This window comes from Prenolepis imparis, unplaced genomic scaffold, assembly GCF_030444845.1.
Source record: "Prenolepis imparis isolate NDT839.2.m4 unplaced genomic scaffold, iyPreImpa1.0 SCAF_7, whole genome shotgun sequence".
Classification (NCBI taxonomy): Eukaryota; Metazoa; Arthropoda; class Insecta; order Hymenoptera; family Formicidae; genus Prenolepis; species Prenolepis imparis.
The window spans coordinates 18729825-18801913 of NW_028141165.1; the positions used below are offsets into that span (position 1 = coordinate 18729825).

General features: G+C 35.8%; 2 protein-coding genes and 4 pseudogenes across 2 annotated transcripts; 5 read left to right on the forward strand and 1 right to left on the reverse strand.

The window, feature by feature from the left end:
* Nucleotides 1-1842: 1842 nt before the first annotated feature.
* LOC145938723 (uncharacterized) lies at nt 1843-2457 on the reverse strand. The gene has a single exon (XM_083042482.1). It carries the CDS (start codon nt 2455-2457, stop codon nt 1843-1845), a length of 615 nt encoding a protein of 204 aa, XP_082898608.1.
* An 18668-nt stretch (nt 2458-21125) lies between these two features.
* Nucleotides 21126-21959, forward strand: LOC145938724 (uncharacterized). Its single transcript, XM_083042483.1, has one exon. It carries the CDS (start codon nt 21126-21128, stop codon nt 21957-21959), a length of 834 nt encoding a protein of 277 aa, XP_082898609.1.
* Nucleotides 21960-26388: 4429 nt separating this feature from the next.
* On the forward strand, nt 26389-28466 carry LOC145938725 (uncharacterized; annotated as a pseudogene).
* Nucleotides 28467-28977: 511 nt separating this feature from the next.
* Nucleotides 28978-31508, forward strand: LOC145938726 (uncharacterized; annotated as a pseudogene).
* Nucleotides 31509-36184: 4676 nt separating this feature from the next.
* Nucleotides 36185-46399, forward strand: LOC145938727 (uncharacterized; annotated as a pseudogene).
* Nucleotides 46400-48252: 1853 nt separating this feature from the next.
* Nucleotides 48253-50156, forward strand: LOC145938728 (uncharacterized; annotated as a pseudogene).
* The last annotated feature ends 21933 nt before the right edge of the window (nt 50157-72089 follow it).

Below are 72089 nucleotides of genomic sequence, written 5' to 3' on the forward strand. Positions count from 1 at the left end.
AATATTAATAAAATCAATTGTAAAATAAATATTAAAAATGTATAAACAATTTGTATTTAGAAATTTTAATTTAATTTAATTTAATTTAATTTAGAATACTCACACTGTAGAATCAAAAAGTTGTATGAGTAGTAAGTGGGCATGTATGGCCCGTCATAACAAACCCCCACCACTCGGCCACTGGCGCCGTCCCCTCACCACTCGGTCCCTGACGCTGTCAGATATGGCCCGTCAAACTAACCCTCCCCCACCACTCAGCCGCGGACTCTAGAGAGGGGAATGGTGGGGGGAATGCCGATTGGTCAAGCCGGTGAGATAAAAAAGGGTAATAAAATGTATTTGCATAGGTCTCGGTGCGTTGAAGGAAATCTTCGATAATAATTACGGTAAGAAATAATTGAAAAGGAAGAGATTACGCAATATTATATTTAAGTAGACGACTAATGACATGACAGAGGGGTGACAGAATTATCCGACAAAATAACGATAAAATGCTGAAGTCGCCGTGGTATACCGAAATCATTGTAGGGAGTATGACATCCCCGTCTACCTCTTGCAGTAGAGCGAATGGGCATCGGCGTCCATGTATAGCGCTGAAAAATATTAACAAAAACCACAAGCATTTATTTCGGCCGAGCGCTTACTCAGCGTTGCATTGCCAGATATCGTTGGTAACAAAGGAAACAAAAAGATATACAAAAAATACAATCGGCCAGCGTCCGTAATTATGCCTAACCGATTACTCAACGTCGACGGGTACTATCGGCACCTCAGGTAACAAAAAGAGTTCTAATAAAAAACACGTGCATTAACATTCTAGTAAACAATATAGTTAGGAAGTGCAGCATGGACATTTGTTGGATAATAAAACAGATATGATCAGGCATGGGAGTCTGAGACGCAATATTGAGACAGCTGCTGTTATCGAGGACGTAAATTACGCTTTAAAGATTTTTAAATGATTGAGTTTCTGTTTTGCTATGAGGTTAGAGAATGTGAGAAAAATAACAAAAAATACAAGTAAAAAAGTTTCACACATTTATTATTACTAATTTCTTCATATAAATTGATATTACAAATACATAATGTTTAAAACGATACATAAAAGTATTTTATTGAAATTACTGAATTACATATGATATCAGCTAGCAACTACGTTAAAACGTTTCTTACTTCAACGAAGAAAAATTTTGCGAAATAAATGTACGACTAATTGGTCGTTGTGTTCACAATTTTCGGTAAAAAGAGTAAGAAACTGATTAAGATCGTAACCGACAGACATATAATATAGAAATACACAACTATATTGTCCACAAGTTTGTGAAAAAAATCCTTGTAGTTGTCGAGTGTTCCATCGGTGGATGATGGAGTTTCGCCGAAGGAGAAATCCGGGCTCCAGAGGTGGTATTCCATAGCTGTCGAAGTAGGTGCCTGTTCCGTGTTTATCGAGGAAAAAGGCGACCCAATGTTCTCCAGGTCGATTATGTTCGTCTGTATTAGCGACGATAGCCGTCGACCTCGTCCATACCCTCGGAACTCTGTCTGCGGGACAGACACCCACATGCCTGACATCGATATGGCGCAATGCTCGTAGAATTTCGCAAGAGTTCATTTTTTTGGTACAAAGACGAACGCGTGGATCCTGGTATTATTTGAATAACTTCGGTTTTTATTTCTCCCGCAGTAACGTTTTCGCTCGTCGATTTGAGCTTCGCAAGTCTTTCTTCTTTATCTTCTTCTTTTTCAATCGCCTGCTCGGCTCTCGACAATTTTTTTATCTCTAATACATTATCCGTTTGAGCTTTAATATTATGAATTAGAACGGGATTGCCATTTACGTTGCTAGTAGAATAATCCTTGTCGCAGCTGGTTTTCACGCTTTACGTAGCTGACGTCGTCGCTGTCACTCAATTGATAATTTTCGGGGGAACTACAAGTATCGGGTTGACTTACGCTGAGAGTATCGCTGCTGCCGCTATTATTTTGTTCGAGTAGCCAACGTTTTAATTTGTAAGCGTTATGTAACGCACAATGAAAGATTTTTCGAATTCCGTGATGAGCACAATATTGTCCGCACTCTTCCTCTAACATTAGATTTTTGAATGCTGGAGAGATACCTTCCAAATTATATATCTCTCTGGAAAGTAGATTTCGTAAGTAGTGAGCTTTTTCACTGCCTCTAACGTAAATGTGACGCGTGTGTCTTATAATTTCACGTAAATGCAATGTAAAATATTTTGGATTAGTCTCGCCGTCGAACCATTCGAACCCATGATAATTTCGTGTGAGCCAGCAGTTTTGTCGTCTTACTTTTTCGGGTAATTCAGTGAACGGATGCGGAGGCATCATAATCCAGTGGTCGACGATCGACGCGTTAATCGCAACAACCGCGACTTCCTTGGGAAGAAACTTCTCGCTCGCATCGCGGAAGCCTTGTATGTCGATGACTATATCCATATTGCGAAGAAAAAACTTATACGTTTTTGTTGGCGAGGTTTAAGCTTTTCACGAACCGTCCCGAAGGAAACTGATATTTCTTTTCGTTACAAGTTTTTTTTTCGTGAAACGCATCGGTGAATGAAAGTGGAGGAGGGTGGGGATAAGAAAAATACGTAAAAATTTTTAATCGAATATGTTGCAACGAGAGGCATACCGTGATAAAAAATTTAACCGGAAAAATCGACAATGACTTGACGAGACGAGTCGATTTCTATTACATTATCAAATTCTGCGTAAACAATACAGTTAATTGTCTCGGTGAGCGCCTTTTCGAAACGTACCTCTAATCGTAAACTACTGTGTCTCACGAGATTCCAATGAGCGGCGCAATTAGCGGACAAATCTGGTGTGAGATCAAAAGCAAAAAGAGTGTATCCCTTGGAATAATCATCTCTACTTATAGAATTTCCCTCGTTTAAGAAATGGATGCCCGTTCCCGAAAAGAGGGTTTGATAAGCATCGACGTAAAGCGGTTCTTCCGGTGAGAAAATCGGCTGTAACGGTCTACTAGGAATTTGTGTACCGTCGACGTACAGAGAGAAGAAATTTATGCTGTAATTTTTAAAATTAAACGGATTTAATTTTCTATCTCCATTAAATGCTTTGTTATTAACGAAACCGACTATTATTCGTTTCGGCAGTTGTCCGAGTATTACGTTATCTAATGATTCCCCCACAACACCACTGTGAATCGTAAATGTTTTAATCTCGACTCTCGTAAGCGGATATTTAGCCGTAACTTTACTCAGCATTCTAGCATGTGCGAGTAACACTCCGGCACTTAGCTTCGCTCTTCTCACTAGCAAACTGGCATCGAGAATATGTATTTTCGACATGTTGTTGCTTTCCATGAGACAAAATGAATCTTTCGAGCGGATGAGTCTTAATCTTACTTCCACGCCATTAATTAAGAATTTGTCTTGATTGAAAACGTCGCAATGCAGATGTCCTATAAGATCTATCGCTCGCCTGTTGCGAATGTAATGAGCGCGTCTCACGAGAGCGGTATTGCCTTTCGATTCCAGCGATTCGTCCATGCGACCCGCTGTGTCCGCGTCCCATAGACACGAGGTTAGATGGGAAGTTTTTGCGGAAGAGGAATAATTTAACAATGCCTCGATGTACGCGCGGTACGCGTAAGCGTTGTTTGGAGGCGACACGAGCTTTTGATTGAAATACACGTCGATCTGATTGAAGATGGAATGAAGTGTCACGTCCGGCCGCTAAACATTTTTCATTTTCTTATGTTTCTCATACAAATAATTCTAAGTCCCCTAGCGCTGTTTGAAAAGCGCGCCAGCGACGGCCATGATGCCTAACTCCGCCTAGTGCCTAAACGTGGCGCTGCGTAGCGCCTAGGAACTTTCCCACCACGGCGAGCGTTCCCACTACGGCAAGCGTCCCCCACCATGGGCCGCCGCAACGCCGAGCCGCCGAAACGAAGGACCTCAGATCAGTCCCAAACTTAGTCAGTTCTAATCGCGACTCCAACCAGAGCAGTTCTACTCCGAACGCTCTCTATCTCTAAATCCTAGTTCAAATTCTAACTCTAAATCTAATAATAAGCTCTAACTCTAAGATTTGATTTCTTGTATTAAGTGCGTCTAGTGTTAACTTTAAATAAATTGTGTGTTTTATATTAACAATTCTAATATTTATTTGAAAATACAACCTCATCTTTAACCTCACGCGTTTCTAGTTCTACATCTTATATTTATTCTCAAAATCTCTAAATTCAGTTGTTTCTCCAGCGTGCACGTGTCGTATTACTTATTGAATTCTAGGCTGCGATTTAGAGAGGACGAACCGCTCATCGTTGCTAAACAATTCATTTCTTCTATTAAATTCTGGAACCTGTAGTGACTGTTTCGAGAGGACAACCCGCTCACAGTTATATACCGAAACAATAACCGACAGTGAGGACCGCCGCACGTCGACTTATTGTGAAAGTAACGCAGTCTCCAGAATGTTCTATATGATTTATAATGCCTAAGACACGCCGTGCAGGAAGGAAGAATCAGCTTCGTCGAATAGTCGCGCGTTATTATCACCCGGCAAAACCAAACGAATATTCAGCTATTATTGGCACAGATTATTACAACGATCCTGAATACGAGGCATTATTCACCAAACACGTGCTACTAAGAGAGTGGCCCGCGAAATTATCGCAAATCGACATCGAAAAACCTGAGTCCCCGCCAGTCGACATCCCAGAAAACGACCCCCGCAAATCCGGGTACCTCCAACGCAGAGCTGAAGCCTTGCACGAGCAATACGAGAAGCCACTCCAAAATATCGTGGAACTGCCACCCACCAACTACAAGCTCGACTAAAAAGTAAGTAAAAGAAATATCTCTCGTCAACTTATGATCCTTCGGTTTCACTTAAAAGTAACAATAACGTTCTACTTTAACTGTAAATGAATGACTTCTTCAACGGGCAAACCAAACTAAAATAGTACGTAGCTACAGAGTCATAAAAGTGAAACTCGGGTCATGATAGAAAAAAAGGGTCAGTCATAAAAGTGAAACTCGGGTCTGATAGAGAAAAAGGTTCAGTCATAAAAAAAAACAAAGGAGCGATTTCTTTTTCCAAATTCAGATAGCCTCCGTCGCGGGCAATCCCCGGAAGTAAATCTCCGAAAAGCGACGTTGTCTTGCGCAATAGTCCGAGTACGTTGTTCGTGAAAATATATTCCGCGAATTATACCCCGCGACTCCGCGCGGACGTAACAGAAGTAAATGATTTACGGGTCCTACGACGGTCTCTGCGGCTGCGCCGGTTGTTCCTGGAGCCGTTGAATCGTCGCCCGATTTCACGCGCACGCGAAAACACAGCAGGGTATGCGTGAGATCTAGATATTCTTCTCCGTGACCAGGGACGACGAATTCTATCGGTGAATTGTCCGAGAGAGAGCTCACGGGTTTGTAATGAATCCATTGTGAGCTCTCGATACTAGTCTGTGTAGGCGGTAAAGAAAAGAGATCAAGTTCGCTCTTTAAACACTCGTTCGAGTGCGTGTGAAGAAAAGACATACTTCACTGACAATTGTTTCGTCGTGGTTAAATGTGCGTGAATTAAAATTGCGTTGTTTAAGAAAATATATCTGATACGGTACGTTTTTTGCCAATTTTACGTCGTTTCGCAGTTGTGTTGAGTCTTTTTACCCTCGTACGGGTTTTCTTCCTCTTATTCTTCGAAGATTTCGTCTTCTTTTTTGCCTTGATTTTCGATAAACTTTTCTTATTCGAGCGACGACGTTTAACGATGCGCGTGTCAAGCCCGGCAAAGGGGAAATGAGCTACGTCTATTTTCGCATCCGATTTATATCCCGAACCTTTCATGAGGCTAGTTATTTTTTCTTTAGCCTGTCTTTTGAGATTGTTACGCGATTCTTTAAAACGATGTTTGGCCGCTACCTTGAACGGTGTATTGTTTTCTACATCATCGATTACATTAACGCCCGCGCGTAAAGCTTCTTTACCCACAGCCCTCGCAGCAACACCTAGATAAGGCAGCACGCGTCTGAATAAGCCTCCGAGAAAACTCCCGATACCGTGCCCTCGTTGATAGGGCGATCCGGCGAAAACTCGTGGAATTCTACCACCGCGAGCTCCTCCGTTCTGTAATTCGTCGTAATACGTCGAATAATAATCCATCAACAGAGAAAGAACGAACAAATTTTCTTTTCTTTTCTTTACCCTTTGCCGTTTTATCCGTCATATACGCCGAGTATTCTTATGATATCTAATCGATACGTCTAAAGTGCAATGTCACCATCAGAGTCCCGAATTCGAATATACTTCGACCCAGCTGATCTCTTATATCTATTTCGATCGTACGGAAACACGTTTGACGCAGCGTGATGTATTGAGCGGGTGAGAAATGTCTTATTTGAGTTGATGCGAACGCGTAATCATTTCGCGAGTCGAGCGCGACTATTCGAAGAAGGGGAGATTGTACATCGCCGGTAATATAAGGTTCGCAAATGTCGCAATAGGCAAAGAGCTTGTCGGGAATACCTCGTGAAACTACCTGGTTCGTCACCTATTAACATACGCGAGTCCCTGAGCTCGTAAAATAGCAGTGAATGCATCTCTTCATCATAAATCCATGTTGATAAAACGTCGGGTATAACGGAACTACTTTCGATTTTAACGAGCTGTTCGTTGTTATTGTGCATTTTGATACCGATTTCATTATAAAACCACGTGGGCAACGGAGTTGGTACAGCGGGCTCACTATCGAGTTGAACAAGGTCTCTACGCTTGATGTGAATATCAAAGCCGAGTATGCGGCGAAGTTTGTCGGAAAAATTTACATAATGCGTCATACTACAATTTTTTTCTTCGCAGTCAAGTTTCATGAAAACTTTACCTCCCATGAAGTTGACGAAATGCCAAACGATATGCGAATCGACAGATTTAGCGGCATAATTCACATTCTCGATAATATCGCGCATACTTAAGTAAATACCCACGGGTACCTGAGATTTCATAGCCTTACCCGTCTTATCGCATTCGTTAATATCGATGAATCTGATTAATCCTTCATTATCCTGTATATGTAAAAAACTACACGGAAACTGAATCTCAGTGAGCGCCACTTCCCAACGTCCGTGTAATTCTATACGCTGGGGTAATTCGGTGGTGAAACACGAGGTTGTATTTTCCGGAAAGTAACGCATGCTACTATTGCTCGGAAGAATCATGTAAAATTCTTCTCCCCTCATTTTGACTCAAAGATCTTAAACTCGATGCGGGAATCCAAGAGTCGAATTTAGAGGGATAACCTTGCCAACTAACTAATATTTGTTTATTGTTACCGCGTCCTCTGCTCTTTATTACTCGATCGATGATAAATTCTTCCTCTTGTAAATCTTTATTGACCGGAGTTAATTCTTGTTCGTAAAAAATTCCGTCTATATCCTCGCCTGTTAAATCGCTTAGTTCGTATACGAGGGGTTTCCTCCATTCGAGAACGCGGTGAATTCGAAATATTTCTTCGCTCCACTTTGCCTCGTATCCTTTCTCAAACACTACTTTTGCCCTACTGACACGCACGAGTTCGCCCACGTTATATTTAGCCTTCTGCTTAGCGTCGCAATTCTTTTTCATCTTCTCTTTGTTGTCCTTCCATCGACGATTTATATTTTCACACGCGATACGAGCATTTTCCCGCGTAACGACTGCGGGTTGCATTTTAATAGATGTATGACGAGTATGGTTGTAAGCGCGAACGATATCCTGTAAAACATCGATGTAGCGTCACGTATTTTTATGTGTAAAATATCGCCACATCCGTTCCTTGAGCGTTCTATTAAATCGCTCCACTATAGCTGCTTTAACATCGGGATTACGGGCTACGCGAAAACGAATGTCTTTTTCTTTTAAAAATTTCTGTACAGGCTGGGCTATAAATTCTTTACCTTTATCCGTCTGCAGGTAAACAGGTTGACGTTTTTTGTTTCTCAAAAGTACACGTTGAAAGGCTTTTGTCACATAGGTAGCTGTTTTGTCGCGTAATGGTTCTACCCAAACGAATTTACTAAGGACATCGATAATTATCAATAAATAAGAATATCCGTCATTATAGCTCTTGAGATTACGAAGATCGATCAAATCTGCCTCCCATAAATCGTCGATATTTGTTACATTATAATGTAAACGTGGAAATTTTCGACGTACTGGTCGATGCAGCGTATACGCATCTTGCGATTTAAGCCATTCAATGACATCGGTACGGGTAAAATTTGGTTTAGCAGCTCGAGATAAATTCTCCGTCGCGGAATAGCCGGCATAGTGCGAGGGAACGTAATACAATTTTTCGAGTTCCATTATTTGAGTGAGCTCCAATGGAATATACCTTTCTTTTTCTTAGGCGAAGTATCCGGCACTAATGTTTTATTATCGTCGCTGTCGTCAGTGGCGGATAAAAACATCGTGTCTCCTTCGGTTTCGTTTAACTCCCGACCGTATGACTTTGAACGCGACAGTGAAGTTTTCGGGGTGGAGCTTCCACGTGGCAGGGTTTTTTTAATACGCAGAGATCTACGAGTAATCGTAGTCAATAAATCGCGATTCCCTATAAGACTGGAGGGAGTACCTATGTCTTGCAGTAATTGAGCAAACTGAATTCTCCCGATAGCTTTCACCGTTTTTCTCTCACGTACCGCGTCGTTTATAAGATCGCTAATATTCGACCCCGCTACAACATCACCGTCTATAGTCACGAGTCCGCGTCTATCCCAGCTAATCTTCGATGACTGAATATTTAGCAAAAATTTCAATAACGCGTTTGCTTTAAAACGATAAGTTTGTGGCACACTGCTGAGTATTTCTTTGATCTTTTCCGCAGATTGAGCGCGTTTCTTCCCGAAACTACTCTCGCTAACGGTACCATCACTGCTGATTGAAGTATTTCTATGAGATTGTATTTCCATAAGGTCGTCATCAACGGGCAAATCGATATCTTTATTTTGATCGCCTTCGCCTCCGTCGCTGTCAACATTACTTGTGTCGTCGACGTTACCACGTGTATCCTCGCGCGAGTCATTGCGTAAGCGTTTTTTCGCTTCTCGAACAAAGTGAAGATAACGCTGAAGTACTTCTTTATACAATTTCCATCTTTCGCCTTCATCTAGAGGAGTCGCGAGGTTAAGAATATGCCACATTTCCGCGTCGAGTCGCGATAAGGGGGTTCCTGGAGTCCGTACGGTGTTATTATTATTATCGTTTTCCCCGTCAGATATCGTATTTTTTTTCTTCGGCGAGTTATCCAGGGTTATTGTAGTTTTTGTTATTTCCGGTTGTAGCTGTTGATGCTGCATTTGTCGCATTCTTTCGAGATTTTCCGTAGAAATCAGCACCATTTTTTTTGCTCTTTCCATTATTCCGTACAGCGAACAAACGGGTCTGTTTTATTCTTTTTGAACCCCGGATGTAATATTTGCAAGCTTTTTTTCACTCACCGATAAACCGGGATAATAAAGCGCCGAGCAAAGGAGCGATAAGATAGGGTAAAAACCCACCGCGCTGTACTAGTAGATTTCTCTTAGTTTTCCAGTTGTCGCGTTTTAGAGCGATGCGCCGAAGAATAGATTTATGCTTGGCTAATCGCGTCTTTTCGTGATTCTTGAGCTCTACGTTACCCTCAAGCGTATTATAAATACACTCTTGAATGCACTTAATGAGATTATTGTCGGCAGAACGTAAGAACGATGATCTTTGATTTTTTTTCAGATAACATAGAGTTTTTAAAAGACAGGCGTTTCTCTCGCCGATGAAACGTCTGGCAATCTTTATCGCGTTGTCGGATGAATTTTTTGACGTCGTCGACGTCTTTTTTTGTTGTCTTTTCCCGCGTGTTACCATTACGCTAAAATTGTGCAACTGAAAAGTTATTTGAGTAATTAATTAATTAATTGATAAAATTATTAAATATATTAACAGATTAATTTGTTATTTATTAATTTATTTTAAATTTGTCATTTGTTAAGTTAGTCTAATCAATATCTCGCATATCCCATAGTTTAAGGATATTCAATCAGTAGGTCAAGTACACAAAATTATTAATTGATAAAGATAAATATTATTATTAATGAGAATAATTAATTCATATTATTAATAACAGAATATTATAGAGTAACGATAAACACGCATCGGCGCGATACACGAGTTATAAGTTGTACCCGTGCCGAGCTTGGCCGTTACGCTCCTGACCGCGCGAATTTCATGCGCTCCCATACGTCAACTTCAATGCCTCACCATTCAAATTCTATTCATTGGATCACATTTTTGTAAAGAACTTTTCGACTTAGAATTTCATGAAGAATCTGTCATTAAAAACTTCTTCGCCAGTTCTGGGACACCCTGTATATCTCGAGTCGGAAATAAGCTTATTAGCGTCCCGCAGAGGCCCCACCGCGGCGGCCGCATGCTCGCGCTAGCGATCTCATGCGCATCGTGCCAGCTGACGAGCCGATGCGTCTCGCGGTGCCAGCTGATGAGCCGATGCGTGTCGCGGTACGCTGCTAATTAGCGTATTCGTAGAATGCTCGCGACAGCGTGTATCTCCAGCGCTAACAACGATGATAGGCTACGTACGTGACTGACAAGTAACACTACCCAACTGATACTCACCGATTTGAATGAAACTTAACATACTTATTAAACACCGAAAAATATTAAATACGTGTTTTTTTGTTTCGGCTAAACACGCTTTTTAGGGGTAGAAAGCACCCCTCAACCCCTGAAGATGGAAACAGTTATGGCTAATTATTTCTGAAACGATACATTTTCTGAAAAAAGTGCTTAGGACCAAAGTTGTAGAGTTTAAAGTGATGCACTTGATGGCGACCTTGAAGTCGACCTTGAGGTCGATTTTCAAGATCAATTAAATTTGGAAATAATTAGCCGTTGCCGGACTTTGACCACATCCTGTATCTATAATCAGTAATTTTATGCGTTGACTCTAAATCTGTCTTCAGAATTGATTTGTTGCGTTATTTTCCTAAAAAAAGAAAAACCTGACGTAATGGGAAAATAGGCGCAAATTTATAGAAAAAATAAGGAGAAAAAAGTTTTGTAAGTAACTTTAGAATAGAAGTAAAGATAAGAAAACATAAAATGTCACTCTAATTATAAGTTAAACATTACCTTTATGCTATATTAGAAATTTTCAAATTTTTTAAAATTTTTATTGCTACTCTGGAGTTATCCACAATATCTTTTACTCTTTATTTTGTATTAGGATTTCATTCGGACATATGATCAATTATTATTTTCCCGACTGTCGTTGAGCAAGCATTTTCCAAAATTACTTCTTGATCACTTATTTGCTATGAGCTATCTTGCTCGTGAATTTCGTTCGAATATACCTTCAATTATCATTTTCACATCTGTACTTGGGCGAGTGTTCATTGTTTATAGTTTTACGTCAATTGTTCTTACGACTGCTGTTTCTCGTGAATGTTTTCAAAATTCTTTCGGAAAGTATTTACTGCAAGTACTTTTCCATCATTTGTTCCCACGACTATTTTTTGTGTTAATTTCATTTAGGCTTACAATCATAAACTCTGCTTTCTATGAATTTACTTTGAATCTCTGTTATAATATTATTAAAGCATTGTTAATCTGTAAAATTTCATAATGTCATTAAACCCAAAAAATATTTTAAAGTTATTATGCCTCACTTTCGAGGACCCAGTGTACAATATAGAATCGAGAATAACAGATGAAGAAAGATCATTCGCTTCTCAACTTGCAGATTTGATAAAAGACGCTATCAATTTTGATATATTTAAAGAGACTTATGATACTTTGAACTGTACTGATGCTAGTGTGATTCCTGATGCTGTTTTAGTTGAAGACAATCCAGAAGATGTTTCGGAAGTTATGCAAGACGATACAAAATTCAGAGAAATTGTAGACATTGAATATAAGAAGAGAGTAGTTGAATTTTGGCGATCTGGACAAAAGAAAAGAAGGAATATAGAATCAGTTAAAAACCGATTTAAGAAAGTTATAAATGTAACACAATTGTACCGATGGGAAGCACAAGTTGCTGAGGGTGGGTCAAGGACTGATAAATTGTTATATATCTCTCAATACGTTCTAGAACAATTTAACAGTGCATCTGATCGAAATCTACTCATTCACGATTAAGATCTAAAGAGATGGACCTTGAAAGCAAGAGAGGTAGTTCATTTGCCTTCTCAATTATTTACGGCTTCATCAAAATGGATACACAACTTTAAAATACAACATGATATTGTTTCAAGAAAAATAAATAAATTCGTGACACAAGCGCATATTTTAAATAAAGCAGAACTATTGGAACAATCTTCCAATTATGTGAGTCAAGTTAAACTAGAGATAGGCTTGCTAGGAACAGCAAACGTTTACAATTCAGATCAATCAGGGTTCAATTTGGAAACACATGCTGGTCGTACATTAGCCTCAAAGGGTTCTTTGAAAGTGGAGTGTCTTGCTCAATCTTTGAATTCCTTGACTCACAGTTACACAATACAACCTTTAATATCTGCCGATGGTACTTGAAATCCCCCTTATTAATAGTTCTGCAAGAAACAAGTGGCCGTTTCGGACCGATAATACAGAAGTCAATGTACAAAGCAGATAATATCCTCGTTTTTGCCACAAAATCTGGAAAATTGACATCCGACATTGTTATTAAATGGTTTGAAGATGTCTTCTTGCCTAATGCTGGCAAGAAGTCTATTTTGTGTTTGGACTCTTGGTCAGGACAAACAGAAAAGAAATTTGAAAATATAGACAAGGGTAATAAAGAAGTAAAAATCCTTACAATTCCTGCGGGAACAACTGGCTTCACTCAACCATTGGATGTCTACGTATTCAGACCGTGGAAAAACTTCCTGAAACAATTTTCGGACTTAATTCTCTTATACAACTATGATATTAACCTACATTTGAGGAATAACATTCTCAAAATTCAATCATTAATCCACAATCAATTCTCATCACCCCGATTCCATAACATGATTAAATATGCCTGGTGGAAAAGTGGATATATTGAAGAAAAACCAGAAATGCCTGTTGATTTCTGTTTAAAGAATTGCGGTACAGTCTGCAAAATCTGCAATAACATTGCAGTAATAAAATGTGCGTGGTGTACTAACTCTCTGTGTATGGAGCATTTTTTTGCGATAGAAGATAAAGCTATTCCTCATTATTACCATGAATATAAAGAATAATGCCAATTATCATGGAATTTATACTCGTAGACTATGAAAAGAAATTATGAAATCTTGCCTTCACTGGCTGGATCTCGACCATATCTTGTCTTTACTGGCTGGATTTCGCTCACATCTTGCCTTCACTGGCTGGATCTCGACCATATCTTGCCTTTACTGGCTGGATTTCGCTCACATCTTGCCTTCACTGGCTGGATCTCGACCATATCTTGCCTTTACTGGCTGGATTTCGCTCACATCTTGCCTTCACTGGCTGGATCTCGATCACATCTTGCCTTATTTGAATGAATAATTAACTTTTAATTCCTTTATTGATCGAATTATTGACTGATCTTACCTTAATTGGTTGGATCAATGAACAATTTTAAATTGCAGAGGCTTGTTTTATTTACAAATCACCAACGTTTTGAATGTAAAATTTTACGCTCTATCGATTCTCGGGATGAAAAGTAAACTACTCCCTTTGAAAAACATGAAATGATTTTCAAATGACCTTGAAAATCGACCTCAAGGTCGACTTCAAGGTCGCCATCAAGTGCATCACTTTGAACTCTACAATTTTGGTCCTAAGCACTTTTTTCAGAAAATGTATCGTTTCAGAAATAATTAGCCATAACTGTTTCCACCTCCAGGGGTTGAGGGGTGCTTTCTACCCCTAAAAAGCGTGTTTAGCCGAAACAAAAAAACCCGTATTTAATATTTTTCGGTGTTTAATAAGTATGTTAAGTTTCATTCAAATCGGTGAGTATCAGTTGGGTAGTGTTATTTGTGAGAGAATCTCGCGAGAAGAAAATTCGTACTTTGATTTTTACTAAAAACGTAATTTTTTTTAAAAGAAAAATATTTTTTTTTAGTCAAGTAGGTTTTCGAGAAGAGGTAAATAATTTTTTGATGAAAAGAACTTTTGTGAAACTTTTATTATTAGACTTTATTTCACGGAAAAAAATTTACTTAGTTTAAAAAATAAATTATAAAGTCATAAATGTTTTAATTTTACATTTTATTTACTTTTCTCCTTATTGGTTACATTTATTTTGCTCGATTTTATCTAACAATAGTAAAATTTATATTAAGAAAATTTTTCGGGGAAAGAAGGTTTTTCAGGAAAAAGGATAAAATAATCTCTAATGAAACAAATTTTAAGAAAAAATTTTATTTAATCTTCTTACATTGTAAAAAATACTTTGTACGTTTAAAATCCTAATAATAAAATTAAAAGTTTTACTTCACATTTTTATTTTACAATTTTTCACTTATTAAATATAATTAAAATTTTTCTGTTATTACAAATATTTTTTCTAATTAAGATATATCCATAATTTATATTCTATCCTATTCTGCACTATAATATATCCTTTACTTTTCAAAAATTTATATTATTTTTACAAGACAATTTTACAATAACTTATCAATTTTATTATATTTACATTTTGCTGTATAAATCGAAAAACGCGCGAAGGTGGAAGAGAGAAGCGATCGTGTGGAATTATTATATTGCGTTTTTAAACAGTTAAATATCCATAGGGGAGGGAACAACGATTGTTAATAAATCTACGTTTTAATAGCACAGGCGCACATATTTTTGTTTCGTCACGAGTTATTATTTCGTGAAACGCTGTACGCCGAATGGCTCTGAATCGCAGATTTATTGACGTTTCCGGAGTTATTTCTTTTTCCTCGTTTTCTCCTAACTCTCTTTCCTGCTGCACACTTTCTCTTTGTATTAATAATTCCCTAATACTATTAAAATTAATTAAACGAGAATTTTCAAAGTTTAGGGTTATACCCTTTACTTTGCAAACTTCGTGCATCTGACCATCTGATGTGCGAACCACATACGCGTAAAATTTTGGACAGCCGGACACAAACGACTCTATATAACTAGCGAGCCCATAGCTTTCAAGTTCGTTAGTCATATCGCCTAAAAAATTACCCGTGGGTGGTTCGTACTCGTGTGGATCAGCGCTGCTTACATATATACAAGAATCAGTATCATAATACAAAACGCGCCTATCTAATTTTACTAAGTATTCATACAATTTTAATCTCACTTGAGCCGTTGTGTAAGCTGCTATTACAACATTTGTAAGATGCAATGGTGGGATCGCCTCCTCGCGTAATCGAGTCGATACATATATCACTTCATCGTTTACCGGTAATATATCAGTTATTTCGTACTGAGGGCTCACGAGTAAATTAATCAAACGTTGTTGCGTGTTAACAATTTCCGTCTTTGGTAAATTCGAACGTTGCCCGAATTTTCCCCAGAAAGAGTTTAAGCATAGTTTCGCGACCGAGCGTAGACCGGAGTTTTGTGCGATGTTGTGCTTTTCAAGAACGATACCTTCTCTCTCCTCGTACTCACGAAGATAACGCTCTTTAGCATCTTCATCCACGCATTCGCTCGGCCATCCACTAGCCTCCTGTTTTAACTGTAAAAATGTATTTATATAACCGGTAAATAAACCCCCTTGACGTATAGAAGGATCGTACCGAGTGACATTGTACTGCCATATCTCGCTAACCCTTGTTACAAAATATCCTTTTTCAATATGCTTTTTGTAGTTCGCACGATATCCATGTACCCTCGAATTCGCGCTCGGAAGGAATATGAGTGCACTCGGTGTGCGAAAATGTCTCGCTACAAGTGCGGCATAACGCGAATAACAATTTACCCTGTACCCGATACGGTAATACAGGATGAAAGAGATCTTGCGGAGGGAGTATTTTACAACGTATGATTCCTTCAAGTGACTCGAAATTATACCCCGGTGCCGTTTCAATTATTGTTACGCATTCCTCGCCAACGTATACTGTTGGATGTCCAATCGGGAAGACGCCTGTTTTTAATACATACGGATACAATGAACACACATCCACGTACTGTATTTTCTCGCTCTCTGTAATCTCATATCGGGTTACAATATTTCCCGTGCGTCCACCGTAGAAGGCCTGACGAGGATCGAGCGGTTCGTTTTCTACCGCTGGATGTTGTTGTAAATATCCCCGCATTTCGTCATTTTCCCGCACTTCGCGATCAAAATCACACTCCCATTTCTCCGTCACCCTGTATTTCCGTCTTCGAAGACGAAATGTCGTTGCGATGGTGTGTTCGTATCGTAAATCGATTGTATCAACGCGATCCAACGAAAGCGATTTATCGCGATTAATTTGAAAACAGCGCGGACACCCATGCCAGTAACATCCGTGAAACTGGAACACGTGATGTATGGTAGTAGCGTTTTCCACTGACTCATAATAACCGTCAACGCGAGTGCCATCGGGCAGACGATATTCCCGGCTTCGTCCTGCATGAATAATGTGATGACCGAGTTCACGCTCAATCCACAGCAGCTATTGTAGCGCCTTACGCGATTGCATATTCACACTCCTATAACCCCCTGTAGGAATGATACCTATCTCTCTATCGCGCAGAAAATTTTTTCTAAAAACTCATGCAAGTAGAGGCAATAGTGGTGCATTCTTCGAAGGGACACACCTTTCCGCGTAGAAGAAAAATCTTCCTAAAAGCCATACAAGTTAGCCTAAGAATATCTACATCTTTGCGACAATATTGTAATATTTCTCTTTGAAAATCGAACACATAGTTCTCACGGGTCATCTCGGCATGCCACGCGAGAAATTTTTCACGTTCTTTTGTTCTCATGGAATCGGTAGAATAATAGTATATTTCGGGTAGTGATCCGACATACGATTGATTATCGATGATTATCGGTATTAAATAAATGTGGAAAAACTCCTTTACCCGAAGTGTCCGTCAGACCGAAGGCCTTAGGTAAATCGGATAGACGCATCGGCATGTAATTAATACTATCAATAAATTTCGTATGTCCTACCGTTAGTACAACTATTTTTGTACCATTTAAAATTACCTGAGGTACTAATGATGTTCGATTTTCAACGATATATTGCAAAATAAATTGTGCATCAAACGATTTGGCATTATGCGCGATACAAATTAGTCGCTTAAAATATTTCAACGGGCGCGTCGCGAAATCTACGAATTCCTGCACCGGGTTACGACGAAATATATATTCGCGAACTCCACACCATCGACATCTCACCGACGTTTCGTTTATATCGGCACACGACACACAAATTTGTTGTGCAACACAAAGTGTAGGCACATGAATTTTTACACTGTCAGTACCTTGGAGCGTTTGATCCTGTCGCGTCTCAAAATCGTAAAATATAAATGCTACGCGATTTCTTTTATCACGTGTACGTTCACTTGGTCCCTCGTTTCCGCAATGTTGCAGCTCTCCATTATCATCGATAAGATCGGTATTAGAAGTGTCGGAATCGTTATCAGGAGGGATAGGAAGCATGTAACAAAGGTGATTTAAAGGTTGGAGAGAACACACACGTTACAGTAACTCGCGCCGCATTCGTGACGTTTATTTTTATGGATTAAGCAACCGCAGCCGTTGCAAAATTGTACAATTTCGCAAATACTCCGTCGCGATTTTCCATCGTACGATTTTTGAGTGCGGTGACGCTCCAAGCATGCACGGTTAAAAAATTCACGTCTACAAATTTCGCATCTAATAGGCTCCTCGTTAGTCAACTCACACGACGGAACGGCATTACAACGAGGGCATTTATTAGAGCATCCATGTCCACCCCTATCGATGCGATAGCTTATGTTACAGGGAACGCAGTAATCTCTACCCCCTGAGGCGGCTCTTAAATTTAACATTACATTATAATGTTTAATATTATTATGGTATATTATATTTAAGCGAGAGTTCGTTTCGCGATGAAGATTGGCTAGAAATTCGACTCCGTCGTATAACGGTTTACCACCCCGACCAAAAGTATCGCCATTATATATTACAATGGCGATATTATCCGTGGCGAGATATGGCTGAAAGCGTTCGATTTCGGGAATTCCACAGCCTTCCTCCGGAATCGCGACACCGGCATCGCTCATTAGTTGCAACGCTAATTCTCGTTGTAACACGGAGTTTTGTCTTCTCACTGCATTCCATTTTTCGTGCAAATGTCCCATGCGTAAATTTCCACGCTCGTTGAAAATTTGCGCAGCTACAAGTGCACGAGGAAGACATAAATTATCTGTGTTAGAAATTGTTAAAATAGAACGCTTAGCAATAACTTCACGGGTAGATGCGTTAACATTTCGTCCGCGTCCCGCAGGGGGTGTGACTCTAAAAACGCGAATGTTAAAATCTTGCGTCATATCGAGCCCACCGGAACTCTGCGATAACGAGCTTACAAGTCCCCAAATATTTTCATGTGTCAAATCGCACGAAGGTCGGAATGATATAGCGGCTGGACCACGGATTAAATTCTCGGAGTCAAAAGAAAGCCCTATGTAATCGCCCACTTCACACGAATGTATTGCGTATGTATGGAGTTCGCGAAATGCGCTTTCTAGCCACTCGTAAACGTTCTCGCACTCGGGTACCGGTCGTATATGAAAAGTCGCCTCTCTTCCCTCTATTCCGAAATTTCTAAAACGTCGCGCGTTTTCCGCTAATAATACAATATATCTAAAATTATAATTTACCCGACGATCTATTTCTTCTTCTGCTTCCTGTGTTGCTTCGTCGTCTTCTTCTTCTTCCTCCTCTCTCAAATTTTCACGATTGGCGACAAGGAGATTGAGAGATTCCTCGTTGGCTTCTTGCCGTTGTTCCACGCTCCGTCCCCTACCTATTTGCACTGAGAAAAAGATAAAAAATGATTTATTTAAAATAAAAATTCAATAAAGTAATGTTTTACTCTCTCGTATTGGAGTTTTATAAAGAGATGTTAAAATTCTAGCAATGACTCACACTTATCCTTTATTTTTCCTCTCTTTTTTCAATGAGTCTTTATGGTTACACCGGAGAGTACGAAACACGCGGATCGATAATTGGAGAGTAAGAAAATTCTAATAAAATTTTATTTAATTAAAATAAAATTTAATCAAGAAAGAGATAATTAGTTAAATTATGTAAAGTCATTACCTTCCGCTCCTATTTCTTCCTCTCCCTCCTGAACTTCCTCTTCTTCTTCTTCTTCTTCGCCCCCTTCTTCTCCTTCTTCTTCCTCCTCATCATCTTCTTCTTCTTCTTCCTTGCCCCCTTCATCTCCTTCTTCTTCTTCCTCCTCATCTTCTTCTTCTTCTTCATCTTCTTCCTCTTCTCTTTCATTCTCAGAAGAAGAAATTGCATCTTGCTCATTTTCTTGTTGTTGTGAAAAAATAGTAACTTCGTCGAAGGGACTTACTTCACGAGGAGTTTGCTCAGGAGGTGGTTCTTCCGTGACATTTTCCTCATTATTCGGTTCATCCTCGGTTAAATCAATAACCGAATGTTCGATCTCCGGATTCGAAATGATACGCGCTCGTCCTGAAACATCCAATATTTAAAAATTTCTTAATAAGAATATGATACTTTACTTTCTACCGAGGTTTAAGTTTATATTAAATACTTACGAGAGGGTCCTGCCTCGGGCGAAGTATCCGCTCGACGTCTTCTATCACGAACTAGTGATAACTGTAAATCTACTCGACGATTCTCTATTATTCGCGGAGGCGTACGAAATTGACCAACTTCAGCGATTAACCCGAGATGAGTGTTACGTTGCTCAATGTCTAGAAAATTATTAATTTTTATAATTAAATTTGCTCTATAATTACTTGTATAATAGAAAAAAATAAAAAACTTACCATTTTCAACGCTCCTCGGAAGAAAACGTTGATGATGCAAGAGAAGAAATTCTATGTGTCCTCCCACATCTTCTTCGCTATCACCAAAATATCGTCGCGCTTCTATCACTTCCCCGGCAATGTACAAAAGTTCACGAATATTGACAAAATGTCCTAGACGGAATAAAACCGCGAGCACTACGCTAGGACACTCACCCGCGAATTTTCCAAAAATATGGTAATTCATTTCATCGATGTTCGATAACTCCGACAAAAATTTTCCCATATTTTTTCCGCATAAACTCTGCGAAAGCAAAATACAGCTCTCGATGACATTTCTAAGATTTGCCATAATTATTGCAATAATTAAATTTTTTTACACTCACGCACACGTTGGAAAACACAAGTAATTCGTTAGCGTAAACTCGAAATTGATTTTTACTAACGCTTAAACTCGTATTTATACCCGTTTTATGAAAACGCCTCTTTCTAGGAAGGAGATTTGGAAAAAATTTCTCAATCTCCTATTGGACAAGAATATTTTACAAAATTTAATATTCCCTGAAAGACTTTCGGGAGAAAATCATAAATATCAAGAACAGATAATTTTATGTATCCCCCTTTTTTATGTATCGCCCTTTATTTATACTGGATAAACTTTATGATAAGGTTTCAGAATGACTGAGGCTGAGATAAGCAATTTCTAGCTTTTTTTGTCATTACTTATTATCATTCTTAAATACCTAAATACACAGATTTTCACATTTTTCATGTTTCAGAAATTCTTCTTTTTTATACTGGATAAACTTTACGATAAGATTTCAGGAAGTCTGAGGCTGAGATAAACATTTTTTTTTGTTATAAAATTTATCTTGGAATTTATAGCTTGTAAACAATCGCGTTGCATTTTTGTCAAATACAGCTGTACATTCTTAATAGTTTATACTCTACTAATATTTTGTTTTTTTATTTCTTCTAAATTGTTTGTAAAATTCCATATCAGGGTTGATTTTTATTATTGTGCACGCGCATTTTCCCTCCACTTTTCTATTTTATCTCTTTTCCTGTGGTTATTCGGAAAGAATAATCTCATTCGTTCGCCGACATCCAAACGCTCAGTTTCGTTAATAAGAAAGTTTACGGTCCTCGATACTTATTCAACGAATACTTCTCTCTCGGCGTATATTCGATAATTCTTTTCGAGAAGAAACAATCATCATGAGTAATCACGAGGAAATTTCGAATTTTGTGAAACCATCGGCTTCCAACTGTGTTTCCAAACCAGGATGCATCAACGAGGAAAAAATAAATCAGCATATGCTGTTGTCCACAACGTATGGATTGAATTCATCCTATACAAAGAAACTTCATGTGGGACTGATGACTGCGAACGGAGACGAGCTGGATTTCCAACCGATTGTTAAATTAACATCTCATGGAGCGTCAGGGATTTGCTTCGATATGGAATCGTGGCAGAAATTTCAAGAAAATATAGAACGGGTGTCTGCATACTTAAACGGTGATAAAATTAATTTGAGTTCAATTATTATCAACAAGATAATTATAAATTTTACCACCGCGTATGGAGCAAGAGCTGTTCTACTAGCGTATCGTGAAAATGAACAAAGAAATACTTTTTCCGATAACGTCGAAGATGCGGAAGCAAACGCACCAGTAGCGAAGAAACGAAAAACTTACAATGTCGCAATAGTGATGCAGAAAGCAACTTTTTTAGGATTAGAAAATATAGTTGATTGCGTGAACGCAAATTTGAATCAATTAAATTTAATTTCTTGCAGTGTTAACGAATGTGCGCGGTATCTAATTAATGAAATAGAAATTAATCTACCGCTCAATAAATATATTAATAACAGCGTTATAAAACTTACAATCAGAGGTAATAGCAAGGAAATAGAGCGTAATGTACGCACACAAATAAAAGATTTAACATTTCTCGATGTATATTTTGAGATAACATTTTTGGAATTAGTCTCGCTTTACTTCAATCAAATAACAAGTATAATAGTAATGAAACGAAAATTGTATCCATGAATATTCTTGTAACTTTTTGTGTAATAACAACATTATTTTATGTAAACCACATATATTTTTACTCAAAAAAGTCTATTTCTTTCGCTTCCACCAACAAAAAATTTTCCCATCTTGCATGCATGCACGTTACTGTTCACCTCTCCCAACGACGAGTCGCTTCGTCATACGAACAACAATACACATATCACCATTCCCGTGTAATCTCTTCCTTTTCAAACACATTTTACCGCGATTATCTTCGAAGATTTCCTTCAACGCTCCAGAATCTATGCATGTTTTATTATCTATTTTTTTCTCACGACACTGTCATATCGTTAGCCATCCACTTATAATATTGTGTAATCTCTTCCTTTTCAATTTTTTCTTGCCGTAATTATTATCGAAGAATTCCTTCGACGCGCCTTAGAATTCTTTTTGTTACCTGAGGTGCCGATAGTACCCGTCAACGTTGAGTAATCGGTTAGGCATAATTACGGATGCTGGCCGATTGTATTTTTTGTATATCTTTTTATTTCCTTTGTTACCAACGATATCTGGCAATGCAAGTGTTGAGTAAGCGCTCGGCCGAAATAAATGCTTGTGGTTTTTGTTAATATTTTTCAGCGCTATACATGGACGCCGATGGCCATTCGCTCTACTGCAAGAGGTAGACGGGGATGTCATACTCCCTACAATGATTTCGGTATACCACGGCGACTTCAGCATTTTATCGTTATTTTGTCGGATAATTCTGTCACCCCTCTGTCATGTCATTAGTCGTCTACTTAAATATAATATTGCGTAATCTCTTCCTTTTCAATTATTTCTTACCGTAATTATTATCGAAGATTTCCTTCGACGCACCGAGACCTATGCAAATACATTTTATTACCCTTTTTTATCTCACCGGCGTGACCAATCGGCATTCCCCCCACCATTCCCCTCTCTAGAGTCCGCGGCTGAGTGGTGGGGGAGGGTTAGTTTGACGGGCCATATCTGACAGCGTCAGGGACCGAGTGGTGGGGGGACGGCGCCAGTGGCCGAGTGGTGGGGGTTTGTTATGACGGGCCATACATGCCCACTTACTACTTGTATGTTATCTATTAATTCATTGGAAGTTAAAACTTCCATTCCATTTAATTGTTCAAATTCAGATAATATATCTGCAGCATCCATTTTTTCAAACAATTCTTTATCGTCCGACATGTTGTACTGTTTGATGCGTGACCTCTTCTTTTAAAATATATTTATTTTACTCCTATATAATTTCAAAAAAATTATTAACACATTGAAACGAATTATATGAAAATTATACAATTTAAAATTAAATATTGTACAATTTAATTATTTTTTAATAATTTTTTTAATTAAATTATTTTAAAATTAAGTTTTTTGATTTAAAAAAAATTTAAATTTATTATATCGTAATTGTTCGTTGTATGTAAATAATTAAAACCAATGAATAATTATAAAATTTAAATTTGAAAACATTGAAAAAAATAAAAATAAAATATTAAAATCAATATTCAAAAAAAACATATTAAATCAATATTAGATAATATAAATGTTGAGATTAAAAATTGGACTTATATTCAATTATAAAATGCAAAATTATAAAAGAATCGAGTATATGTATCTATTATTTTTAAACTGTACAATATTTTAATATGATTTTATCATTTAACTTAAATTATCTTTAAAAGTTATTAAATGAGTAATGAAATAAATTAATAAAAATATACGAAAATAAATATATAAAACATATATATTTAATATATATATATTATAAGTAAAAAAAATAAATATAGAAATTATATTAATTAAAAATATAAAAATTTATATTTAAAAAAAGGAAAAACAAAATAAAAAAATTCAAGAAAAAATGCGAGATTGAAATAACGAAAACTAAAGAACAAAAATGATATATATATATATATATATATATATATACTTTCTGCTAGTGACACATAAAAGAAGACGTCTTTCTAAAGCGCAATTTAAATCAGAGGTAAGTCTTTTTTCAAATAAACGTATTATCTTTTATGAACACCTCAATACGACAAAAATTTATTATACACGATCCGACGAAAGTCCCGCCACTTGGGTATTCATCGGCAGCCAATCGCTACGTTCGACAAACGCGTCGTACAAGTGTACACCCTACCATGTGCTCTCTTTTCGTGTCCTTTGTCCTTTGGCTTTATCGAAGTAATAACACACGTGTGCTGTGTACATTTGCTATAAAGGTAATTCTCATTATCTTTCTATATACACATTGTATAAAATAACTTGATAAGCATAAAAACTTTTTTAACTATATAATATTTTATACATACATTTGTGTGGTTTCTTACATAATTTCATTCTCTTGAAAAGTAAGAAAGGTTATGCGGTAACAAAGTATTTAAAATAAAATTATAAAAATAAGTAGCTTATAAAATAATAAATTTAGGTCTCTTTTTATAATTTCTAAAAATTATAAAGCTAACCTGTAAACCTAACCTGTAAACATGGCATATTCTTTTTATATGCTAATTCTGCTTTCATTGTATTTTTAACAATTTTACCACGTTCTTTTCACTTTCCACGTTCTTGCATAATTTACATATATACAAGTTAATGGAAGCTCTCTATAATTTCTTTCAACGAACCAATATCATGATAAACATAATTTTAATAACAATTGTTTATCATCATATTGGTCCGGTGAAAGAAATTACAGCTTTCATTAACTTGTACATATAAGTTGCAGAATTTAGAATTTGATCATTATTTTGATGTTTCTTTACTCATATTTTTATTAGTATTACTTTTATCAAAGCAATTCATATATGTATATATATATATATATATATTCTACGCAGCATGCACATTCTAAAGAAACATTATAAAGATAAGTAACAATGTAGGCTCCCTGCATTGATAAATTACAAATTCAAAAGGAGGCTATATGGAGCCACGCGTAGGGTGTAAGTACGCAAATATTAAAAACAAACTTGTTGGAATAACAAATTTATTGAATCTAAACGTTTCGGTCCTTTCTTTGGACCTTCTTCAGTAAATTTAATACAATAAATAATAATGGGGAATCTACATACTACCGCACGTAGCGCAAAAGCCGTGAGCCCCCCCTATCGATATCCCATTAGATAGACAAAGTGACATAATATGTCAGGTACTCAAAAGTGGACTCTAATGACGGGTATAGTGAGGAATTTCCGAAAGGGGGCTCACTCTTACTCACACACTCATCCATCACACGTTCACACGACCGTACGCGGACGCGCCCGACGCACGAGTGACGTCGGGCGCGTCCGCGTACGGTCGTGTGAACGTGTGATGGATGAGTGTGTGAGTAAGAGTGAGCCCCCTTTCGGAAATTCCTCACTATACCCGTCATTAGAGTCCACTTTTGAGTACCTGACATATTATGTCACTTTGTCTATCTAATGGGATATCGATAGGGGGGGCTCACGGCTTTTGCGCTACGTGCGGTAGTATGTAGATTCCCCATTATTATTTATTGTATTAAATTTACTGAAGAAGGTCCAAAGAAAGGACCGAAACGTTTAGATTCAATAAATTTGTTATTCCAACAAGTTTGTTTTTAATATTTGCGTACCTACACCCTATGCGTGGCTCCATATAGCCTCCTTTTGAATTTGTAATTTATTATAAAGATATGTTTTATGGTAAAAAAATATTGATTTAAAATTTTAAATGTATATATAACTTCTGCATTTTTCTATTACGTTTTACTTTTTTCTCAATTTAATCATTTTATAATTTTATAATTTAATTATTTTACTTTACAGACCATTTCTATTCATCTCGCAAAGTGGAGACAAATATAAAACAACAAATCGTGCCTTCTTCTTTCTTTTATAAAAGTTGTGCCTATTCTTTTTTGTAAGTAAAAGTATTATTTCAATAAAATAATTTATTATTTTCATAAGGTTCTTGATCTATTATCTGTGGACACATGAAATTATATCTGTATAAAAGCAAGAAATCGTTTTAAATTTTTCATCTCAATATATATTTACCTTTGATAAAATAGACTAGTACACTATAAAAACTTTTTTTCTGATGGTTCAATTAGTAAAAAACTTTAAATTTTAATTCATAATAATTCTTCATCGTTTAATCAATCATCATTAAGTGCCATTTTAATTGTAAATGTTTATTAAAAACACTGGTTTAAATTTTAATATATTATTAATCAATTTATATTTATTTATTATTATAACAAATAAGAATCAAAAAGAGAATGTTTAGATGCTCCTTTTAAATTTCATGTCTTTTTCATTTCTAACATCATATTTAACAGCTCCACAATGATCAGAAGCCTTAAAGAAATGTAATTAGTAGCTTGAAATTTGCAATTTTTTGATTATTTTTCAATATTTGAATTTTTTTAGATTTTATATTTTTTTAAAATATTCTCATCATGCCAAAAAGTATACAGCATTTAACAAAAAGAAGAAAAAATCAATTGATAAATTATGAAATAAATCGTAATAAATATTTAAATAATACATCTGAATCAACTATTGCGAATAATGAGCATAATGCGGAAGAAATTATTACTTTTGATAATGCAGAAAAATTTCATAATACACTTATTACAAATATTTACACATTGTTCCAAAATGTAAACGAATGCAATGAATTCTTAAAAGAAACGTCGTATAATCAAGAAAGCGACAATACATTACAATGCAACAATCCTACATTAACAGATACACAAACAGATACACAAACAAATACACAAACAGATACATTAATAGATTTTCACTCTAGTAATACTGATGATACTTTGTGGCAGGATTTACAAACATTAATTGTAGAACATAATATTTCACATAATACTGCTAACCAATTATTAACAATTCTTAGAAAACATGGCCATATAAATTTACCTAGTGATGTAAGGAGCTTAGTTAACACACCACGAAATGCGTCCGTAAACATTAAAGTAATAGGCAGTGGCCACTATGCACATTTTGGTCTTTATCGTTTTCTTGAACGATCTATAAAAATATATTCCAAATTCATAAAAAAAAACGAAATAAAATTAAACATTAACGTTGATGGTTTACCAATCTCCAAAAGTTCGGGTAGCCAGTTTTGGCCTATTTTGGCATCCATTGAAGGAATAGATGTTTATATGTCACCATTTATAATTGGCATGTATCACGGTATGTGTAAACCAAGTGATCCTAACGAATTTCTTAAGGATTTTGTTGAATTCCTCCTCCTTAATCAGAATGGTATTACTGTGTCTAATAAAAAATATGCAGTTTCTCTCAATGCAATCTTGTGTGATACTCCAGCTAAATCTTTTATAACATGTACCAAAGGTCATACGGGATACTTCGCATGTCCAAAATGTGTTCAAAAAGGCAAATTTGTACAAAATCGAGTAGTTTATTTAGAAATCAATAATACTTTACGTACAAATGACACGTTTAAAAATCGTGTACACATTGAGCATCACGCAGGGGACTCTATTTTGGAAAATCTTCCTATTGGCATGGTGTCTCAAATTCCATTAGATTACATGCATCTTGTTTGTCTTGGTGTAATGAAAAGATTATTACAAATTTGGTTAAGAGGAAACAAACATGTACGATTATCAATGGACAATATTCAAAAAATATCCAGTTATTTAATATTAATAAAGCCTTGTATTCCGTTTGAGTTTGCAAGAAAACCTAGAAGTTTAAGTGATATCGATCAATGGAAGGCTACGGAACTTCGCCAATTTTTATTGTACACTGGAATTGTCATTATGAAATTAATATTATCTCCGGTTATGTACCAGCACTTTCTTTGTCTTAGTATCGCTATAAGAATTTTAATAGATCCGCATCTATGTGTGAAGTTTAATTCTTATGCTAATTCTTTATTATCATGGTTTGTTTCTCACTATGGAGAACTTTATGATGAGAAATATCTTTCGTATAACGTTCATAATCTTCTTCATCTCGCTAACGATGTACAATCTTTTGGTTCATTAGATAATATAAGTTGTTTTAAATACGAAAATTATATGCAACAGATAAAAAGAAAACTACATAAATGTGGAAAACCTTTGCAAGAATTGTCCAATCGTGTATCTGAGGAATTACAGCTTCCCATTAAACAATGTAACATAATGCAATATCCAATTGTTATTTATAAAAAAAATAAAATTTGTTATTTACAGTTTAAAACTTTTAAAATTTCAATAAAGAAATTCGATAACTGTGTATTACTTGATGATAATTCTCTTGCTTTTGTATTAGATATATTAGAAGACAATCATGTTTTATCTATTCGTGTACAACGTATTTTACAGACACAGTCTTTTTTACCATCCCATGTGATTCGAAAAAGTTAGGCATATTTTTTATAAGAAACAGTAGTACTTCAGATATTATACAAATTCCTGCAACGCGAATAAAACGAAAATGTTTAAAATTAAAACAATTAGATGCAGTTGATTCCTACGTCGTCATACCGTTGTTACATGCCAATAATTAAATAAATAATAATATGAGCACATATATTTCTTTCATTTTTTATATTTGAACTTACATGTATGAAAAATGATTGAAAATTTGCATTGACACTACTCTTTATAACATAAATGCTATAAAAATGTAAAAAAATTAAATAGATAAATATACAATATAATATAAAAAATAGCAATATACTTATATACAATTAATCATATATACATTTGGATAAACATACTGTTCGTGAAAACTTATAAATCAAATTATATAATTAATTAGAACAAACATATAGCAAGATTGGCATGATGATCAAAATTAAATACAGAAAAAGAGAATAAATGTAATCAAAGACTGATACTAGATTAATTGCGAAGACATACAAAAACTACTTTGTTGACTTCTTGGCTCTTTACTTCAGTTATTGACAGGTTTTTTGCTCTTATAAGATATTATTTAATTAAAAATAATGATTTACAGAAATATTGATTTACATTTTTATTGAAAAAATATTTTATAGAATAATTTTATACCATAGAATGGCACCTGCTACAAAAGATAAAACAAAGTACGCGGTAGTGAAATTTCTTTCGGATGATACTTATTCCGAAATTCCAACGATATGGCTTAAGGTAGCAGAGAAAGAAGGGAAAAAAACCCAATGTTGGTGGCCGCCTCGTAATTCAAATACTCCTTTATTAATGGCAAATTATTCAACTCCGAATTGTGACACGTGGGTCCTCTACAATGTCGAAATAATAAAATATAGTGGTAACTATTTATGTATTTTTATTTCATCTATATAATCCATAACATAAGAATTATTAAATGTATTTTTATTCAAAATGTAACAAATATTTGTTTTACACAAAATACACTTTTTAGAGTTATAATTGTTTTTGTTTACGTTTGATTTATATTATTATTTATATTTGTGTATATTTTATTAAAAATATTGTGTGTATGTGTACGAAAATATTTTTTTGAAAATAACATTTTAAAAATAATGTTTTAAGAAAAACATTTTATGATGGTGATTTGTACAATGAATATAAAAATATTAAACTTTTTTCATAATAGCAAGCTTAGAAACTGCAAGAAAAAATGCAGCGGACAGTACATACAGTACAACGGATGATGAAAGTTTGGGGCGAGGAAAAAGACAGCATGTCAACGATTCAACGAAGATGTCGACGATTCAGAAGAAGAGTCTCATGAACAGGAAACAAATTCTAGTAAGAGACGTATGTAGAAATAAAATGTACTTTATATTATATTATATACGATATTACATATATTAATTATATACAAGAGTGTCGCAGACACTCATGATTCGAGTTTTAAATAGATTATTGTCGGTTTTTAATCTTATCGGTTTTTTTATAGAGAAACAATCACATTATGTTCCACCTAAAAATTTTCACTCAAAATCATATTCTATTCCTGCTCCACCTAAAGATTTTGACTTAAACAATGAAGAAGATTCTGATGTAGACACAGAAGATATAAAGGATGAACATGAAATGGATTTAGAGCAAGGTATTATATATATATATATATATATATATATATATATATATATATAATTATATATTATCATATATATGTAACAAATTGTACAACAGTCACTATAAATCTTACAACTTTTTAATATATTTTCAACTTTTATAATATATTTTTTAATTATAGAAACTTTGGCACCAAGGCAGCAGGTGAATTTGATAGATATACCGATTGTAATAGAAGGTACAAAAATTTGAATTAATGACAATTAATAATATATATAATTATATAATATATTTTTTAATATATTTTAGGATGCAACTCATCAGGTCAGAATGCACATTCAAAGATACAAGGTAAATATACATTATTTTCACAAATATTATTATATATAATATATATATACTTGACATTATATTATCATATACATATATATATGTAACATAAATTGTACAACAATCACTATACATTTTATAACTTTTACATATATTTACAACTTTTATAAAATATTTTTTAAATATAGAAACTTTGGTATCGGCACCAAGGCAGCAGATGAATTTGACAGATATATCGATTATAATAGAAGGTACAAAAATTTGAATTAATGACAATTAAATATATAATTATATAATATATTTTTTAATATATTTTAGGATGCAACTCATCAGGTCAGAATGCACATTCAAAAATACAAGGTAAATATACATTATTTACATAAATATTATTATATTTATATGTATACTTGACATTATTATGTAAGTCTTTTTATGTTGTAGATAATATAAAAACATTAACACGGATGCAAGCATCATCAAATCTTAAAATAGAAGAAATAAAACAACGATTAAAAAACATAGAAGATATGTTAAAAAAAAAAATAGTTCCAGAAGAAGATGACAATTTAATCATACAATTCTTGCCTCTCAATTCAATTGAAAGAATAAAGGAATTCGATTCACAATTAGTATGTGGTGAAGCTGTCAACCAATTTGTAAGTAAAAATAAATATTTTGTTTCATTGTATAAAAAATTTTAATTTAGAAACGTTTTTTTAAACTCTTAAATGCATTTCTATTTATGTATAAAATATTAAAACATTTTTTCATAAAAAATGTCCTTTTATAAATATATGCTATATGTATATTATTATGTATATATTACAGTGATAAATTTTTTATGTATATATATTTTTACAGAAAGGGTTTATAACAAAAATAGGCGGAAATAGTCCGCGAGATTACATTCATAGAATTTTACAATAAATATTCACAAATGAATGCGCACTACAATGTTCCTGGAAAGGAATAAGAAATAACTTTAAGCTATACAATCTGAATCTCGTAAAAATAATAAGAAGTATGTATATAGAAAAATTAACCTATATATGAAATATTTTATTTAAAAACATGTTTTTCATACTTCGATTTTTTCTTTTTCAGGAGAAATGACTTTATGTTATGTCAATTTGACAGAAATGGATTTTGACAACATTGCGGCGGAATGGTTTCGTTTCGCTCGACAACGAAAACAAAGGGAAGATAAAAAACAGGAAAAAGAACAAGAATAAATGTTATATAATTATTCTTTATTTACTATATAACTTATATATGATGCAACAAAAAAGGAATATAAATAGAATGTGATTCCTTACCTATAAAATTACCGACAAGGTAGATTTTTTTTAAATTTGTTTTTCCAGTTAATTATTCATTTAATTTTCATTTTAGAGATTAACATATAACAAATAATTAAAATATTTATTTTATATGATGATTATTTATTGCTGATTTATATATTTTATTAAATAGTAATTTAAGTTAATATATATACATCTGCAAGCTGTGATTTAAAATATATTATCAATAATATAAATATGTTATTAATATTTTGTAAGATGTTTGTGATAGTATGTAACGAAAGAAATTGTGCGGTTTTGTTTTATATAAAGTTTATATATAATAAATAATATATACTTATACATAAAAAATTTTTCTTTTACATTTTTCCTGCAATTTTGAATGGCTATTTTGACAACAGTTATATAACACGAATGCCTTTTTATCGAACACGTTTTAGGACTACGATCAATTTCCGATTTATTTGTTTTCCTTTTCCTTTTACGACAGAAATCCGTTAAAAGGGAAAGGAAAACGAATTAATTGGAAATTGGTCGATGTAGCTCTAAAACGCATTCGATAAAAAGGCATTAGTGTGTTATATAACTGTTTTATAACAATATTATAACAAAAAAACCAATAGTATAGTATATAACAATTCTATTACAAACAAAATAACAGCGTTATATAACTGTTCAATATGTTATATTATAATTATATTATTTCCCCACAACTTATATAACTATTATATAACATTTAGGTTATTTTGATTATAGTTATATAACATTTTTATAACAAATTATATTTCTATTATATAATTGTAATTTTGTTTGAGTGGGAAATTACAACTTACATGTATCTTACATGTAAAATATACGTTATATTACTTGTTACATTCTGTTTCATTACGGCAATGTAACAGTTATATATCTGTGTTTGCTGGGATTGTATGGATTTATTTTGTTGCAAATATAAGAAATTTAAAATGTAAAGAAAATAAAAAGAGAGACTAGATCTTATATATAATTATAATTAAACATAATATATGTATATATACATACACACACTTGGACTTCCGTTTCCGGTTGCGTGATAGAAGGTTGAAGTGCTGTCAGAGAGTGTGTTTTGAGTGGTTATTAGAGGTAGGAGGAAGAGAAAAGGTGAGAGAGAGTGAGTCAGTGAGAGTCTGGAGTGAGTGCATGCCGGGGGAGTGCAGGCGAGTTGGAGGAGAAGGGAAAAGAGCGGTGAGAAGGGAGTAAAGTGGTGCAGGTGGAGTGAGTCAGCAGTTAGGGAGATAGGTCAGGGGCGCAGAGGAAGAGGAGGGGAACTAGGAAAGGTGAGAACAGGTGTAGAGGGATCGGAGCAAGTGTAGTAGGTATAGGGAAAGAGAAAGAGGTAGGTGGCGCGAGAAAAGTCACTAGACATAGAGTAAGGGAAGTATAGAAGGGAAATGGATGAGGTGCAAAGAATAAAGAATGTTGAGAAGAGGGAGAGAAGGGGTAGCACGGGGACGCCGGAAGAGGTTTTGAAAAGGAAAAGGGATGAATTAGAAGATATAGGATTGAGAAAAGAGATGGAGGAGAAAGGGGATTTACAGTGGATATTTAGGAAAAGTAAAAAGGTGATAAGATCGCCAGAGACAGAAAGGAGAGAGGAGGCAGGAGGGATGGGGGAGAGCATAAGAGAGATGGGGAGGGAATGGAAGGAGGAAATAATCAGAGAGATGAGAGAGATAAGAAGAGAAATTAAAGAGGAGATTAAGGAGGGAATAAGAGGACAGGAAGAAATAAGAGAGGAGATAAGGGAGCTGAAGAAAGAAATGGAGGAGAAGGAGAGAAGGTGGGGGAGGGAGAAGGAGGGGTTGGAGGGGAGGATTTTAGAATTAGGGATGAAAGTGGAAGAATTGGAGCTGAGGAAGAGGGGGGAGAGGAAGGGGGAGGGAAAGGGAGAGGAGATGGTTGAGATGAAAGGTAGGATTAATATGATGGAATGGAGGTGGGAGAGGAAGGAAAGGGAGGAAAAGAGAGGGAACATTATAGTAAAAGGTATAAAGGGTGGGGAAGGAGGAGTAAAAGGGGAAGTTGAGAGAATATTAAAAGAGATAGGGATAGAGGGGCCGGTGGGTGAGGTGAGGAAAATAGGGGAGGTGAGGAAAATAGGGGAGGGAAGGAGAGATGGGACTAGTATGGCATTAGTAAGGAGGAAATATGGAGGTTAAGAGGGAAATAATGGAAAAGAAAAGAAGATTGAGGGAGAGAGAGGAGAGGATTGAGGAAGATCTTACGTGGAAAGAAAGAAGGATGATGTGGAGATTAGGAGAGATCGCTTGGGGAGAAGAAAGAGAGGGAGGGAGGGCGTGGGTACGATATGGAAGAATATGGATGAGGGGTAAATGGTGGAGGTAGGATGAGGTGAGAGGAGCTGAAGGAGGAAGGGGGAGAAGAAGGGAAGGGGCTAGAGAGAGGAGAGGAGGGGACGAGGGGGAAATAGAGGTAGACATATTGCAGGAGGCAAAAAAGGAAGGGAGAGAACGAGTAGGAGGAGGAAGGTGAAAAAGGGAAAAGGGTGAGAGAGGGGGGAGGGAGAGATGGAGAGTTGGGGAGAGGAGGGGAAGAAAGAAAGAGCGAAGAAGAGGGAAGGCAGGAAGGATGGAAAGTGGCATTTTGGAATGTGGCGGGGCTAAAGAATAAGGATGCGGAATTCTGGGAAGCGATAAGGGAATGGGACGTAATGTTCTTGTTAGAAACATGGGTAGATGAAAACGGGTGGGAGAAGATAAGAGGGAGGTTGCCTTTGGGATTTAAGTGGGAGGTGCAATATGCGAGGAAGAAAAATAGGAAAGGAAGGGCAATGGGGGAATAATAGTAGGGGTAAGAAAAGGGTTAGGAATAGAAGGAAAGGGCGGGGCGGATAAGGAAGGAATGATGGAGGTGATGATAAAGAAAAAGGGGGAGGGATGGAGATTGGTGGGTGTGTACGTAAATGGGGATTTAGAAGAAAAATTAGGAGAGATGAGGGTGTGGATGGAGGAGGAGGGAGGTGGGATTAGAACCATAATAGGGGGGATTTTAATGCTAGAACAGGAGAATTGGGGGGAAGGGTAAGGATAGGGGAGGAGGGAGAAGAGGAGGGAAAGGAAAGAAGGTCGAAGGATGCAAAGGTAAATGGGGAAGTGAAGTTGTTAGTGAGAAGATTAGAGGAAATAGGGTGGGCAATAGTGAATGGAGGGGTAGCAGGAGAGCTGGGCGTACATGGGGCCGAATGGGAGATCAGTCATTGATTATGTGATAGTGAAGGAGGAGGTGAGGGAGGAAATTATGAGGGTAGAGATAGGATTGACTCGGACCACATGCCGGTAGTGGTAAGGATCAGAGGGGAAAGAGGAGGATTGGAGAAGAAGGTAAAAAAGAGGGAAAGGAGGTGGAACTGGTCGGGCGAGGGGAAGAAGGAATTCAGGGAGAGGTTAGGAGTGATAGGGGAGAGGCAGGGAGATGAACAAGAAGAGAGAGGGGTAGAGGAGTGGGAGAGGATGGAAAAAAAATACAGGAAGTTCTAAGTAAGGGAAATGGAAAGGAAAGTAGGGAGGAGAGAAGAAAAAGGGGAGGGTGGTTTGATGAGGAGTGCAGAGAAGATAAGGGGGAGGTGGCAAAGGAGTTGAAAAGATGGAAGAGGGAAGGGGGGAGGGAAAGGAATATAAGAGAAGAAAGAAGGAGTACAAGGGATTATGTAGGAAGAAGAAAGAGGAGGAGAATGAAGAATGGACTAGGAGGGCAATGGAAGCGAGGACGGAGGAGCAGGTATGGGAGGTAAATTAGGAAAGAGAGGAGAAGGGGGAAAGGAGGGGGGAAGAGATTGAGATGGAAGAATGGTACAGTTATTTTAGGGATTTATTAGGGGGGGTGGAGTCGAGAGTGGTGTTGAGAGGAAGCAGGAGGGTAAGGGGGAAGGTGGAAGATCAGGAAGACCAGATAAAAAGGGGAGAAATTAGGAGGGGCGATAGGAAGGAAAAAGATAGGAAGGCGGTGGGGGTGGACGGAATACCAGGAGAAGTGTGGAAATATGGCGGAGAGGGTCTAGAAGAGTGGGTGTGGGAATTATGTAATAGGATATGGAAGGGGGAAGGGTGGATTAGAGAATGGTGTGAGGGGTTGGTGATACCAATTTTGAAAAGAGGAGAGGGAAGGGAGGTCTCAGATTACAGGGGAGTAACGCTGGCACCGTCGTTATACAAAATGTATGCGACGGTGTTAGCAGAGAGGCTGAGGGGTGAAGTGGAGGAAGGAGGGATGGTGCCACCGAATCAAACGGGGTTCAGGAGAGGGATGGGGACAGTAGATAATATTTACGTGTTAAACTATCTGATAAATAGACAAATAAGCAGGAAAGGAAGACAAATGGTGCTATTTTTTGTGGACTTGAGGGCGGCGTTTGATTCGGTGGACAGGGTGAAATTAATAGCGGCGTTGAGAGGGAGGGGGTAAAGGAAGGGATGGTAAGGAGATGTGAGGAGATAGTAGGGGAGATAGGATTCAGGGTTAGAATAGGGGAGGAGAGGGGAGAAAAGTTCTGGACAGGGAGGGGAGTTAGGCAGGGGTGTCCTCTGAGTCCGCTGCTTTTTAATATGATGATGGCGGACTTGGAGGAGAAGATGAGGAAAGGGAGATGGGGAGGAGTGAGGTTGGGAGAGGATAGGATATACACGCTAGCGTACGCGGATGATGTGGTGATGATGGTAGAGGATGAGGGTGGAATGAGGTGTATGATGGAAAGATTAGGAAGATATTTGGAGGAGAAGGGATTGGAGTTGAATGAGAGCAAGTCGAAGGTGATGAGGTGCAGGAAGGGGGGAGGGAGGCTGAAGAAAGCTAGTTGGTATTGAAAGAGAAAGAAGTTGGAGGAGATAAAGGAGTACAAGTATTTAGGCTATGTAGTGCAAAGGAATGGGAGGCAGGATGGACAGGTGAGGGAGAGGATGAGGAGGGGAGCAGCAGTAATGGGCCAAGTATGGGGGATAGGAAAGAGGAGATTTGGGGGTAATTGGGGGAGGAGATTATGGCTTTTTGATGCGTTAGTGTGGACGGTTTTAGGGTATAGATATGGGGTTGAGATATGGGGATGGGAGGAGAGAGAGGGATTGGAAAGGGTACAGGAAAGACATATGAGATGGATGTTAGGAGTGGATTGGGGAACGCCGGGGTATATGATAAGGGAGGAGCTCCAAAGGGAAAAGATAAGATCAAGGATGGGAAGAAGAGCGTGGGGATATGAGAGGAGATTGGAGGAGGGTAGGAGGGGGTTGGCAAGAGTATGTTTAGAGGAAATTAAGGAGAGGGCTAAAAAGGGAGGGGAAATATCGGAGTGGGAGAAAGAAAGAAAAGAGTTTTTTGAGGGTAAAGGGATGAATTTAAGGGAGGTGGAGGAAAGAAGGGAAAGAGGGGAGTTTAGGTGGGAGGAGGTTGAGGAATGGGAAAAGAAAGGCCAGAGGGAGGAGAGATGGGAAAAGATTGAGAATTCGGAGTATAATAAATGGTACAAGCAGGTAAAGGGGGAGGGAGTACCGAGGTATCTGTGGAAAGGGTGGACGGAAGGAAGGTGGCAGAGGATGGTGAAGTACAGATTGGGTAATGGGATGAGGGGAAATAGATATTGGGAGAAGGAGGAGGAATGTATGGAATGGGGAAGGGGAGAGAGCTGGCAGGAAATGGTGAGGGTGGTACTGGGAGAGGAAGGAGAAGGGGAATTGTGGGTGAAATTGTTGGAGGAAGCGAGAGGGGACGGGGAAGGAGGTGAGGGGAAAGGGGGAGAGTGAGGGGGAGAGAGAGAGAGAGAGATAGAGAGAGAGAGAATGGAGGAGGAAAGGCAGAAGTAACCGGAAGCGGAGGTCCCACATTAGATTAAGCTAGTAGTAAGATTGCATAAGATAGGAGGGAAAGGGCAAGAGTGTGTGTGTAGGGGTAGATAGAGCGAAAAGAGAAAGGTGAGAGGGAGGTAAATGGTGCGGCGAGATAGGGCAAGAGTAAGGCGGAGTTGCGTGGCGTTTTTTTTATTGTATATTTTGTATATATTTTTGCATATAGGCTAAGTTATAGGTTAAGGATAGATTATAAGTGGATGTAAAAAGTGTATAAAGGTTTGGGACCGCTCCTTAAGGGAAAAAGCGCCTTGTAATCCCCAATTGGGGCAGCAATAAACTTTTCTAATCTACATACACACATTTTTAGTTTTGAGCTTCCTGATTTTTTGAACATTTTATAAGTAATGTCATAACATGTTTGTTTTTGTGTTTAGGAGAAGCAATAATTACCATAGATCGATTATTGTTAGTATCAGCCAAAAAGGCTGAGGAATTATTGCCTAAGTGGGGTGATCAAGCTGAGTTTTTTAGCAGAAGAAAAGCTCTAGAACCCACTACTTCTAAGAATTTATTTTTTAATGTAGAGGTACAAAGTAGGAATATTTATAAATCATATTTGTATTCCAAACGATTATGCATGTAAAGCACACACAATCTTTTTATTTCTTTTACATATGTGTATTTTGTTTTAGATTGATGAATTTGGAATATGTAATTTGCCAATTGTGGATGTTAACACAAATAATGTTAATATTGTAAGAACTCATTTATATTAATTAGATAATATATAATGCATATATGTATATCTCCACACACACACACACACACACACACACACACACACACACACACACACACACACACACACGCACGCACGCACGCACGCACGCACACACAACACACACGCGCGCATACATATGCATTTAATTTTTTAAGATATAAAACTAACATAACTAAATTCTAGTATTTTAATATTTATTGTTAATATTACAGGAAACATGTAAACAGATTAATAATGATTTCAAGCAGCCCGATTCAGCATCTGATTCAGGACTAAATAGTGTGAGTGATTGTGAAGCAGAAGTTTCTTCTGATCAAAACAAAAAAAGAAAACCATTGTCAAAATTAGAAAAATCAGAAAATCCTAAAAGACTTGCACTGTGGATTACAAGAACTCAGTTTGAAGAGCTTGTAAGTAATATATTGAATTGTTGCAATTTGTATTATGAGAGAAAGAAGAAATACTAATAATTTTATTTATGGCGTACAAAATAACGATACATTTATTACATAAACAGACTTAATTTAACATCGCAAATTTTGTTGTTAATGGTAATTTTGTTAATCTTTGTAAAGAAAGGTACGTGTCTCCAATAGATACCAACATTTATCAAATATTATATAAACTTGATTATGTAGAATTTTACATATAGTCCTGCATTTCGCTAATCGTAACTGTTTAATATTTCTTACTTGAAATCATTATATGCAATCTTTTTATAAAATTTAGAATTAGATGACTATATTTAGAACTAAAAGTGTGATGATTAAAATATTTTGTATTTAATTATATTTATATCAAATTTATATTTTTTTCTTTATCATATTTTTTTCAGAATATCGAGAATAAAATAAAGGATCATTTAAAGGGTGATGCTGTTCTAACTTATTATAAAAATAATGGTTTTTTAAGTGGAGAGGCAAGAGGAATATTAGTAGAGATATTAGCAAGTTGTATGATACAAATTAATATTAAGTAAGTTTTTTTATATAATGTCTAAAATTTATACATATTTTTGATGTTGTTAATATATCTCTTGTTTCTTTTTATAGCCCTACTTTGGAAGAATTTCAAATTGTGTCCAAGAAACTATGTGAATTATTTGCAACTGAGACTGAGGTAAAAATCCTCCTTTATTTAGTTTTCAAACCTAGTAATTAATATTATCACGAGTGTAGAAATAATTTTTATTTTGGTAAATATATTGTAGACTACATATGTCTATGAACCTTTTGCAAATGGTGCAAATCAGAAAAATATAGGAGGAAAATTACCCGATAAAGTGAGGAATATTAAGTCTACATTGAGGAGGCTCGGTGCACTCAATCCAGCCAATTATCACAGACATTCAGAAAATAATGCTCATAATTATGAAAATGAGCTCAATACATCCGAAAGTATTTAAATATAATTTAGATAGTCATCTCAACTGCTAAAAAATATTTTTCATAAAATATTGATAAACTAATTTGTGCCAAAATTGTGTTTAGTAAATGAAGATGAAGTGCAAGCAGCGATTCAATGGTTGAAAGTAAGTCGGGAACCTTGGACTGATGTTATAAGAAACTGGGACATAACTTATGATATTAGACTAAAAACATTACTAGATCCGAAAGGCGGAGGAGATAAACCACTTTCCGTGACGGATTATTTTTCTCAATGAGAGGTTTTGACTTTTCCTCAAGGGTATACTCTTGTAAGTATATATCCTCTCTTGTAAGTTAATATTTTAATATTAGTGTAATGTTTACATTTTGTTTGGTATTATTTTTCCATAAAAAATGAATATTTTAATTTTCCAGCTTGATCGTGATTTTAAAAAGAAATATCCTGATAAGGATTTAGCACTTGTTTTGGAGTGGGAAAGATTCATTCCTCTTCTCAAACAACTTTTGAAAACAGAAGTGAAAGATTCTTATGGAAAAACTCAACTAAAGAAGTTGGATAATGGTAAGTGTTTTAAAAAAAAAAATAAATAAAAATGAATAAATAACTAAAATAAAAGATTTTGGAAAAAAATACTTATATCTTATGTAACAGTTTTTTTTGTCTTCTTATTTATTGTAGCAAATTCTACTACTGCTATTACTGCTATTATTCTTCACTTACTTCCGCATTTAGTCCCACCTCGGCAATTACAGAAACTTGATTCTGGGGAAAAGATAAAAGCGAATTTATCTGAGGCAAGAGATGCTTTTGTGTTGCATGTAACAGTAAGTTAAATTATATTGATATGCTTGATTATATTCTGTACTAACTTTCGTTAAGGGCGCACAATATTTGAACGTGAAAATTATGCTGGAAATTGTTTGTGCAAGTTATTTTATAAACAAGTAATAATTTATTTTTTAACGATAATTTCTGCATGTAAGAAAAAATTGAGATATACTTTTAATATCTGATTAAAAAATATAATTTTTTTTTAAAGTAAGAATTATTTGACATTTTCCGAAAAAGGGATATTTAAAATATAATAGTTTATTTTTGTTAAGTTTAGTAGTAATAAAATATTTCATATTATATGTATTTTACCAAACTATACGTTTTATGATTTTTACCAAGACATCTTTTTTTTGTATTAATCTATTTTTATTTTCTAAACATTATAATAGGGATAAAATGCATTCTCTCTCGCCTTTATAAAGTGGAGCATGTACTTAAATTTCCCGAATCTCTAATAAAATTATGAAATGTAATATTTTTTTAATCTTATTTTTCTAGGTGCCAGGAGATATGTGGGTGGGGTGTTAAGATAACTGAGAGGGTCCGAGGGGTCGTCAGGACACAAGCCCGACGGCTCATGATCGAGGAATGGGGGGAAAGTTTGGGAAACATCCCCCCATCCAGATCGGGCAGGAGAGTCGTCGGGGCCGTGAGACCTGTGTTGGAGGAGTGGGTGAACAGGTCTCACGGCAAGATGTCGTACCACGTTACACAGGTATTCGCCGGGCACGGATGCTTCGGCGAGTACCTGTGTAGAATAGGAAAGGAGCGCACCACGCAATGTCACCACTGTGAGGAGGACGAGGACACGGCGCAGCACACGCTGGAGATCTGCCCAGCGTGGGCAGAAGAGCGCCGTGTCCTCGTCCAGAAGACTGGCGAGGATCTAACGCTCCCGGCCATCGTTGCAAAGATGGCCGGGAGCGAGGAAGTTTGGGAGGCGGTCTCCTCCTTCTGTGTCAAAGTAATGACGCAGAAGGAGGAGGCGGAAAGAGAGCGGGAAGACGGGGAAGAGGGAGGAGACTCCCTCTCGCCCCTGAATCCCGGGAGGAAAGGGACGACCCCTCCTGGCTGCCTAGGCGAGGAAATCGCCGCGGTGGGGGCCGGGGGGAAGAGAGCCCGTGACGAGCCGGGAGATGGCTGCGGGGTAACGAGAGGAAGAGTGAGGAGACCCCGTCGTCAACAAAGGCAGGCCCGATGACGCTGAGGGGGAACTCAAGTTCCCCTAAACGTCACCGGGAAAGGGCCGCCTCCCTAAGAGGCGGCCAAACACAGGAGGAGACTGGGCGAGGGGCGCTGTGCCCCCCTCGCCCGGTGGAGAAGAGGAGGAGGAGGAAGGCCCCTTTTTGGGGCGCTAAGGCTGGGCGGGGGGCGCTGTGCCCTCCCCCGCCCGGCAATAAGAAAGAGGCCCCCTTCGGGGGCGGAGTTGCAGTCCGAGGGGGTGGGCGGGGGCGGGTGTCGCCCGGCTGGCGGCCGCACGGCAAAGGCCTTGCGGCCGGGGGTCGGGCGGCGTCCGCCCCCCGCCACCCCTCCCTGCCTGCCGAGGTCCTCCCCCAGGAAAGGGTCTCGGCGATGCCCCCGGGCCGACGGTCGAATCCCGTTAAGGGAGGGAACCACGGCCTGGGGACACGGGGGGAATCACAGGGGCTCAGTTACTACAGAGCCCCATTGCACGTGATCTCCCCCGGGAAGGGACGCGGCAAGGGCGGCCCTCTCACCGGTGCCTAGAGCGCCGATGGGAGGGCACCACTGCCTGCGGGGGTGCTCCCTCCCCTTCTGGGGGGGTTCCCAGGAGTAGGGTTCCCGGAGCGCTGGCTGAATCTCCCGTCCCTTTTGGGAGGGAGAGGGAGCCTCGTTCCGGGAGCGGGGGGTGGCGGCTCGAGCGGGAACACTCCCCCCAAACTTTTTTGGTGGGCGCGACGTGGGGGCGGTGCCCCCCTGCGCCGCAACCGGGATAGAACCGCACGATGTGCGGGGGAGAGTATCTTCCTCTCGGGGAAGATGCTCTTCCAGGAAGGTTGGGCCAGAGGATGGCAGGAAGCAATGCTCGGTAGTTCCCTGCCATCCTCGTAAGAGCCAGCGTAGGCACCCGCTGTGGTTTTAGTGAGGTAGGTCTTGAGCCCCCTGATCGATTCATTCGTGGATCGGTCAAGGGGAGCAAGGAGTCCCACGTAACCCTCATCCTCTACCCGGGGGATGAGGGTACCATGAGGTTTCCACAGCGCAAAAAAAAAAAAAAAAAAAAAAGGTGCCAGGAGATATAAACCCAGCTATTCAACGACTCTCTCGTCGTACACCACTTTGCCGTAGTGAGAGAGCTCACCCGATACTTGTATCGGGTGCCAAGAGTGTACAGTTCCATCTTTGATGGAACAAGGGGATGCCAGCGGGTTCCATAGGGTCTTCTTCCTCGGAAGACGGCCCACTGCTGGTAGAGGAAGGAAAACCTCGATAAAAAACCTGGAGAGGAGGATCCGTTAGCCCGGTAAGGCAACCTCCTAGAGGAAGGACACCTCGATAAAAAACCAAGTGATTTATTATGACAATGGACAGCATAAAGGATAGACTCTCCTTGGACTCGGATACCAAGGGCCGGCGGGGGGGGATATTGTCCCGGTTTCCCCCTCGTCGTCATCGGACGACGGGCCATCTGGTGCCTTGACGGCGAGGGCATCAGAGGAAACGGTTATCGCGCGGGATAGTGGGGATGAGTGCCGACTTATTAGAAGTGCCGAAGAGTGGCGCGCAAGAATTGACGAGATTGAAAGTACATTAAAGGTCATGTACGATAAGTGTGGTGAATACTTGGATGATCGGGAGGACTCTCAGGACAGTGTGCGGTCTTTGGAGCCTCGATCCCCGGAAGTGGTGCGCGATACCTCGGACGAGGCGGAGGAGGGTGATCCCTCTTTCATATCTCTGAGGTCGACATCGCCATTGGGAGAGGATGAGGGGTTGGCGTCTCCAAACGAGGTGCGGACTCCTGCGGGACGACGGGCCTCTCCAAAGGCAGGAACACCCGGGAAGAAGAGGACGCCTAAGGGTAAGTCCTCAACTTATGTCGAGAAACGCGGTAGACCGGCTACGACCGGTAAGTACGTTGGGCTCGCGCAGGCGAAAGAACGCCTGAATGCGGCGTTCAGGGAAGAGATCCTCCTCAAGGATCTGGATAGGGTACTGGACCCGCTTATCGGTCCAGACCTTACCAAGATGGGTCGTGGAGAGCTTCCCTCTAGGGAGGAATTTAGAGAGGGGCTTACAAGCGTCTCTGCGGCGGATCTCAGGGTTTTGGCGTGCAGATTCTTGGGACAGATTAGGAAGGTGGCCGAGGTCACAGGCATGGACGAGATCCTGATCAGGGAATTGGCGGTTTCCTCCTCTAGGTTGAAGGACATTGTTGATGTGCGAGGAGAGGATGACTGTCTCGGCGGTCCCCGAGGTTGAGGGTGTAAGGGCGGAAAACGCCGGATTGAGGAAGCGAGTTGCCACCCTGGAGAAGGAGGTCTCTAGGGTGACGGGAGAGCTGGGGGCTCTCAGAGCCAGTCTCCCCAATCTTGGGGAGGAGGTTGAGCGCCTCCTCTATAAGGAAGCACCATCGAGGGCGGCCAAGGCAGCGGAGAAGAAGAAGAGGAAGAGGGAAGAGTTGGAGAAGCTCCAGCCTTCCAAGGGATGTGTGGAGTCGGGGGGTGCCCTTTCGCTTCTGAATGCGGAGGTGGGGGGCTCCTCGACTCTTTTGGCGGAGGTGACGTCGCTCCTCGACCAGCGTTTGCTGGACCTGAGGGGCGATGTTGTTTCGGCGGTTTTGGCGGCGTTGCGGCCGGGTCTAGTCGGGGAGTCTGGGGCCGGGGTTCCTCCTCTTGGAGGATCTCTCGTGCCCTCTTCCTCGGCGGGTGGAGGAGGTGCGGCTGTCGCAGGTGCCGCCCCGGTTTCGGGGGGCTCCGCGCCCTCTGCGGTTGCGGAGGGTTCCGCGGATGCCCCTCGGGTCGGGGGGTCAAAAAAGAGGAAGCAGAGGCGATCCAGACGCGGGCGTTTGCCCGGTGGGACCGCTGATGGTGTCTCCGTTGTCGCGGGTTCTGCCCGGGACTTGGGGAGAGCTGCGCACGTGCCCTCTGCCTCAGCCGTCTTGCTGACGGTAGTGGGTGACGGGGAGGATCGCCCGTCTTATGCCTCGGTTCTATCTGAGGCAAAGGCGGGTGTCAGCCTGAAAGACCTAGGTATCCAGGGAATGAGGATGCGGAGAGGAGCCGCGGGAGGCCTGTTGATGACCATCCCTGGGAAGGATTTGGCGGACCGTCTATCGGCGGTGTTTTCCGACTCGCGAGCCGTTCGCGTGGCTCGTCCCTCGAGGACGGAGGAGGTGCGCCTTAAGGGCGTCACCGACTTTGTCTCGAGGGACGAGATTTTGGCGGAGGTGGCCTCTGTCGGTGGATGCGGGGTCGGGGAGATTCGGGCCGGAGAGGTCCGGATTCCCCCGAACGCTCAGTCCGGGACCTTATGGTTAAGGTGCCCGGCGATCGCGGCGCGAAAGCTTACAGTGGCGCGGAGGCTCTGCGTGGGCTGGACGACTTTGACGGTTCATCCGTTGAGTCGCCGGCCCATTCAGTGCTTCCGCTGCCTGAGCTTTGGGCATGCGGCATCGCGGTGTGGTTCCTCTGTGGATCGCACTGCATGCTGTTTCAGATGTGGCAAGGAGGGGCACCGAGCAGCCTCGTGCACGGCCCCTCCACATTGTGTCGTGTGCAAGGAGCGTGGGCGGCCGGCGAAGCACAGATTGGGTTCGACCAACTGTGCCAAGCTGGTCGTTCCGCCCAAGCGGATCGATGGGGGATGCGAGAACGTCCCCAAGGATCGGAGACAGGCTCCGGGGCGCCCCGATGGGGGGTCAAGTGTGAGTGTGCCTGTCAGTGTGTCGCAGGAGATGGAGGTGGACTCGGCTAGCGTCGGGCTACCTCCCTCTCCTGTTTTGTGTGGTTGAGCGAGTGAGTTGTTCCTATTGTGATGTCTAATGTTGATATGTGGGCTGCGGCCTACCTGCTTCCCGGAAACGGGGAATGAGTGGTCCGGTTATGTCTTCCGTCTTTAGTATTACGTTTTTCTTGTGACGTTTAGTGTGGTAATGGGGGTTGCGGCTGGCATTTCTCTCCCTCGATGGGGGAAGAGTGGCTAGTTTTCGGTTGTCTTTGGTCCATACGCGTTTGTCGTATGCTTGGTGTGTGAGAGTGAGTCGCTGTGCGGCTCGCCGTCCGGTTCGGCAGGGAAAGGGAGTGAGGGCTCTCTTTCCCATTGCACGTCGTCCAGGGACGAGGGGAGGAGGATTGGTAGCCTGGTCCTCCTCTCTAGCTCGCAAGAGCACGGGTTTTGGAGAAGGGGGGGAATCCGCCCTTCGGGAAGGGCCCGGAAACGGGTCGGGCCATGGGGAGGCACCTGATGTTATGCGATAGCGGTTCCGGGTGTCTCCCCGTTCGGCTACGGGCTACGGACTGGTTTTAGGGTATCGGTACTAACATCGGGGTTAGTACCGTGTGGTATTCAGCCTGGCCGCACCGGTGGTCAGGTTGTGAGTCCCCCACGAGCTCGGTTACCTTCCCTCAGGGGTGCCAGATGAGTGCGTAAATGCATTTCCAGTCTTTAAAAAAAAAAAAAAAGCTATTCAACGAAGACGTGCTGTGGCTTCAAAACTTAAAACAAGAGTTCAACCCTTTGTTCTTCTTGTTGGGCCTACAGTAGAAAATTATGAAGCTTGTTACCTTATAATTGATGAAGTCAAGTATCAATTTAAAAATGTGTTGAAAGCTTTCGATCAGTGTTTCAAAGCAATACAAGTTTTGAACACTCAATATTCATATGAAGCAAGAGGTGCATGGCTTTTTATTCAGCAAGCTCTGTATCGCATCTCCACAAGGTATGATAAAAAAAATTCAACTGTAAGTGCGCATGTCAAAACCTTTGAAGTTCTTCGAACAAAAAGTTCTAATGAAATTTAGTAAACATATAAAGTCCACAGTTTCAATTTAAGTTTAAGTCTAACAATAAGTTATGACGTTTAGCCCTGTGTATCCTGTAACAAAATTTTATCTAACAGGGTATTATATTATATATTAAAATTTTATCTATAAGCTCTATAGCTTTTTAACTCTGTATTTTGTCCTTACTGTACACTGCTATATAATTCATAGAAATACAACAGCAATATAGAGCACCTTTAATGTATATTATTTTAATTTGTAGGATTATATTTAAAAATTATTTGGTATAATATTTTAAAGTTAGTATATTGATTTTTTTTTTTTTTAGTTAATATTTAAGGAGAAATCAGTCGGTGAGTCAAAGATTTTTTATTTGTGCAATAGATTACATGATTTTTTTAAATTATATAGACTCAAACTTTTAATTTTGTTCATAATGGAGATATTATGTTTTGTATGTAACAAGCAATTTTATTCAATTGAGACTCTGATAGCACACATAAAAGTATACCATGTTGTAGCTGCTCATACTGCTCTTAGATGTTCTGCACTTAATTGCTATAAAACTTGTCCTTCCTTACGTGCATATAAAAGACATCTACTCAAATGTTCTTTCTTTTGCATAAAAATTCTTCACAAGAGCAAATTCAATCTTCTGATGCTTGTCATATTATTAAAACAGAACAATCAAATAGTATTTCAAATGCTGATCACCATGAAGTTGAATTAAATATATCAGAAAGTGATTCAATTTCAGTTTATGATATTAAAAAAGCCTTAGTGAATTCCACACTTGTTTTTGTATCAAAATTATATGCTTCCAACACTTTGAATCGGGTTCATGTTCAACAGATAGTTGATGCTACTTCAGATTTATTATCAAGTGGATACTTAAATATTTTAAAAAACAAAGTTTTTAAAATGTTGAGTAAGTTTGATTATAATAACGAAGAACTTTATGAACTTTCTCTTATGTTTAATGCATGTGATAATATTTTCGCTGGTCTCCATAGTGACTATGAAAGATTAGAAGCATTGAAAGAAAGTGAATTCTATATAGCTCCTACAACTTATGTGATTGGTAGTCACTATAGGCCTAGAACACAGGGTAACAAGACAGTAATGAATCATGAACTTGATACTGGTCAATACATTCCTATAAAAGAAGTTTTAAAGCGTTTTTTGGAATTACCAGGTTGCCTTAATGCGATTATTTCCAATTTAGAGCATTTGTCTCAAAATGATGAGCCTTTTTCAAATGTTGTACAAGGAGAGATGTGGAAGGAAAAAGTAATCAAACATTTTGATGGCAAAACAGTGCTTCCACTTATTTTTTACTTTGACGATATAGACCCAGATAATATCACAGGATCTCATGCTGGTCAGCACAAAATAGGAGCAGTTTATTACAATATTGCTTGTATACCTCAAGATTATGCTTCAAAACTTGATAACATATTTTTGGCTTCTTTGTTTCTCTCAGAATGTAAAGTACATGGAAATCTGAATTTACTTAGACCTATAATTCAAGATTTAAAAATCTGGAAAAATCTGGATTAATTATAAAAACTAGCTCAGGAGAGAAACAAATTTATTTTAGTTTATGTCTTTTGCTAGGTGACAACTTAGGAATCCACTCTATCTGTGGTCTGTCTGAAGGATTTAATGCAAATTATCCATGTAGAATGTGCAAGCATCACAGGAATGAAATTGTATCTCAAACTACTCTTGATACAAATAAATTAAGAACAATGCAGAATTATGCTGCTGATGTTTTGTTACAAGATCTTACCATGACTGATATTAAGGAAAAATGCATTTGGGACGACATTCCCAGCTTTTCTTTCATACAAAGCATTAGCTTCGATATTATGCACGATCTTTTAGAGGGAGTATGTGATTATGATTTAGGACTTATACTTTTTGATTTAATATATGATAAAAAATACTTTTCTCTGGAGACTTTGAATAATCGTATAATTTATTTTGATTACGGTCCTGTAGAGTTAGGTAATGCAGTACCACAAATTAAAAAAGAGCACCTTATAACTCGTAAACTTAAGTTTTCTTCCTCAGAGATGTTATATTTTATTAGATATTTTGGATTAATGTTAGGTGATTTAGTTCCTGAGGATGCTGAAAGTTGGCATCTTTATTTAAAACTAAAATCCATTATAGACATAGTAACCACGCCTTATGTAAACCTTCGATCACTTAGTTATCTGAGTACCCTTATTTCAGAACATCATGAAATATATCTTACTGTCTTTCCCCAAGCTACACTCAAACCTAAGCATCATGCTCCATTATCCTGAAGTCATACGTAGAGTTGGTCCCTTATGGTTTATCTGTTCGATGGGAAGCCAAACATAGACCTTTTAAGCAGGCAGCTCATGCTACAAATTCTCGCAGAAATTTACCTTTGACTTTGGCGATAAAACATCAACTGAATTTATGTGCCAGATTTTTATCTGGAAAGCCTCTGGGTGAAAAATATTCTTTTGGAGTTCAAGAAGAGGTCAGTATTAAAGATATTAAAAATTATGAATTATTTCATGATGTTCTGCCGAAGAATTTAAATGAAATAATAACGATATTCTCATGGATCAGAATTTCTGGTACTATTTATAAAGAAGGAATGTGTGTAGCTGTGATGTTCCACAAAGACACTGGTTATCCTGTATTTGGTCGAATAAACTTTGTTACATATTGTGACAAATCTGATGATGTGTATTTTTTTTTGTATATGTTTGAAACCGTGGATTTTGTGGAACATCTTTGTAGTTATGAAGTGATCGAAGGTTCTGAATGGAAATTTGTTAAATTTAGTAATTTAATAGTACCTACACCTTCTCACTGTAGAGTTGGAGCAAGAAGTTCTTCTAGTTACATAACATTCCGCCATGCATTTGTGTAAAATAATTAATTTTTTTATATTTATAAAAATTTTAATTTTATATAAAATATTAAATGTATTTAAAAAAGTAATATTTGTTTTTTCCTAAGAAATTTATACCTATTTAATAGTACGATATAAATGTAAATATTATGTACAATTTTATGCTTTTCACGAAATATATATTTTATTTTAGTCACCACTAAAAACAACATTACTTGAAATAATTTTTAATTTCAAGAGATTATGCAGTTTAAAAAAGTAATTCAAAAAGATGATTTTTTAAATCATATACAAATTAATGTGTGCGTGCGTGCGTGCGTGCGCGCGTGTGTGTGTGTGTGTGTGTGTGTGTGTGTGTGAGAGAGAGAGAGAGAGAGAGAGAGAGAGGATTCTTCATGAAAAAAGTATAATACTCTACAAACAAAAGTATTATTTGAATTACACAGAAAAGACCATTTTCTAGTCACCAAATGATAATCAGATATGAATTAATGCTTAGTAAGTTTGAAAATAGAATATATTTGTTTTAAAGTATTGGTATAAATATTTTAAATAAGAATAATATTAGATTCATAAAAAGAGGAGATTACTCTAGCATTAAGAGAATTGTAATCTTAAGTTCAATATCTCTTGGTTATGGGATATTCCTCTAGATTTTAGAGTATCTTCTTGAGACCATATATCAGAGGAAAATCCTCTAGAATCGAAGAGGAACCGCTAAAAATTAGAACATTTTTTTTGGGTGTTATATCTTTCAACGTCTGTTATTGTATTCGCTGGTGCTGCTAATATGATATCATCTACATAGCGATAGTAGAATGATATTGCTGTATCTAATGTGTTTATAATGGAATTTTGTAGATCTTGCATAACTAGGTCTGAAATTATTGGCGATAACGGAGAACCCATGGGAGTACCATAAGTTTGTTTGTAAATTTTTTCATTGAATATAAAATAAGTAGATGATAAAACAAAGTTACCCAGTGAGCATTATTGAGAGGAAGAGCTCTTTAAGAGAACTTTTTGAAGACTTCATTAATTTTTCTCACAAATGATATTAGTAAGTTATCTTTTTTGTAAGATATCTTTCAGAAGAGCTCTTTAAGAGAACTTTTGAAGACCTTATTAATTTCTCTTAAAAATGATATCAGTAAGTTATCTTTTTGTAAGATATCTTTCAAAAGAGCTCTTTATGTTGTCTATTCATAGATGTCTGTAGAGTCTCTAGCAAGCGTGCTATTTTACGAACGCCGCACATGGGCAAGCCTCATATATATGTACGTGTGTGAACTGCGTGTTCTGAGTTGAATTTCAAGGAGATAGCATTTACGTTCTTCGATATTAACGTTTAATCTTTCTTTCTTAACGCAAATATAATTTCTTTCTTAAATTATAAATATTATTAAATATGTATTTGAGCATAAAATAGAGATTATATATTTTCATATATATTTTTGTTATTTGTTCTATGTTGCCTCTATATCCAACCAAAGAAGTTGGGTTATGTCTGCAAAAAGCACGTTGCAATCATAAAGTTTTTTTTTTATTCAAAGTCTATGGGCATCTTGAAACCTGTTTTAATTTTAATAAAATGTTATAAAAGAAATGTATACTAAGAGTTATATTTTTTTTAATATAAAAAAAAATATGTAAAAATATAATACTACAAATAGCAATTCTTAACGGTAACTTTTTTTTGATATTTAAAAGAAGTCAGATTGTGGAATTCTTTTAGATGTCATTTATGTGATGTCTTTCTTTCCTCTAAAATCGACGCATTGGAGGACTTATTGATATCATAATATTATCATTTTGTAGGAGATATCGGAAGTCCGACTCTTAAACTTGAGTACTTTATGCATTTCTTTTGATAACATATTGCTCACTGCGTAACCATGAAAATAAATTTCTCTTTTGGAATTTTTGTGTGTAGTTTAATATAATTCCATCTGTTAATAATACTTCCAATTGCAAGATGTAGAGGTACATTTGTAAAAAGTGAAACCACATCAAGTGAAATTAAAACATCCTGTTCTCTTAATGTTTTTCCTGACAATGCTGTACAATTCAAAACTGTTATTTATGTAGGTAGCCGATTTCGGGATGCTTTTTGTTAAGATATTGTGAATAAATGAGGCTATATTATATAAAGACGTGCTGATAGAAGATACAATAATTCTGAACGGTACATTGTCTTTAGGTAGACCGTAAGCTTTGGGTATTATCGAGTTACTCGAATGCAAAAAATAATATTCTTTTTTGGTAATGTGCTCATTTTTTAACCAATTCTTTAATATGTCATTAAGTTCCCTTTCAATTTTTGATGCGGGGTTCTTGTTGATCAAAGTATAGGTTTTTTTATCATTTAGTAGGTCTTCCACTTTTTCGATGTAATTGTCTTTGTTTAGTGCAACCGTTACATTGCCTTTATCAGCACGCGTGAAAAGGATGTTAGGATTATGAGAGCAAAATTGTTTAGTTATTATAAATGAAGCATCGATAATAATCTTGATTGAATAGGGTTCGTGTGATGATTATTCCGAATAAAATGATGGAACTGTGGTATGGAAATGTTGCAGATAGTTGTAATATTATTGATATTGTTGGTGTTAAATTCAATATCATTAATAAACTCATGTATGGCCGTTTTTTTATTTTTTTGTGATCGGGAGGCTGAAATTACTGCCTAATTGTAACAAATTAGAAACCTCTCCCGGGATTTCATGACCAGATAAATTTATGGACCATTTTTCATTAGTATTATTTAAAGGATGAACAGGTTTTTTTTTTAGGAAATCAGATGCTTTGATATCTGTGATAATAAGATTGTTATTAATAGTAGTAATTGGTTTGATGTTTTTAATATATGCTTTGTTTTTTTCCTTTAGTAAACCTTGAAATTTTTTCATATGTAGATAATGAATTTTTATGGTAATTATCAAAAGCTCTCATGTAATGTTTTCTTATGTCAGACCATATGTATGTAGGAAAACTATTGGAAAGAATTTGGTTTATGGTGTATTTTTCATCATGTAACAATTCAATTAATCTGTGAAGATCAAAAATCTCAATTTTTAATGAATCAACCTTGAATTTATGCAGCATTCTGTCTCTTCTTTTTAATGATCTATGATGATATAAATTAATATAATTTTAAGAAATATTTTTATCGACTCTCGGTATTTATTAACTAAATGTGATTCTTAAATTCGGCCAATAGAGCCAAACACGAAAATCAAATTTTTAATTTCTCGGAACTGTATCTCTTCGTTTTGAGATTACTAAGTTCAATCAATTAATAATCCTCGAACTTACAACGGGAGAATAGGCGAGAAAAATATTGGTCCGAAAAGTCGCTGAAGCGGGAATTGAACCCGCGCCTTTCGCTTGCCGAGCGACTGCTCTTACCACTAAGCTATTCAGACCCTTTCAATCCTATATTTTTCATTTGCCTTATAGTGGATGTTAGTAAATAGCGCCATGAATTAGGCCCAGACGTGAAATATATAAGCGAAATAAATAATAATATATATAATAATAAATTTTATATATTTCACGTCTGGGCCTTATTCATGGCGCTATTTACTAACATCCACTATAAGGCAAATGAAAAATATAGGATCGAAAGGGTCTGAATAGCTTAGTGGTAAGAGCAGTCGCCCGGCAAGCGAAAGACGCGGGTTCAATTCCCGCTTCAGCAACTTTTCGGACCAATATTTTTCTCGCCTATTCTCCCGTTGTAAGTTCGAGGATTATTAATTGATCGAACTTAGTAATCTCAAACCAAGAGATACAGTTCCGAGAAATTAAAAATTTGATTTTCCTGCTTGGCTCTATTGGCCGAATTTAAGAATCACATTTAGATATAAATTAAATTCAAAGTTACATAAATTCATTAGATGTTTGGGAAATAAATCCCAATTTTTGCATGACCGTAAAAAAGTTAGTTTTGATGTAGTTTTTACTAATTTGTAGTTGACATCAATCCATTTTTTTACCCAATAAGCTGTTCGCTCACCAAATGTTCTATAAATAAAATCGAAATTAAATGTGTGATACTTGAACCCAAAATTATTATAACGCATATTAGGCCCGCGTAAATAGATTTAGTTTTTAGTTAATAACATGTAAAATATGTAGAAGAGAATAATAAAGAATTTTTAAGTTTAAATTATGATGTAATTTCTTTGTACGCATTTCCAATCCGCATTCTCTCCCACCCGTAAACAGTTCCCTAGCTCTTATACGTATAGCTCCCAATAGTTGTGTGGTCCTTGCGGGGGTTGATGTCATGTGGGGAAGGGGGCCGCGAGGCTAGAGACCGAGCGGCTAGAGACTGAGAGGGTAGGGACCGAGAGGCTAGGGATCGCGAGAAGAGAGACTAGGGACCGCAAGAGAGGTGTCACGGCGAGAAACATGAAAGAGAGAGATAGCGCGAAGCTAGAGACTACGAGAGAGGTTTGCAAAGGAAAAGAAGAGGAATTTTAAAAACATTTTCTTTAATATTGACATTAATTTTTCATTACCATAAATATGTATTTACGTGTGTGTGTGTGTGTGTGTGTGAAATTAAAGAGAATATAAATGTATATAAATGTATATAAATGTGAATATATAAATGTGAATATAAAATGGATATAAAATTATAATATAAAATGGATATATGAGTATATAAATAAGTGTATATAAATTTGAATATAAATGAATATATAAATGAATATATGAGTATAAAAAATTTTAAGGATCGCGAGAGCGCTTAGAAGAGATAGCGCGAGGCGTTTTATGAGAGAGCGAGAGATGGGGAAGGAGAACGCGATTCATTTATCACATTTATAATTCTATTATTAATTTCTTCGACTATCATTACTTCCTCATCACTATCACTATCGATAATAATGTCTCTATCCATATCTTATTCACACTTTAACTTTCTTCTGTACTATACGAATGTTAAAGACTTTTTGACGCGGAGACAGACCCACTCTCCATAAGTTTCAACCCCCATTCCTCTCAAAATTATCGCAATTCTTCCTTAAATAATATTAAGGAAAATGTTTCGCTCTCGTTTTTATGGGAGATTTTTCGCGTGGGTACAAAGCTGCCGAACGTCAGCGCTTTTACATTTGCACCTATAAATAACGTTTCGACATGTTCGTCGCAGCGTCGGCTCTGAAATCTTCATTTCTTTCCATAATATCCTAATGATTTTATGGACATTTAATGGCCATTTTGTCCATAAAATGAAAAAAATATATAGTTTTAATGGATTTTAAAACGCTCCGTTGACAAGTTCGAGCAGCCGGACATCGGCGCTTGTTCTATACCTTTTTGGGAAAATGTCTAAGATCCCTCATAAAAAAATCGTAAAGATACCATGTACAAATATTGCACTCTGAAAACTCCCCCTTCTTTGTCGAAACATCCCCTCCACCCGCGTGACGTCAGCCCCCGCGCCATTGAGATACCCCCCGCCCCGCATGACGTCAGCCCCCGCGCCATTGAGATACCTCCGAGCCACCGAGATACCCCCGCGCCCCGCGCTCCCTTCGGAGGACCAGTGTTAGAATTGGCATAGTATACCTACTAAAAAATTTTGTCATTTCTTTGATAGTTTTATTGCAATTTTAATATTTACCTTAAGGGGGGTACGATTTAGCATACTTTTCTCTATGTAGTGTGTGATGTAGTATACTATTGTTAAAACTGTCATGTATTGTTTCTATGCCTAGTATATGGTTATGACTACAATAAATGCAAAATATATATTTTTTTTACTGATTAATATGTATAATGCTCAATATAGTGCTATTATTAAACTTGCAATGTATCAGTTTATTAACTATCGACCCGATATCACCGTAATGTATGTATACCTAATATAACAATTGTTTAAAGCTTATGCGTAATGCGATAGTATTATTACGCACATATTTTCTTAACATTTGATAATATTTGATAGCCGCTTGATATGCAGAATTTTATATCTAATTATTTAATGAATGTAATATATTTTTTGATAATGCAACATTCTATAATTTAATAATCATTCCTATTGCACGCAATAATTTTGTTCTTTTCTATTTTCTTTTTTGAGGTTTTGTGTAAATTAATGTGTCGATTAGCATATTTTTTATCTTAGCGTCTAATTCGATATTATGATAGGATCTTAACTTCTCAAATTTAGTACTACGTAATACAAGTTAAAATTAATATAATTTTATGCAACGACTTTCTCTAGTAATTTTTTTATAATATAACTCTAATTTAGATAGTATTTTATTATGTAATCTGTGGTAATATTATTATTATATATAATTATATGAAAATTCTTCTGAATGTCTAACGTTACTCTATGCTTCAAACTCTAGATATTTAAAAGAATGATATTTTTGAGTTTTTTATTATAAATTTTCTTGACATTTGTTTAGAATAACGTGTCCGCGTTGAACACTACTGGAGCTTCGAGGCAATTGCACTGTTAGTGGTCCTCGTTTTTCCGCAAGGCGCAGGACCTGTATTAGGCGTGGTTACATGCTTCTCATTTTCCGAGACTCGTCGGCCTCGTCCTGAGCCTCCGGTTGTGTGTGTGTGTGTGTGTGTGTGTGTGTGTGCGCGGTTAAATTAGAAAGTGAATTTGAAAGTGACTTTTCTTACGGAAGAAAATTTATTGTAACGAACTTGCCATATTATTTTGATGTTATAATATTTGAACGCACAAAGATAAAAAAAAATAAAAACAGAATAGAAAATTTTATTTGTTTGACTAAATGAAACACGATAATTAATAAAACATTAAAACAAAAACAATTATTTATATACAGGGTGTTTCATTTTAATCTCCTCAGGCAAATATCTCGTAAAATATGGAAAATACGGAAAAATGTTTCAGACAAAAGTTGTAGGACTTGAAGGGGGACAGATGATGAAAATATGGACTTGACCTTGAGTGACCTATTGAAGGTCAGGTCAATGTCATCGATGTTTTCTTAAATAGAACCCTCTATTTTTTATTGCATATTCTTGTATCCCTTGTCGAGACGTTTTCAAAACACTACCTATTGATGTCTCTTACGCAAGCCGTTCCCAAGATATGAAGCTTTAAAATTGACATAACCCTGGCATTTGCATTGCCCGATGTATACCGCGGGGAGGTTGTTCAGTCAAATTTGTACATCAAGTGGCCCTAAAAAGGGCAGACTTTGTGTGTGTATGTGTGTGTGGGTGTGTGTATATGCTTCTTTAGTAAAACTTTTCTCCAATTATTTTCCTTCTGGTTATTTTAAAGTAAGGAAAAGGATAAGAAAATGGTAGAGAAAGAGAGATAAAAGTTTTACTAAAGAAGCACACCCCCCCCCACACACACAAATTCTGCCCTTTTTACAGCCACTTGATGTACAAATTCGACTGAACAACCTCCCCGCTGTGGACATCGGATAATGCGACTGCCGATATGTCAATTTTAAAGCTTCATATCTTGGGAACGGCTTGCGTAAGAGACATCAATAGGTAGTGTTTTGAAAACGTCTCGACGAGGGCTACAAGGATATGCAATAAAAAATAGGGGATTTCATTTCAGAAAAGATCGATGACCTTGACCTGACCTTCAATAGGTCACTCAAGGTCCATATTTTCATCATCTGTCCTCCTTCAAGTCCTACAACTTTTGTCTGAAACATTTTTCCGTATCTTCCATATTTTTCCAGATGTTTGCCTGGGGAGATTAAAATGGGACACCCTGTATACATAAATAAGTGTTATATACATATATACATTATAATATACAATATACAGTTATATATAGATATTTTATTTACTCAAAGCCTCTGTTTCTCCACTGTAGGCCGACAGGTCGCCAACTTTCTCGCTAACAAGATCTCGGTACTTGACAGACTCCTGAGTGGGCGCGCTATCATAAGAACGGTCGTTACGAGAGTGAAGGATCTATCGCTTTGGGTCGATAGCAGGGCTTAATCTTGTGCGAAAGGGGGTGCGCGGACGGCGTCGCGTCGCTTATCGTTGCCGCACGGCCTACCCAAGACCGTACTAGAGGCGACAGCGTCCTTTACGCTAACTCGCAATAATTTTTACAAACGTTCATTCTGTTCAACTTTCCCGAGAGCTGGTCCGGTTCCTAGGCCTCGTGGACTCAAGAGGCGCGTGCGACACCAATGTCCGACTTCGCCAGACCGCAGCGCGATAATTTCCCTCCGCTGTTCGGGATGATTTTCTCGCCCTTGCAGGATGCGGCCCTGAGCCACCGCAAGAATCCGCACTCTCCTTGCCTTAACCGTTGCGTTGCCAGGTCGGCCGAATTCCGTTTCTCGGCAAATATTACGTTCCCGAATTGTTTGTTCCTTTTTTTGTAAGGTCGACTCCGCTGTTATTCTCCTAGGTTTTTGCCAAGCTTACGACTTTCCTTCCTGGATAATAATCCTCAGCGATAAGGCTCCTGTTACATGAAAAAAATAAAATAAAACGCGAATTAATTATCGAAATCTACTAACCATCGTATTCCGTCTCTCCGGGAATATGCGGCATTTGTAATCTCTCACATGATGCGGTCGCTCAGCCCTTGCCTTCGATTATGATGGGATGGACGCGCGTCGGAACGGCAACGTCACAATATATATATATATTTAGAAGAGTCCAAGATATCGATTTTTCAATTTTTATGTTATTTAAATTTTCGATGTTTCGAGAAGATCTCTGAAGATTTCCAATCAAAATCAATTTGTCGCGAAATGACGAGATATAAAGATGTTTCTGAATTAAGCTCGCGCGCGCCACGCACTTTTCTTCGTATGTCTGCTTATTTGAATATTATTCGTTTTTTGTTATTAAAATAGTTGTCTCACAAATCGCAATTAACAATAAAAATTTGAAAATTTAACTATACGTAATAAATGTGGTATTTACACGTTTGTACAATTTATTAAAAACAATTGACCGCGTCGAACGTGCAATAATCGCTATTAAAAATTGCATTTTTTTCTATGTATTGCATACACGAAGCGTATAAAAACCTTGTATTTTAAATTTTAATAATTAGAACGAACAGTAAGAAAGTAATGAAAAATAGATATATGATAAAAATACACTATAGGAATACTTGTAAAAAAACCGAAATTTTTGACCGTTGAGCTAAAAAATGTAGACACGTGTACGCAATTGGGAGCCGTCATATTTGTTCCCAACCTCGCATATATAGAATCCGTAGAACCTATACATGCATAGATCTTATAGGTATAGACCGGCAATTGCCTATAGTTTCTGTATTAGAAGCAGCATCCAGAGAACAATAGTTTTCCAAACACACTTCAAGAGAGAGGAGTACTAAAAAGTATGTTTCTAATCCCCTTCGAACAAAGTCTGCTATGTATTTCCAGTCTATATCTATAAGGTCTACGTGTAAAATAAAATGTTCAGGCTTGATTAAATCAACTTCGGGTAATTTTAACCTTAGCTTAATTTAGCGTGCCTATCTGAAGAGAACAATTAGAATAATAAAAATTTAAATTATAGAATTCTTTTTACATATAAATTTTTAGCGTAAAATTTTTTTATGCATTATTTAATAACATAATAAACATACAATGCTAATAATTTTTTGTAACATAATAAACATATATTTTATAACATATAATAAAATTAATGACAATATTTTAGATTTAAAAATAACTAAAAATAAAAAATAACAAAAAAAATGTTATATGTGTATAAAGATATTTTTTATTAAATTAATAATAACTTTATAAAATTTCATTAAAAAATGTATTACTTAAAATATATTTAACATAAACTTTTATTGGTGTTTATGCTGAATTAATTTAGTAAAATGTCTACCCTTTGTAAAATGTCTATCACAAAATCAACAGTCTGAGAGCTAATATAATTCAATCTAATTTTCTTTTTATTACAACCTCAATAAAATATATTAAATTAAGAGATTCCAGGATTTCTAAATCTTATTAATGACTGTCTTAATTATAAAATTCATTATAAAAACTGATTCAAAAATTTTTTTAATATAAACTTTTTACTAGTTTTATAAAGACACATTTTTATTACTTTCTCAGCTTTTGTACAAATAAAAATTAGATGATAAATTAAAAAACTTCTACTTTTTATTAAAATTAAAGAAGAATTTAAATAATGTATTTTTATAAACTTTTAAACAATTTTGACTTTATATTTTTTTCTATAAAGATTTAACAATAGAACCTTGCTATATAAGAAATAATTATTTAACCTCGCATACAGTACATGATTTTTTTACATAAGAGTGTGTGTATCAAAATTCTGAATTAAAGTTAATAAAATCTTTTGGTTAGGTTAGGTTAGGTTAGGTTAGGATATCTTATCAATTCTTTTGTTAATTAAGTTTTGATATTTTAAATTATTTATTTCAATTAAATAAGACACGTTTAATTGATGATGTGATCATATTAATTACATATACCAAATCAATTTTAGATGTTATTTATAATAAGGAAATATTGTCCTGAGGTATACAGTTAGCTGTAATCTTTGCGAATTTTACAGTACTAAGATTTCAGTCTACTAAGATTTATTATATATATTAACAAATTGTCAAGATATCAGGGTTGGCAAAAAACTTGTTTTTTTCATTTTAAACAAAAAACATTGATTTTTTTGTTTAAAACATGTTTTTTTTATTTTATACGTGTTTTTAAGTAAAGTAAGAAAAAAACATGTTTTAAACAAAAAAAACATGTTTTACACAAGCAAAAAAAACACTTGATAGCTTTGATCTGTAATCGTAATGTAATGTAACCGTAATCGTAATGTAATGTTCGACCACTCGCGTCTTTTTTCTGAGGAATCCATTAAAAATGTTAAACCGATAACATGGTGGCTTGCGTTAAAAGAAAATGTTAATACTGTAACGTTTGACTTATTGTTAGTTGAGTAATAATTCTTTATTAATATATAAAATTATATATTCTTTATTTTATTTTGAGTTATTAATTTTAATTAAATTTATAAAAGTAGGTATTAAAAAAATACCCAATATGCAATGACTGTAATGCAATTCCCAATTTCAATATGTTATTGTTACCGTTCATTTTTTCGTACTTAAATGTTTATTATTTTTTTAGTTAAAGGAATAACATTATTTAATTATTTGCAATAGATAAAATGTAAAATGCAATGTGTTATAATTTAGATTTTAATAGTTTGTGCAGATAGCTTTATAATTTATAAGTAGTCTTTAATATATTCAATTATATTGATTGTTATTTAATATATTTAATATCCAAAAATAAATATTCTGTTAAAATAATACTTATCTTAGTATTTTTATTTCATTATTTATATTTATATTTTTATATCTATATGTTACATATAACTATAGATAAAAAACTAAAAAAATTAACAATATGTAAGATGTGATTTGCCAGTCGAATTTTTAAACAAGGTTTAAGATTTTATTGACCAACACTGACTAAAATTAATTCTTATATTATAAGACCTTTATTTGGGAATAATCTCAATTCGAGATTTATTTCCCGACTCCCCTCTAACCCCCCTATAAAATTATAGGCGAGAAAAATATAGATCCGAAAGTCGCTGAATCGGGAATCGAACCCGAGACCTTTCGCTTGCCGGGCCGGGTTGGTGAGAGCAGTCGCCCGGCAAGCGAAAGGTCTCGGGTTCGATTCCCGATTCAGCGACTTTCGGATCTATATTTTTCTCGCCTATAATTTTATAGGGGGGTTAGAGGGGAGTCGGGAAATAAATCTCGAATTGAGATTATTCCCAAATAAAGGTCTTATAATATAAGAATTAATTTTACTCAGTGTTGGTCAATAAAATCTTAAACCTTGTTTAAAAAAATTAAAACAAAAACCTTTTTGCAACATTAGTTTTGCATGTCTATTAGTTTTTGTTTGTTTTTGTTTTTCTTTACAGTTTGTTTTTCAAATAATCATATGTTTTAATTGCAATGTTTTAAACAGTTTTAAACAGTAGTTTAAAACTGTTTAAAACAAAAATGTTTAAAACAGTGTCCACTGTTTTAAACATGTTTTAATCAAACAGTTTTAAACAAATTGTTTAAAACATGCCAACCCTGCAAGATATAGAATTGTTATTACAGCCATTTTGTGCTCGTTATGTCTTGACTCATTTTATATGATGATATATATGTATATATGTATTTTTATAAATTTTATTCTCACATAATTTATGATATAATTGAAGACTGTAAATACAAATTAAAAAACCAATAAATTTCATTTTTATTTTTGTAAAAATTAATTTTTGAGTTTATATTTTCAAATTAAAAATATATTTCTCGCATTCTAATTAAATAATTAATAAAATAATTTCTCAAAAGTAATCTCATTATGATTCTATTAGTTTTTTGTTTTCTTGTACAGAATATTGTTTTTTTAAATGCAAGCTTTTTAAATTTTTAATATTTATAATATCAAAAAGATCATTAAATAAATTTATAAAACTTGTTGATTGTAGCAGTGCTATCTTTAAATAAAAAAAATATTCATATATTTTAAAACTGTCAATGAATCAGCAACACTGTTACTAAATAATTAGGCTGCAAACCGAACTTTTATTTCTTGTTTTTAGTATTTTAAATGCTTGAAACAGTTGCTCAATTTATTCACTAAATAAAATTCTTCATTTTCTTGAATAGTGTGAAATTCTTCAAAATAAATATTTCCATGATATTCTTCCTCATATTTTGCAATTATAATACGAAAATCTTCTAAACAATTCCGTATTTATTTTAACATGTGTGATGGATTAACCAATATAAAACTTTTTTGTATTAACAAGATATAAAAAATATAACTAAAAATCCTCATATTTTGCAATTATAATACGAAAATCTTCTAAACAATTCCGTATTTATTTTAACATGTGTGATGGATTAACCAATATAAAACTTTTTTGTATTAACAAGATATAAAAAATATAACTAAAAATTGTTATTATGGTTTTCTTCATTTTCATTCGGCCAAAAAAAGCGGTACACTTGAAAAGTAGTAAAAAATTGTGAAAGTTTAAGAATTTACATCTCAGCTAATAATTATGATATCGAGGTGTTTAAAAAACGAAAATGAAGCTTGAAGTCTATAGTTTCAGAAAATTTTAGTGCCGATTACGTGGAATAATTAGTTTTGCAATGACAAATGACAGAGTGAGAACCTGCAAAGTTGATAAATTAAAGATCCACTTTCCTGAATTGCACGGCGTGAATCAGTTGACGTAACTCAATGGCATGAAAAACACGTAAAAATTCACTTTTCAGTACGAGTTCGGCACTACTTCCTCTCTATCGGCGAAAACTCTGTTTTATATATTTATTTAATAATCTTTTTGATATTATAAATATTAAAATGTTAAAGAACTTGCATTTTTAAAAATTGTTACAAAATTCTGTACAAGAAAACAAAAAACTTTTGAGAAATTATTTTATTAATTATTTAATTAGAATGTGTGTGTGTGTGTGTGTGCTTCTTTAGTAAAACTTTTCTCTAATTATTTTTCTTCTGGTTATTTTAATGTAAGGGAAAGGATAAGAAAATGGTAGAGAAAGAGAGATAAGTTTTACTAAAGAAGCACACACACACACACAGTCTGCTCTTTTTAGAGCCACTTGATGTACAAATTCGACTGAACAACCTCCCCGCTGTGTACATCGGATAATGCGATTGCCGATGATATGTCAATTTTGAAGCTTTGTATCTTGAGAACGGCTTGCGCAATAGACCCACATAGGTAGTGTTTTGAAAACGCTTCGACAAGAGTTACAAGAATATGCAATAAAAATAGGGGGTTCCATTTAAGAAAACATCGATGACCTTGACCTGACCTTCAATAACTCATTCAAGGTCAAGTCCATATTTTCATCATCTGTCCGCCTTCAAGTCCTACAACTTTTGTCTGAAATATTTTTCCGTATCTTCTATACTTTTCGAGATGTTTGCCTGTGGAGATTAAAATGGGACACCCTGTATATACACTTTATTAAAAAAAATTGAATTCTCTTAGAATCTGTTATATGTGTTATATGTAAAGAGAGATATATTTATTTTGATATTAAGACAATATGGCGTAGTTTACATCAAGCACTTGATACGCGTATCAAGCCTGATCTGATCAGCCAATAACTGAACCAATGTACTAGTTATTTACTATTTGATATGCGTATCAAGTGCATGATGTAAACTAGGCCAATAAGAGAACCACCTTTTTATTTAAAAAAAGTACAATTACAAACGTACAAAATATCAAATAGGTTCTATAGAATATAGTGCGTTTAACAGCAGAAGACAAATAATATTCAAATAAACAGACATACGGAAGAAAAGTGCGCAAACTTAATTCACAAACATCTTTATATCTCGTTGTTTCGCGACATTTTCTTGAAATTTTCAGAGAATATTCTCGAAACATCAAAGATTTAAATAACAAAAATTGAAAAATTGAAAAATATTTTGGTCTCCTTTAATAACGTAAGGCGTTAGATGACAAAGTTGATAAAATGCTAATTGTTCTGAAGTAATAATGAATAACGAGTCAATGCTCAATTCATTAAAAGTTTATGAAATAACAAAACACTTCTTGTAGATTGAGTTCTCAATCTATCTGAAAGAAAATAGATAATATAATTATAAATGTATTTTGACATAATCGCGTAGATTTAAATGTTCCTTAATTTTGAATAAATAATAGATATTTATTTTGTTTTTATTTTTATTTCGTTATATTTTACATTATATATATTGTACTTATAAATAGTTGTTTTTGTTTTAATGTGTTATTAATTGTCGTTTTTCTCAGTCATATATAAATACAATTTTTTATTCTTGTTGATTATGGATTAAAGATTGGAAGAATAACTTTATATACATATATTCAGTTAATTCTTATTATTAACTCTTATTTAATTAGAAAATGCGCACAGTGAATTACGCGTTACTAATGTAAAATAAAGATATATTTAAGATACATGAAACGTTATTCCTTTTAAGAGCGTTTCTTTTAACACGTTTTTCTATTGACGGTTTTGCCCGGACTTTGTGTCATAGATTCTCAGCTTCGGCAGAAGAGCCATAAAATTCTGGTCAAAATATGTGTATCCTTTCTCTCGAATTACATTCAGATACTGTCCATGTGCGTATCTAAATATATTGTTGCAATTCTAACAATTCTATTTTTATTTTTATTTTATTTGTACGTTTAAATATTATAACATCAAATTAATTTGTTCATAAAAGGTCCGTTTTACTCAGGGTTTAACTAAGTGGGCCCAACCCAATAAAACCCACCGGGTGGGTTTTATTGGGTTAAAACCCACTTTAAAAAACTTACTTAAAAACCCATTTATAAAACCCATCCAAAAATGCTAAAAATTTAATAATATTATAAATGAAGTATTTAATATTAATTAATATAGGTATATAAATTAGTATAATTTGATATTATAATAAATAAAATAAAGAAGTACACACATACATGATAAAAGAAAAAGGACACATAATGGAACTGAATATAGATTAATATATTTTGTACAATATCTACATTCTTATTAGATCGCAATCAATATCTACATCCTCATCCTCATTAGATCGCAAAAAACGGTAAACTTTTACTAACTTTTCATGGCTTTTTCTATTCCGAGTCGATTTCGTAGTTTCGACCAAACAAGACCAAAAGTTGAAAAAATCGCTCAATGGATGCCGAAGACGCAGGACAAGACAGCAAATTTGAAAAGAAATCGCAGAATCCTCTTAACAGTTAGTGGATTTCTCAGTTTTTTCTCCATGATTTTCCACCATTTCGAACATGAAAATCCATTGATGACATTTTCTTGCAACATTGTCTTCGGAAAAAATTCATCGTCTTTAATTTTAAAAGCCATTATGCCTGGAAGATATTCAGGATAATTGTTAGATATCCACTGCTCGGCGATATCTTCTTGTTCGGTACTCAGATGTTCTCTATTATATTTCGGATCCATCATATGCGCTAATAGATGAACCGGTGTGATCGCTTGATTGAATCGCTTTTGAAAAAAGTTTTTATACGATTTCAAAACTTCTTCCTTTAATAATTTAGACCACACATCGACTGCCTCCGATATAGACGTCGACTCACGCTGCAGTATGTTTAATGCTGAGGCGACTATCGAGAGTTGTTTTTCTAAATATACCGATTCGCTGTAAATTGCCATGTCATTTAAAATGTTTGAAATCGAATCATTAAACTCATTATCTTGCTCCAGAGCAATTTCCCTATATTTATGGTAGTTTGCGACGAAGGTCCTGACGCATTCTGGATGCGAATTCCACCTGGTTTCGTTAGGAATTTGTGGCATAAGACCATCCTTTTCCTTGAGCCATCCATGTGCTTGGTGTACATTACGAAAATACTTTTGAATTTTAATAATTTTATGTAGAATGGTCTGAGGCGTTACATCTTTTTCCACTAAATTTAAGAGATGTGCTGAGCATCCGTACGCAATCAATTTTGGTTGTTTTTCTTTTAAAATTTGCCACATTTTGGACATTTTATTTTCATTATCCGTAACCACGGCAAAAATCTTTGCGTCATACTTTTCTTCACATTGTTTTATAGCAGCTTCTACAACCTCACTGCATTTTTTTGCGGTTTTCTTTTCCGATCCAGAATCGTAAGCATTAAAAAGAAAACTTTCAGTACCTGTATGCAAACTTATTGCCAGGATAGGATCATTATGGACATTCGACCAACCATCTATCGTGAGAATTAAGCTTTTTGATTGTAATTTTTCTTTAAGATCAATTTCGTTTTTTTCATACGTGATGTCCAAAAGTTGTCCTCCGATCATTTTTGACGAAGGAGGTTTATAACCTGGTCGTAAACTTTGTATCATCTTATCAAAACTCTTTAGTTGGGCAGCATTAAACGGCAGATTTGCTGCGTAAAAAAATTCGGCAATACTTTGATCGATTTGTGCTTGTTGGCTGCTTGTAGTTTTAATAACAAAATCAGTAATTGTGTTTTGAGCTTTTCGCTTTTTAATTTGAGATAAATCATGCATATGTGTTTGCTCCTGGTTTTCCCCTAAATAAATAAATATGAAATATTTGTTATCATAATAAAATAGATAACACACACAAGTACTGCGATATCGCATATGTTATGTATCTAATTAATAAAGATGACTGTGACAGAATTTATATATGAACTATTAACTATTAGTCAAATCTAGCAAGAAAATCTCTCTGTGACACAATCAGATTGTAGTTACGACAGATTATAGTTCGTATATATTTATATATTATAGATTTAATTACGGGACTTAAATTTTCAGGCAGATATTGTTAAAATTGTTGCTACAAATTTTACCAATTTCTCCAGATGTCATTTGTGCTTGGGATTTTTCCAATAATGCTGAGACTTCGTCGATTTTTTCTTCGCAATTTCGAGCTTTACATTTTTTTAATTGAGCTCGAACCCTTTCAATTTTGCAACTGATTAGCTTATTGCAATATTTGCATTTACATTTCGAATCGCCGTCTATTTTTAAAACTTCGGACCACTCACTGGCACTTTTTCTACCTTTTGACATAATCAAATATTACCGAAACCAAAAACGAAAAGTGCGACTGCAAAAACGACGTTGTTTGTTGCAGTGAACTGCTAGACTGATATTGAGTGTGAGATTTTTCTTAACATCTCGGGAAAACAAACGAATAGCGCGCGGACAATTGTCTGCCGCTCACGTCTTACGCGACGCGTTAACGCGTGTCAGCTATTCGCTATTCCACTACGCAAGTCGATCGCATATCGCATCGCACATGTTGCTTCCTGTTTTTTATTCATTACTAAAATTTCACGTAATTGTTTGCAAAATGGCTACGGTCATTTCTTTTGGTTTAACGTTTTTAGTTTTTATGCACCTTTTTTTATTGGTACGGCTTACGTTAAACATCCTGTATACTATACAGTGTATAGTCTATACGTCTATACAGTGTATAGACTATAGACTATAGATTATGTATTATATACGTCTATTACATTAATAAATAAAAAAAATTAAATAAAAATTAATTCATAATAAGGAATTGTGCCAATTAAATAGCCAATTTTCTTAATCATTAGCGAATTATAAAAAATAAAATTAAAAAAATTTAAAAACCCATAAAACTCAATAAAACCCCAAAAAACCCAATAAACCCCAAAAAACCCGGTTTTTTTAAAAAAACCCCACTGGGCTGGGCTTTTTAAAAAAAACCCGGGTTTTTTCAAACCCTGGTTTTACTCTAAACTTAACTTAATTTAGTCTTTCCTCATTTTATTCATTACTTAAAAGTTATCTTACTCGCATATATATAGGGATCAAATGACGAAATTGACTCGACACTAAAGAAATAACATTTTAAAAAATTTTAATTTATTTCTCAATTTTCTAATCTTTACAAATAATAAGCAAGAATTTATTAAATCTGAAAAAAATAAATCAATGTTTTTATGGGCGTCGTAGAAATTAAATAAAGACGACAAACCTTACTATAATCTTATTTCTTTTCCCTTTATATGTATATCTTTTTATATTCCTTTTTTATATATCTTTATATATATTTTTCTTTTATTACCTCTTTGCTAGGAGCATATATAATGAACAAAAGGCAAGTTTGCATTGGTTTTAACAAACTCAAAGGGTCTCACAGGCATTACCTGGGAGATCTTTGGAGTTTCACAGAAGTATTATTGTTTCCGAAAAGACAAAGTTCTTTTAAGAGAAAACTACTTTCGCAAATGTTTATATTTTATATACCTATATAGATAGAATATATAGATACATTGTATATATTTATATATAACATGTCTATCTCTTCAATCAGTCATATCTAAACATATTACAGAACAAAAACATAACATGGATTGGGATAATTTTAAAATATTAGACCATGAAACAACATCGGTTTATCATAAAAGGTTGATTTCTGAAACTATCTTTATTAAACAACAACAAAATGGCTTAAATATGATCGAAGATAATAATGAACTAATTAACGACGCTTATGCTCTAGTATTTGAAATGTTAAAGAAGAAAACATAACATATAACAATTGACTTGCGGTCTGACTCACGACATAACATATATATATATATATATATATATATATATAAACACGATCTGATTTAAAAACAATACATAATGTACGGAAAATTCGGCGAGCGCGACAATAAGTAAGGCGAACGACTCCAGGTGTACAAAAAAAAATGGTGAACATTTCAAATTTAATTATAATTTTATTTAATTGACACATGTTTTCTTATTTTAATATATTTATTTGTAAAAAATTTTTTTTAATCATTTGTGTTGACGTGAACAACAGAATTTCAATTAATATTGAATAGTTAATAATGACTTATTTGACTGATAATCGTCTAAATAGTTTCGTTAATATTTTCTGTTATAGTTACAACACAGAAAAGAGGAGTCAGAAAAATATTAGAGTTAATTATACACTTTACTATTGAAAACAAATGTGTCAATTTAGAAATAAAAATGCGAATAACGATGATGTTTCTCCGACTGTTATTAATTCGAAATCTATCTGCATTATTATTGTATTTTATAAGAAAAGCATGTTATAATTTAAGTCGATTGAAGAAGACACAAGTAAGTGTCGAAACATATCGATAATGTTTATATTTATTTTGTTTATCTATTAATAAAAAAAATGTTCACCAACATTGAGTCTCGTTAAGGCCTTTATACAGGATAATTCAGAACAAATGAGACAAACTCTGAGGTTGATAGGTCTCGCAGAAAGGATCATTTTTTGTTAAGCAACCTATGTTCTCTGACACGTCGTTTAGGTGCTACGCGATCGTGAAGGTCTTAGATGACATTTATTACAATTACGAAATAAATTTATCTACATAGGTATTGGTTCTGTTGATGTTCCTCAGAGTTTGTCGCATTTGTTCTGAATCACTCTGTATTGTTTCATTACTTTTTATGTATACGAGCTTATAATTTCCATTTAATGTTTAGTATATTTTTCTTGGCGTAATTAATTTCGGAGTTTATTGCGCGTATAATATTCAATCTTTAACGCATTTTTCTGAACAGATTTCTAGATAAAATGTGATACTTTCAATAAAAATGTTTCATCAGCATATTCATCTCATATTGTGAATAATTGTACTTAAAATATCAATTACGCACGTTTCATTTGCAGTCTACATGATATCAAAACTGATTAGATAGATAGTACTAGTACTGGGAACCGAAAGGGAACTGGCGCGTGATTAAATAAACTGTATAACTTGATAACTTTTGTTTATAGGTAGATGTACTTCAAAGCTTGAATCGGGATTCACGATGCGTTCGCGTTCTGAGTCGTGAACGTATCACTGACAATTAGTATAGTATTATATAAAAGAATGTAAATGAATATTGTTAAAGTCGGAAAGAATAAATTCATATATGTTAAAATCGCGAATAATAAATTTACACCTGTTAAATTCGAGAGTAATAAATTTATATATATAAAACTCGAACAGAATAAAATCTTATCGCTGTGCTGCCTTTACAAAGCGGATAATCCGCAAATACGCGTTCAATAACAAACATCTTTGTTCTCAATGTGTTTTCTCGTCTTCGTATTTATATCTCATATGTAATCAACAGACAACCGTTTCCACGTTTCATGGAAATATTCGACGATTACCCGGAGCTTGGGATTCCCTTTCTCCGTTCTTCGAAATTTCTAGACGTTTCCCCGAAGAGTTTAAATACCGAGGATACGACTGTCTCGGGTCTCTTATCGAAAATATAATCGAGTAATAAACATACGCTAATACAAATCTGAGTTAAGTGCGAACACGGCGATAGATTAACTTTCTGTACTGCAATCGCAAATTTTTCAGTGACTGCGAGTGCGAAAAAGACGAACTCTTTATAAAAGACGTGACTTTAATGGTGCTCGGACACTTCAAGAGTTAATCTATGTATTAATCGCGTCCGCATTTTCGACATTACTAAAATAAAGACATTCTTTTCTAATAACGGATCGCCTGTATTATCGCACTTCTCTTAAACTCTCAATCTCCTCTTTCGCTCTCACTCTTTCTCTCTCACTCTCTCACTCTATCACGCTCCGCTGTTATCTCTAAACCTCAACCGTCAAGCTGATACACAATAGCATTCGCTATCCTTCTCGCTCGTCAGTCTTAGCGGAATCACATTCCCTCTTTCCGACTTCGATTCTCTCTCGTGATCAGCAAACTCTCTCTTCTCAATTCGCCGCGACGAACAAAAAAAAAACAGCTCGCGCGTGAACAAATATAATACTATAATAAAATTTATTTTATTATTAAATCCAATTTAATCGTGATCGTGAACGTATCACTGACAATTAGTAATCTCTAAAAACTCACCTTTAAAAAAAAGGTAAAAAAAAGCGCCTAGTTAAGGGCACGCCAGTAACAAAAATTACCCATTGCAAACCCATGTAGAATCCTATGAAAAATTAATCATTGCAAACCCATGTAGAATCCTATGCAAAATTAACCATTGCAAACCCATGTAGAATCGTACCCATTGCAAACCCATGTGGAATCCTATGAAAAATTAACCATTGCAAACCCATGTAGAATCCTATGAAAAATTAACCATTGCAAACCCATGTAGAATCGTATTAAAAATTATCCATTGTAAACCCATGTAGAATCGTACTACAAAAGTAATGATATAAAAAAAAAAAATTGCGCTAAGTGAAAGTAGAAATTGTACCAGTGGAAAATTAAAGTTGCAAACATATAGAGTCGTATAATGAACCAGTAAAAATTTAAATTTGCAAACCCCCTCCCCATGTAGAATCGTACCATAAAAAACTTATCTTTAAAAAAAAAAAAATAAACAAGATGCCAAGTCCATGCGCCATGTGAAAAAGTGTTACACAAAAAAGTATTTTTAAATAAAAAAATCTGTCAATTGACAAAAATTTATGTTCTAAAATTAATATCTCTACAAAAAGTAATGTCCAAAAATTGCGCGAATAAATAAACATTTTTACAAAAAATTAAAATTTAAAAACTTATGCAAATTTAAAATTAATATAAAATAAAAAGAAATAAAAAAATTTTAGTTAAAAAAACTTGGCGCGCTGCTAACTAATATCCTAATGATATTAAAATTAAATTGTTACTTTAAAACTTATTGCAGTTAAAATATATTTTGTAGTTAAATTAATTAATGTAACTTTAAAGTGCATTGTAATTTTGAAACTTAGCAGCGCGCCAAGTTTTTTTAACTAAAATTTTTTTATTTCTTTTTATTTTATATTAATTTTAAATTTGCATGTTTTTAAATTTTAATTTTTTGTAAAAATGTTTATTTATTCGCGCAATTTTTGGACATTACTTTTTGTAGAGATATTAATTTTAGAACATAAATTTTTGTCAATTGACAAATTTTTTTATTTAAAAATACTTTTTTGTGTAACACTTTTTCACATGGCGCATGGACTTGGCATCTTGTTTATCTTTTTTTTTTAAAGATAAGTTTTTTATGGTACGATTCTACATGGGGGGGGGGGTTTGCAAATTTAAATTTTTACTGGTTCATTATACGACTCTATATGTTTGCAACTTTAATTTTCCACTGGTACAATTTTTACTTTCACTTAGCGCAATTTTTTAGAGATTATATCATTCATTTTTGTATATGATAACATCTTTAAATAAATAAGCAAAGAACCCGTCACCACCCCCGTCATATTTCAAAATACGACGGTCTTCTTTGCTTACTATAGA

Bases quoted from the DNA above. Each gene is read 5' to 3' on its own strand.
- LOC145938724 (XM_083042483.1), top strand. From the start codon at position 21,126: ATGAGTAATCACGAGGAAATTTCGAATTTTGTGAAACCATCGGCTTCC.
- LOC145938723 (XM_083042482.1), bottom strand. From the start codon at position 2,457: ATGGATATAGTCATCGACATACAAGGCTTCCGCGATGCGAGCGAGAAG.